The 70,000-nt window shown below is 42.7% G+C and overlaps 1 protein-coding gene across 1 annotated transcript; it reads right to left on the bottom strand.

Moving 5' to 3' along the window:
- Window positions 1–18,688: 18,688 nt before the first annotated feature.
- uqcc1 (ubiquinol-cytochrome c reductase complex assembly factor 1) lies at window positions 18,689–47,812 on the bottom strand. Its single transcript, XM_084025851.1, has 9 exons — window positions 47,604–47,812; window positions 46,221–46,328; window positions 42,305–42,412; window positions 39,059–39,131; window positions 29,970–30,027; window positions 29,103–29,211; window positions 21,474–21,551; window positions 21,273–21,386; window positions 18,689–19,517 (listed from the first exon to the last, which is right to left on the bottom strand). The coding sequence occupies exons 1-9, from the start codon at window positions 47,676–47,678 to the stop codon at window positions 19,383–19,385; spliced, it is 858 nt and encodes a 285-aa protein (XP_083881977.1). The 5' UTR covers window positions 47,679–47,812; the 3' UTR covers window positions 18,689–19,382.
- Between the last annotated feature and the right edge of the window lie 22,188 nt (window positions 47,813–70,000).

The raw sequence follows: 70,000 nt of genomic DNA, 5'->3' as shown, positions 1-70,000 counted from the left end.
GCTCCCCTGGGCAATGTGACGAAATGCTTGCACTCCGGACGTGTCTGAACTATCTGTCCTAAGTGGTTTTTCAGTGCCGGCGTGGGCCAGGGTCAAACAGTCACACCAAAAACTTCTCAATAATAGAACAAAATAAGGAGGACAAAAGCCGGCTCCCTTCAGACGTCCGTAACTGGTCGTAAACATCCGTGAGGAGTCCATGTTAACGGGTGACTAAATATTTACCCAACAGGGTGAGGTGCAACTGCACGGACCAAACGCCTCCATGATGCAGCAGCTCCCGATAGACATCATCACGTGGTGGTATTTGGATAAGCAAATAGGCTGCAGTGTGCTGAGCGAGGCCTGACACTATTGTAAAGGGGATTGGTTTGCATACACTCAGGTGAAAAAGTCACACTGGACCGACTGGTTAACCTGCATTAAATACAGCTACTGTATCTACAGTGTGATAAGGCCAAGCTGTTAAGCTGCAGCCAAAACCCGCCTGCATTCTGCTTATGTAGTTACACGCAATGATAACAAAAGATATGCGTTCTTTGACTGGAATTTTTTTTCATCCGCTCACTTTCAGTGTTTTGCATTGAAAAAGTTGAACTCCTTGACAGGTTGACTCAAATATTTTTTGTCAAGTTTGCAAGAGACTCAGTCAAACTGGTGATTCTAGTTTGTGATATTTTCTTGACAGGTTCAGTGCTAACAAACGGGTGCTGTCACGTCTGGCTGCTCTACAATTATAGCCGCCCCAAGTACATGCTTATGTCTCCTCATGCCTTTATTACTGCAATAACCTTTTCTCGTCTTCATTAAAAATCCTTGAAACTACTATAGAAGGTAAAAGAAGTCAGCTGCCAAAACTAAGACATCTTGCACATCGAACCAGTTTAAGCTTCTTTACATTGACTTCCTGTTTGATTGAGGATTGATTTTTGTTGATTGCCTTTAAGGTGCTTCATGTCCCGGCTCCTTTATTTTAGACCTTTTAATCACTTATGAACCCCCGACCATTTGAGATCCTCAGGCAGCGGTCTTCTGACTCCACCAGAGTCCAGAATCAAAACCATAGACTGTATATAAGAAGTGGATGTAGCCATGTCTTATTGCTAGCGATGCACCACCTAAGCTAAAAAAAAGAAAATAAGTGTGAATGCCCTTATTAGGAATGGCTAAATGTCTTCCTGTTTACAGGTGTAAACGTTACTCGTGGTCACATGTTTAAGGTGAATCAGCTGTCATCGTGCTCAGGGGAAGTCACCTAGCTTGAGTCACAGAAGTCACACTGGAAACAACTTCATGCTTATATGCATACATGAGTCGGCAGAAACCGGTGAGTCATGGCTGTTTTCGTAGCCTACAGCTTGGACAATGACATGAAGGAGGATCCATATCCTTTACTTGCCCTCGAAAGTAATTCATGGCACAATTCAAACAGGATCAAAAACTGAACACCATCTCGTGGTTTACGTTATGACACAACATCACATGTTGGTCCACCGGCAAGGGCGGGACTTCGCCTTTATATGTACCACTGGCTTCACCTTTAACATAGTTTTGTATCATATATGCTAATCATTGTTTTTTTAAGGACATTCTTGATTTGACAGACAACTGCCTCTGAAATTTATAAAGTAGCATCAAATGGAAACTACTTAAAAAATTGTGCTTAAAGCTTCAGAGCATATCTGCAGCTAACAGGGCTAACGCTAACATTGCTAACCACGTCAGTGCCGACAAACCTAACAGTGTGGTGTGTTAACAGCGTGCTCACATCAGAAATGGGAAAGTCAGAAAAATCCAGAAACGTTACGATGCAGCGGACAGATAGAAACAGGTGAGGACAAGTTAACGCTGAAGGCAGTGGGAGAAGTGGAAGGACTGGTTTCAATCCACCACAGCACCCGGGCATGGAGGAGACCCTCATGACCCCAGGCAGAGGAGAATAGCTGGGATGGCTCCCGCCCCCCTGCGATGGATAAATCGGACAATGGATGAATATATATATATATATATATATACTTATATATATATTATATATCCATAGATATATATATATTGGGAAAACCAAAATGTTGAAACAGAAAAAGAACATTAATGTCTAAAACATGCATGCAGTAATAGTATATATCAGTCAGGCAGGTTTATTTCTATAGCACATTTCAGCAACAAGACAATTCAAAGCGCTTTACATAAAACATCAGACACAGGAAAGAGACATTATGAAAAGACAATTAAATACAATTAGAAAAACAGTCATTTCAGAGTCAAGCTAAAATACAATAAGACAGGTATGAAATATAATAAGAATAAAGGTTACAGTGCCATCTCAGAAATTATGTAATAGAAGGTAGCAGCCCTGATTTACTGTAAAAGAAGTGAGAGTTGCAGCTGACCTCTGATATGTGGGAAATTATTTCAGATATATGGAGCATAACAACTGTATGCAGACCTGAACCAGACCATCTGAGAGGCCTAGATGGTTCACAATGTTGCAGAAGATCAGAAATAAATCATCCAGCGCTTTATACAACACCAGTAGTATTTTAGAATTCTTGACTGACAGGAAGTTGGTGTAAAGACCTCCAAACTGGTCTCAGTGAGGACTCGAGTCACAGCGTTCTGGATCAGCTGTCTCCTGAAGATAAATGCATGAACAAGTTTGACCGAATCCTGCTGAGACTATGGACTGTATATAAGAAGTGGACCGTGGACGTAGTCATGGTGACGTCACACATTGGTTTGGGGACTACGGTTTTGAAGCTTCGATGATGGCCAGTCAAGAAGTTTGAGGCTTCACATTTGAGAATCGGAGGTTTCTGCCCAGTTGCGACATAAATCCTTGAATCCTTGATCTATTCTTAAAGTGATAGTAGGCTGACTTTGTATTTGCCTTAATGCGGCTGTTGAAGTTCAGGTCTGAGTCCAAGGTCCCTGGCTCGGTCTGTGGTTTTAAACATTGCTGACTGAAGTTGAGCGGTGACTTTTAACCGTAGTCATGTGCAGTAAAGATAAGGGTGATTGATTTTCTTAATACATTGTCATTCAAAAGGCTCCTTGGTTTGGATCGAGATCAAAGCAAACAATGCTAAGCTATCATTTGCCTGATATCAAAATGATCTGCTTGACTTGCAAACAAACTCCTGCACAGAGTAAATGAGTGTATTGTCATGTAGCTTTATATACACACAGGATTTTCTTTTCATAATAACTACAACTTGTTACTTGCCACCACTTTAAATGAACACAGGAGCAGGTTTCTAATAGATCGGCATTGTTGCGTTGCTCTCTGAAGTGTTTTTACCAGCGCTAACTGGAGGATCTCTAGTTGCACAGAAACCTCATTCCAGTCTTCTACCAACCAACAGAATGTTGACGTGCAGATGGCTCTGATAAGCAGCGTCACCTCTGCCACGTCTTTGTTGTAGAGCAGCTTTCTGCGGCCGCTGTAAATAACTACTCAGGTGCGCTTGTTTGCTCCATGTGCACCCGCTTCACTAACTGGTACAGTGGAAAACAAGCTGCTTTGTGGGGGATTTCTGCCCGACTTTGTACACCGCTCCACCTGGTTACACGTTGAATTTAAGGATGTTTTTTATTCTCATCCACGTCTCACTAAGTTGAGGAAAGCCAGCCGTGCTACCAGGCTGCACAGCAACACCCACAAACCAATCAAATGCTTAAGATGCCAACCGTCAGTTTGCATGTCAAACTATAAAAACACTGCTGTTGGCACAAAGCCCTCTCTCGCTCTTTTCTGTTTCACTTCGCTCACTCGTTTGATGACATGAATAACACGCATGATATCTGTCATTAAGAGATCATTTTGTAAGTCAAGAAAGTTTGTCATATAACCGTTGAAGTATAAGAATGAAAATATGTCATTTCATAGGAACTGCCGCGTCAATCTCAATTGCTTGCCAGACTCATTGTGGAAACAAGTGTTCTATCTTCTGGGTTTACATGCGGTGTATGTGACCCACTGAATATGCGCTGTAGTGTTTTCCCAAATGGCCCCACCCACAAGGTCCAACTCCAAATGCCAGTGGTACACCAGCAAATTCTGGGAGGTAAAATCACTGTTTTAGTCAATGGAGTCTTGTAGCTTTGAAGGAAAGGGCGTCTGACAGAAGGTACAGATGTGAAACTATTCTAAATATTGCGTCCACTTAAACTGATATTGATAGTTTTAGGTGATTAAACACGTCCAGGACTTTGCTCCGTGCTGGGACTCCAAACTCCATCCATCCATCCATCCATTATCTACCGCTTATCCTGTATTCAGGGTCGCGGGGGGGCTGGAGCCGATCCCAGCTGTCATTGGGCGAAGGCAGGGACTCCAAACTCCATCTACTTTAACTGATACACCGACTCTGGAGAAGAACCTGCACACCCACACGACTAGTCATCACAACCGTTCATCATAACATCTGGAATGCATGACTTTCCTAATGGAGTACTTTTACACTGTGGTGAAGAGCGCTGCAGGAATGAGTCCAATAGAGAGAGCTGGTTCACATGGACAGGTCAAACGAACACAGGATTTGAACCCAGGAGACTGCAGTTAGTGTCCCGTGATGAATGACAAATGAAATTTTGTCACATCAGTCGTTAGTAACTGAATGAATCATTACTGTTGATAGTCATGTGACTCATTAGTCAGTCAAGTTCACTCCAGCTACGCTCGGTCTTAAACCCAACTAGGTGAATTTGTTGCCTCAGCATAATTTCCGCTCTGACCAAGCTGTGTTATTTGACGCTACCGAGCAGAATATCAAAAAAGAAAAGAGTAAGATCGATGCATGCTTTCATCCCAGTCTCCAATAACACCAGAAAAAGTCACTAGACGGGACTGAAAACTCCCTAAATGTAGCGACAAACTCATTAAGTTGGCAACACTGCTCCCACCCTGTCCTCCTCCTCTCCTCTGCCTGGGGTCCTGAGGGTCTTCATGCCCGGGTGCTATGGTGGGTTTCCTACCGAAGCTTCCCCCAAAACATTTGGCAAAGCAGATGAGCTACAAACAAATCAAGCCTCGTACATCATGTTTTTCTGTAATAAATGATACAATGTTTCTGCGGAGGTGTGGTTGCAGTGGAGAAAGTGTTGGTATCCTCGCGCTCATGTGACCATGATGTAGTCCTGTTTCTAGCCCACTGTTAAGATTCTCACTTCTGATTATAATTAACGTTTGTTTGCCACAGAGTTTACTTTCTGCAATAATCCAAAATGTAACGGAAAAATCTTGTTGTTTTTTTCTCGAGGGAACCGGTGAGATGTTGACTTCCTGTTGGCCTCCAATAACACGTCCTCCCTGCAGCACTCTATTGCTACTTGTACCTGTGAAGGATGTGAATACTTCCTCCACCACTGGCTGACAGAGAGTATACTGTACATACTGCATGTGTGAAATACAGGAAGGGAAAACAGAAGCAAAGCAAATTTGTCTTTGTGTGAAAAACTGACAGTGGAGTGGATTTCCTCTCCGCTACAGATCAGGTTCAACCTGCCACTACTGACAGCCCCCCCTCACACACACACAAACACACACACACACACCCATAATGCCTCTCTTCTCACACACTCCTGTTTAGTGAAACTACTTTATATTCTGCTGCCGGCTTCAGTGTGTTCATAAAGAGGAAACAAGCATTTTGGATAAATGTGTGTAAAGATGTCACGGTGAAGTCAGCAAAGCTGCGTTACATAAGGAACACCGAAGCAGTGGTACTGGACTGGAATCAGTGTGAACATTAGACAGCCGTCTGCGCTGTGAATGGCTGCGTTTCATGCAGGAAACACTGATCTCTGTTCTTTGTGGGCTGGAAACAATTGTGGACTGTGAAGGCAGCAGAGAGACTTTTAAAAAGTCTTTGTTGGAAACAAGGAGCATTTTCCAAAAGAAGGATTGCAGAGTTTTACACCAACCACGTCTTTTGAAACAAACATTTCATTTCAAACACAAAATGAAAGCCAAACATGCAATGAGTCTCATTAAAGGTCAACAGACCAGAAGACGAACGCCTTTCACAGATATACAGCAAACAACTCTGCCGGTCTGACTTCCTGTTGCTGACCACCCGAGGCTTTCAGTAGGCAGTAATGAGTACTATTTATCCCTCATTTACGTGTAATATATGTGAGGAGATATCCTCATTGACAGTAATTGCATGGCAGTGTTGCAGCACAGGGAGGCAACAGTGCACAAACGCACTCGCAGCTATTAACACCCACAGTGTTCATTCACACTGCCGACAGTCAGCTTCATGTGCTGCTTCTTTCCACCACCAAGATCCAAATCCATTTACAGCTACACAACAGGCTCATGATGCAGTTGGTGCTACTTTGGGACTGTTTGCATGAGATGAACTCCATAGAGTTTAACTCCGTAGAGAGGTGTGTCGCCTTCGAAAGGCCCGGGTAGAAGGTGACTCACAGATCTCACCGGGAGACAAATTGAATTTCCGCCTGAAGTTAGTCATGTAAGTTTGACCATCTGCGTTTCCTCATGGGATCATTTGGTTTGATTCACTTTACTAGAGTCAATAACGGCGAGGAGGCGGGGCTTATCTCCATGTAGACACCAACAGTGTTTCATCCATCATGGCTGAAATCACCACGATTGCTGCTTTGTGTTGAAGGCCCAGATACACCAGGAAACCAAACACCGTCCTGTCTGAGTTCATAACATCGAGGTGGTGACACACATCAGCTGGTTTACTACAGCTGAATGAACCCAAAATAAACTAGCTGTGATTGAATAGCAAATAACATGGATGCTGAAATAACTCCATAATTATGGTGATCAGTAAACAGTCCAAAATCTGTTAGGTCTGTCTGCAAGACCACAAACTAACAACTTTTAAAATGCTTGTTTTCTGAATGGAGTCTGGTTGATGGGTGCTAGGCTATGCTAACATTGTAGCTGCTCCATCAACACTTCAAATAAGGTCATCTAGATATAAATACAGCAGAGACCTTGTTGTTTGGACCACAGACAGTCTCTGGTTTCTCCACATAGTCTGGTCTGGTCTCTGGACTAATGTGAGCTACTATCTAGACCTCTGGGGGACCACAGACACAGGAGACAACAGGAGGACAATCTTGGCAATGATAGGCTTACGAAACACAATTATCTAGCAATTGCTTTGCTCAGTATGAATTATTTTGGGGATTTTGCATGATATTCATGCCACCTGGCTCGAAATCTCATCCATTGTATTTAGGGGTGTCAACATTTACAATTTTTTTCTACACGTGTACACGGGGCTTCTTACCGACGTGTAACCGGTTACAAGTTTAAATTTATGATCTCTTTCTATCGCAGTTGCGCCATATAACCACTAGAAGGTTCTGTTTCCATTCAACCGCCTCCTAATCCCATTAAATCAAAGCCATTGTAAGTGGTTGCGCATGGATCCCGTGCTGTTACTATAAGCCAACTTTGCCTGGCATAATTTACACTCAACTGTATTTTCAGTGGCAGTTTGTTCAAAAAAGTCAACTTGAAGTCACGCGACACCGGCTGTGGCCGCAGGTTTTTTCAACGTAACATTGTGCCCCAATGTTAGGAGTAGAGGGATTGTAGCTCCTCCTTTTCTTTCTTTTCTTTTCCCTCTGTTTTCACGAATTAATGGACTGGTTTTCATGAGAGATCTAAGGGGTGTGGTTAAGCGGTGCTGAGGTTGAGATAACCTCACTTGGAGAGGGGTGTGGTCTCCTCCCCTGGAATCAAGAAAAGGAGACTCACCTGTGTGTGCGGGGGGGCTGAGTGGTGGTTTGAGTGAGCGCCACGCAGCAGGGGACAAGAGTCCGAAGACGAGACGCACCTGGGCTCTTGAGAACCAGTCTGGTGCACGAAGACCGATCCACCATCATTCTTTTAAAAACTCTGAACTGAAAACCAAAGACGAAGCTCGCCGCTCCTGAGAGAGCACAGGTCTGAGCTGGCGGCGGTGTCGTCCTGGAAGACCAGCTATCTCCGGTAGGCCGACCCACCTCAACACTCCTTTCTAGGTGAAAACCAATCCATCTCCGCTCTGCTTCTTTCCCAAGGTCTTTCTCCTTCTCACGCACTCCAGGTTAGGACTAGCATCATGTTACTTCTGTTTAAATCTCCATAGACCCGACTAGTCCGTAACACCCATCATGTATGCCAGGGCTATTCGATTCGTTTTGAATGAGGGCCGGTTGATTGCCCTCAGCCCGATTGCCTGTTGTACATAATACTACACACGCATGGCTTGATGTCTGCATATATTTCTAGTCAACACTCGACCTGCATCAGCGCATGTGAGCACGAGCGGATCTGTGCGAGCAGGCAGCGCGAGCACAGTGGCTTTTGGACGGAGACACAGCCGCATTTTTATTATAAAAGTACCGGTCCGGTTCTGGTCCCGGTCCGGTTCCATCCCGGTTCCGCTCACACCACGAGTCTGAAGAGTGCAGCAGCTTATCATAATACAGTGTCGACTTTCAGAGTTTTCAAAGTAGAAAGCGACATCGTGGTGGTTCAACGAGGCGGACGGTCATCAGAACAACATCAAGCGCGTAAAGTACACGAAGAAGAACGTAGCGGAGGTGCGCCTTAAAGGAGAAATCCGGTCATTTTTGACCCCATTTCCGTTGTCCTCAGGGTCATCCCGACTTATTAGAAGCAAAAAAACAGACAAAAATTGACGTTGCCTAGCCCGAGATCTGTACCTGCCTGGCAGCCTTCCAGACTCGCTCCAATGCTAACCCATTGGGGCACGTTTTATCTGCTTTCCTGGGCCTCAGAAAACAATTCCAAGACCTATGCAACACAGGTTGGGTCCGTACGAGACACCACGGCGCTCGTTTAGCTCAAATAGTGTTGCAAAACGACATAAATATGTGTGTTTTAGCATGAAGTTACTCACCTCAAATCACCCCGTAGACATTAGCAGTAGATAGCCGAGCGCCTGTCGTCCCTCCCAGTCACCGCAGAAACGAAAACGTTTTCCTCGTAGTTTTGATTTTGTATCCATAAAGAAACGACCGAGCAGTGCAGTCGTCCTGTCCGTAATAAATCCATGAAGCTGTTATGTCCATATGTATGACTGTTACAACATAGCAACGATAGCTTACAGCTAGTAACGTGCCGGGCGCTCGTCCGTCCCACTCACCGCAGAAACGAAAACCTTTTCCTCGTAGTTTTGATTTTGTATCCATAAAGAATTGATCAAGCAGTACAGTCGTCATGTCCGTAATAAGTCCATGAAGCTGTTAAGTCCATATGTATGACTGTTACAACATAGCAACGATAGCTTCAGCTAGTAACGTGCCGGGCGCTCGTCCGTCCCACTCACCGCAGAAACGAAAACGTTTTCCTCGTAGATTTTGTATCCATAAAGAAACGATCGAGCTGCGCAGTCGTCCTGTCCGTAATAAATCCATGAAGCCGTTATATCCATATGTCTGACTATGTTACAACATAGCAACGACTGCTTACAGCTAAACAGTAGCCTGGAGCCAAAACAATGCAAGTCTCGCGCAAGTTCCCGTCTGCCGTCCTCACTCTGGAGCTGTTTTCAAGCCAGTACAGTGAAAAATCTTGGACAGTCGCGCGAGGGTCACTTTGATCTCACTCTGTTGATGAGAGACTGCAGTCTGCACACGCGACACGCGACTCCCACTCGTGCTGTCAACACAACTAGCCTACTGAGACTGCGCAAGATTTGTTGTCTTTGTAGCAGGTTCAACTGTCACAAAGGCTAAGCAATCTTACTATGTAGGCTAGCGCTAGTTACACTGTCATATGGACATGACGGCACTGCTCGATGGAAAGAAGTTTGTCACTGTATTGGCTTGAAAGCAGCTCCAGAGTGAGGACGCCGGGAGACGGGAACTTGCGCGAGACTTTTGGCTCTCGGCTACTGTTTAGCTGTAAGCAGTCGTTGCTATGTTGTAACATAGTCATACATATGGACACAACAGCTTCATGGATTTATTACGGACAGGACGACTGCACTGCTCGATCGTTTCTTTATGGATACAAAATCAAAACTACGAGGAAAACGTTTTCGTTTCTGCGGTGACTGGGAGGGACGACAGGCGCTCGGCTATCTACTGCTAATGTCTACGGGGCGATTTGAGGTGAGTAACTTCATGCTAAAACACACATATTTATGTTGTTTTGCAACACTATTTGAGCTAAACGAGCGACGTGGTGTCTCGTACAGACCCAACCTGTGTTGCATAGGTCTTGGAATTGTTTTCTGAGGCCCAGGAAAGCAGATATAACGTGCCCCAATGGGTTAGCATTGGGTCTGGAAGTCTGGAAGGCTGCCAGGCAGGTACAGATCTCGGGCTAGGCAACGTCAATTTTTGTCTGGTTTTTTGCTTCTAATAAGTTGGGATGACCCTGAGGACAACGGAAATGGGGTCAAAAATGACCGGATTTCTCCTTTAAGGAGCAAGTCTACACTGTGCTGCGCGGAGATGAGAGAGGGCAGCTCATATCGGCCACTATACGGCCAGCATTTTTTTTATGTTTTTTCCACTATACGGGGCCACCAATTGAATAGCCCTGAATGCGGATAACTGCACTCATGGGAACATTTAATTGTATAGTTAGTTAATGTTATCTGAACCTTTCAGGCAATATCACCCCTAAAAATACTATAGGCGTACATATTGGTGATAAATAAACGAGGAGGAGGGAAAATGACGTGTAAACGGTTATTGATTTTTCTAAACGGTTATGATTTATTATCCGTGTACCCGTTTACACTTGTAGACTTCGACACCCCTAATTGTATTGTACCTTTGTATTGCCTTTGGATGCAATAGCGCTGCACAAAGAAACTGCTTTGCATTTAGTGTGAACAAAGCATAAGAGGTTACAGCCTACAACTAACATGCTCACAGTTACGATGTTAACCTGTTCAGCAGGTATAATCCAGTTAACACAGCCCGTCTCATTCCTGTGTTGGCGCCTCATCCCGACGCGCCCCTTTAGCATCTGTATGAACCAGACACTCGACAAAGTCCGTGTAGGGAGACCACCGTTTTTTTGCCTGAAACCAAAAGTCAGCGTTGATTTATTTTAAGTTACATAAATATGCTACATGAAATACTGGGCTTCCATCACATACATCACGTAGGCTCCTTTAATGAAGTGACATAACTAACGTAATCATTTTACCCCTAACCACTGAATGACATGAATACAATCTAGTAAATACATCTTCCTGTTTGTTTCATATTATGTTGAGAAATTGTGATGTAGAAATTTTTAAAATGTGTGCGAGTTGGGAGCAAGAACAGGTTGATTTACCGTTGTAGTTTTGTGTGTGAACATGCTAACATTCGCTATGTGGGGCTAATAATCACAAATGTCATTATTATTAACTGAAATGATAAGGGCTATTATTATTATTATATTATTATTATTATTATAATACAGTTGGAGAGATGGGTGCTTAAATGTCAAAATGGCACTGAATCCACAACACTACTAAACACCCACACATTGGTTTTAGTGAAATTAAAAGGTAGATTTTGTCTGGACAGAGCCAGGCTAGACGCTTCCCTGTTTCCAGTCTTTATGCTAAGCTAAGCTAACCAGAGTGTAAATCATATAATATAACCCTTGACAAGAAAGCAAGTAAGTATTCCTGTGACCAGCTGTAGGTTAGTGTGACAGTACATGATCTATAACCCAAAGTTGTTCCAGCAGAGTCCAATCTTTAGTTTGGAGTTTATATCTTCTGCTCGCGCATAACCAGACTTTCACAGTCGCCCTCCTCCCACAGCTCCAACACTCTGACAGGATGGCAGAGATGAAGTGGTGCTGGTTAGCAGCTAGAGGCTGCCGCTCCTACCACAGTGTGGGACTCAAGAAAAGAGAAGACGAGTTGTTCTCTCAGACAAAAGAGAAGGCCAAAATCAAAAGGTTGAAATTAAAATAGACCACACAGACGATCTCTTGTCAGGACAGCCGGACTCAGAAGTGGAGTTATAAAAACCTCCACTGTGGCTCTGTAACACAAGAGAGTGCCTCAAGAGAGCTCATTATTGAATTCATGAGTGCGTCGTCAAATCCCACTCAACTGAACAGAGTGAGTGAATGTTGGAAGTGGAAAGAGGAGACTAATTGCATGGTTTTTATGAGCTATATTTTGTTTCTTTGGAACTTTAATTAAGTTACGATCACCAAAATAAAATTACCATATTTGTCCAATGGAGGGCATCACATTATTTATTTTCACATCGAAAGTGAGGAATTAAGGGTTTAAATCGAGGTTATTGTTGGAACTGTGGAAAACAAAAAACAAGTTTGGACCAATAAAGTTTTGATGAGTTATATTTTTTGTGTGTATTAGAATCGACAAGGTAAAAATGTTTAGCATCTGTATCTTTTAAGGGGAGCATATTCATAATTTGTTTTGTCCATTTGTAAATTATAATAATTGAAAAACCCATGTTGATTTAGATTTTAATATGCCTACATATTTGTAATCTGTGTATATTGTGTTGAGGAATTCCTAGTACTAGAAATTGTAATGCACTGGACTATTGTAAATAAAGTTTATATTTTTTTTAAAACCGCTCCATATACACCAGTTCCATCATCTCTGAATTCTAAGAGGGAGTCTTGCCTCTGTGGGACCGGACTTCGAGGCACCGTCCCCCCAAGTAGGGATCCTTGACTTTGAGAAACACACACTATTCATCACCTTCAATGACTGTCACGCTAATCCGTCCAATAGCTGTTGAGATATTTCAGTTGTTGGTAAACTTGAGGTGGATCACTAACACAGGGACTGAAGGGAGATGTGAATGGAAGACGAAGACCAAAATAAGTGAGACAGTCAGGCTGAGCACAAACCATGAGACCTGAGTTCTGTGGAAAAACTGATGAGTGAGTCATGAGCTGCTTAATGAAAACACTGTGCTAAAAAATGTCCCAGCGGTGTGAATATGATGAGAATATTAAACCGCTGTAAGCAAACACTGCTAGTCCCACAGCTGTCGCCTCACATAAAACCCTGTATTTTAATTACAGTCATATAATGTTTTATAATGTCAGTGGGCAGATGGCTGATTCACGGCAGCTCACTTCACATAATTGTTTCTTACATGTGGATCTCGCAGCTGGGGGTTGGGATCCTGGTCTGCTGCCACCCTGCAGAGGGACTGTGGAAAACACCGTCTTCATATTTACTATAAAGGGTAAGTTCACCAAAATTACAAGAAAAACATATTTTCTCAGTTGCTGCCTGTGGCTGTGTAGATAGTAGGGAAGTAACTTACATTTAACAAGAGTTAGAGCTATGCTATGCTATGCTATGATATACTATGCTATGCTATGCTATGCTATGCTATGATATACTATTCTATGATATATAATGCTATGCTATGCTATGATATACCATGCTATGCTATGATATACTATGCTATGCTATGATATGATATACTATACTATGCTATGATATACTATACTATGATATACTATGCTATGATATACTATGCCATGCTATGATATGATATACTATACTATGCTATGATATACTATACTATGATATACTATGCTATGATATACTATGCTATGCTATGATATGATATACTATACTATGCTATGATATACTATACTATGATATACTATGCTATGATATACTATACTATGCTATGATATACTATACTATGATATACTATGCTATGATATACTATGCTATGCTATGATATGCTATGATATACCATGCTATGCTATGATATACTATGCTATACTATGCTATGATATACTATACTATGCTATGATATACTATACTATGATATACTATGCTATGATATACTATGCTATGATATACTATGATATGATATACTATGCTATGATATACTATGATATGATATACTATGATATGATATACTATGCTATGATATACTATGCTTTGATATACTATGCTATGATATACTATACTATGATATACTATGATATACTATGCTTTGATATACTATGCTATGATATACTATGCTATGCTATGCTATGATATACCATGCTATGCTATGATATACTATGCTATACTATGCTATGATATACTATACTATGCTATGATATACTATACTATGATATACTATGCTATGATATACAATGCTATGATATACTATGATATGATATACTATGCTATGATATACTATGATATGATATACTATGCTATGATATACTATGCTATGATATACTATGATATGATATACTATGCTGTGCTACAGGCTGCTCTTATGCTGCATTCTAATGCAACTAATGCAAAGCAAAGTTTGACCTAAAGTTACATGCATGTGTTGACCGCTGGATAAATTGTGTTAATTGGCGTCACTCGCACCATATGCACTGGAGAGGAGGCGGGGCTTAACTCCATGTAGACACCAACCAGGTTTGTAGTAGTAGTATTAGTGTCCTTATCATAATCATAGGACAGATTAATAAGTACTTTAACGAAGTTTGCCATGTCACAGTTTTTTAGTATAGAATCTTGTCAGGTTTAACTGTAAGTTTTTCATTCGTCCCTCTACGGCAGAGATCTTCAACAAGGGGTCCGTGACCCCTAGGGGATTTGATCTCAAGCATTATTCCTTCCAAAAACGTAAATTAAATATGTTCAAATATACACATAAACATGAATACAACTTCCATCTACCTCTATCCATCCATCTTCTACTGTTATGTAGAGACAGACAGGTAACCAGTCTATCACAGGGCTGACATGTAGAGACAGACAGGTAACCAGTCTATCACAGGGAGACATGTAGAGACAGACAGGTAACCAGTCTATCACAGGGCTGACATGTAGAGACAGACAGGTAACCAGTCTATCACAGGGCTGACATGTAGAGACAGACAGGTAACTGCATGTCTTTGGACTGTGGGAGGATTTTCTTTCCTTCCTTTCCTACTATTCATTGTGATGCTGATAAATGGTAAATGGTCCTCATTTATATAGTGCTTTTCTCCAAAGTGCTTTACAGTAATGACTGACATTTATTCACACATTCACACACCGACAGCGGAGTCAACCACGCAGGGCGACAGCCAGCTCGTCAGGAGCAATTGGGGTGAGGTGTCTTGCTCAGGGACACCAGGCACTCAGCCTATCAGGGGTTCCTGAGCTAAACCCCTGATAAGATGATGACAATGAATAGATAGATGGAGTGTTAGTTTTTGCATTCCTATTCTAACATCCTATGGCACAACAAGATATTTTGATTCAACTTGTTTGCACTGTTTTTCTGCCACCACAATGTGCACGCAACCGCAGTGACTTAAACGCAACATCCACTCCGAAATGGTCTCGGGTTGTTTCGGTCTGAACCTCAACCGAGGACCCGGACAACATGTCCATGGCGGTCCATGGAGCCATGCTGCTAGCGTGCCAGCTACAAAGGACAGGTGGAGGGTGGAACATTCCTCCGTTAACAGAAAAGAGAGGAACATGTTATATCACCTCCAACATTCTTGTTCCAGCAGGTTCAATGCAACTCAAAATCCTTCCTTATGATCCCTTATTATCCCAGAGCACGTGTGTGTGTGTGTGTGTGTGTGTGTGTGTGTGTGTGTGTGTGTGTGTGTGTGTGTGTGTGTGTGTGTGTGTGTGTGTGTGTGTGTGTGTGTGTGTGTATGTTTGGGTGTGTTTTGGGTGTGAAGGTGTCAACCTGGAGGGACGAAATCCTGTGAAGAGCCGGAGCGTTTGATTATTCAGGCTGTTCAAACACGTTCCAATGAAGTCCTCTCCTAATACTCCTCTCAGCTCCTCAGATCTTAAATAAAGATTTCTTTTGACATTTTTTCTATTCTATTTCGACTCACTCAAACCATACAGAAGACAAAACGCTCCATGTACCGGCTTCGCTCGCTGACCTGCAGCAGTGTGAGGGGTTACGACTTGAGTGTGGCCCAGATGTCAGTCACCCTGGGATCCTCCATAATGAAAGCTGGTCGGTGACCCAGTTGAAGGCCTGACACACAAAGAAATCTAACGAAAAATGAATCCTGTTTGAGGAGCAGCAACCTGTCTGTTAATAAAAGATGAATATGAGTGTGAATCAGGAGGTTTGAAGCATGAAGACAGAGGAGATGAGAGAAGAGTCAATAAAGAGAAGGCCAAGAGACGTGTGAACGGATGACTAAGTCGGACCACTTCCTCCCTGAGCCGCCTGGATGTTAGTAATATCTGACGGAGAGGAGCTTTAATGTGTCGTAGACGAAGGTCAGAAGCTCTTTTTCCACGAGGCGGAGAGCGAGAAAGAGGCAGCGACATTGTTTTTATTTGTTTCTTTAGGTCATTTTCACATGTGCAACTCCAGACTTTAGGAAAATACAAAGGACACATTGTTACATTTAGTCCGTTACAACCGTGGCAGACAGGCAAATGCTGAAGTGCCATAAACTTAGATGCTCTCTGCTGCCCATCAGGGGGCGACTCCTCTGTAGTTGTATAGAAGTCTATGAGAAAATGACCATACTTCTCTCTTGATGTATTATCTCAGTAAACATTGTAAACATGAGTTTATGGTCTCAATCTCTAGTTTCAAGTCTTCTTCAATCCAGCATGATGTTCATTTAGTACATTATGGTCCATTTAGAGTCCAACAGACCAGAAAGCAGGGGATGCTTACCTGCTGATTGACAGGTTGCTACCAATGCTAGTTAGCTACTAAGATGACTTTAACACTGAGCTGTAAAGTTGACCTTTAATTATGAAGCTTATTAACAGCTTCACACCAGAATCCAGATGGATCTATATATTGAAATATTTAACATTTTCCAAGAAAAGTTTCCCATTCAAATTAAATGACAATTGTTCAGACACATTCATACAATTTCATATTTTTCAGAGACATTAGTACAAAATAAAAACATCATTTTTCAAATACTCCTACGACTTTCTTACACAAATAAACCAGAAATACAGCACAGCTTCGGCTTTCCAGCCTCCAGCATTCACACCACGACTTCTTCACAAACTCTAGTTTGTGTGTGTGTGTGTGTGTGTGAGTGTGTGTGTGTGTGACTTTGTCCGTCACTCAGAGAGTTTTTCATTCCTGTGTTTTTCTGGTTTGCTGGAAGGTTTTTGAGGTTAGAGTGTCGAGTTTTACAAAAATATGCGTCTAGTTTCAAAGCCAGTGGCCAAGCAATCAATAAAAACCCTGTAAACTGACCAGTCATTTAGTTTGGATCTATCAGATCTATTTTTACACACTACAACACAAACTATTTATTTCTGTCCATCATGAATGTTGTTTATGAGATTTTGCACTGACAGTTTGCTATATTTACTTTTCATTTTTCATACCTGTGTTTTTATTTATTTGTAAAATGTTCAAAGTAAACATCCAACGTCCTCTCATATTCATCAGCAGACCCATTATTATATGACGTTATGAAAATAACTGCAGCCGGGGACTGGCTCTTTGTTTCCACTTCCTGTAAGAATCCCACATGAAGAATCAGCGGTGCAGTTTGAAGCCACATGACCAGTTGAATGAAATCAGCTGTGTGTCTGCGAGGAGCTTCAGCTGAAGGATGATGGGAGTTTTTCTATTCATCACATTCATGAAATCTGACTCGCCCCTGTGCTTCAGCTCTCATATACATTAAGATTGTTTATGATAATAATAATAATAATAATAATAATGATGATAAAAAAGCGCTTACAAGCTTACAAGAAGAAAATTATTATTATAAAAAAAAAGCAAAAACAAAATAAAAACATAAAACAATGCAAACATTATATATATATATATATAGTTATATTTAAATAGCAACATGATGAGTGAGGAGATGTGAATATTTGAAAAAGAATATTAAAAATGCAAAAAGATGTTGAAACATCTTCCAGGCTCAGACTAGTTGCAGACAAATACATATCTGATAAAGATCCATGAAACATCTATTAGATGTCAAATCACTCAGTGTTACAGATGCTGCAACATGAACAGCTGCCTGCTTCACTAAAGATGGAGTGTGGCGCCCTCTGCAGGCCCAACTGATTATTTTGGCACTTTCTTTGAAACTACTATTATTATTTGCACATTATTTATTGATTAGAGGAAGCTTGTTATCGTTTGAAGATGTTTCCCAAAAAGAATCTCATTAGTGTCAATAAAAGGGTATGATATGAAGATATGGATTTGATAGAGAATCCTTTTCTTTTTATTCTTCGTCAAACAGATTTTAAAATAGTATGATCATTTTATTCTCTCAGATTTAAATATCAATAACTGGTTGACAATGAAAAATCTGGACAACTTGACATCCTTCACCTTCTTGTCCTCCTCCTATTTCTTTACCTCCTTCACTTCCTCTTACTCTTCCTTCCACCTCTTCCTAATTCCTCCGATGGTCACTGAACTCACCAACTACAGGTGTTTCCACACAACATATATCACATATGATCCACAAATGCATCTCATTGTGCAAAATAACTAACTTCTCATTTATTCAAAGCTTTTGGAAAAGTTTTATTATGCATTTCTTCTAGTGTCCTTTATACTTATTCTCATTTATCAGCCTTGTTTGGTTCCTTCTGGGGAGCACTTTGTGACAGTGCTATGAATAGTTTATTATCAAGATATGCTCTATGTCCAAACTCAGTCTTTGAAGAAGAAGAAGATTCTCACACAAAGCAAAGGAGACTGTCGGTCACAGGAAGTGGCAAAAGAACAACAGCAGGCTCAGTAAGGTTTATACATCCAGATAACATTTTATTAATTTGCTTATTAAAAACAAAAACGTTTTCAATGCAGTGACGACGTATTTGAGAGCTCGGGGATGAGTGTGTCTGATGATGTTCAGGAGCAGCATGGGCCTACAGACTCCTGGTCACCTCACAACACCTCTGCAGGGGGAGAGTGTAAACACGGAGGTCCTTTATAAATACAGCCAGAAAAATATAAATAGTCTCTTCTTGTGGGGTTTTCAAGAGTTGGTGGAGAGGAAGTGGCGTGGCAGCGGCTCTCAAAACACAGGACAGCGATGGAGGATGATCCTGTCTTTGGACTGAGTGATGGGTGTACGAGAAGATAATCCCTGACTGTCTATGCTGCATATACGGAACGTCCAGAGAGGAAGAGGATGTGTTTTCATCAAGAATAGTGGATGAGAAAGCTACAGCAACACATTTTAAAATCCCTCCTTGTATGAAAGAGACAGAGAGAGAGAGAGAGAGAGAGAGAGAGACAGAGAGAGAGAGAGAGAGAGACACAGAGAGAGAGAGAGAGAGAGAGAGAGAGAGAGAGAGAGAGAGAGAGAGAGAGATGGAAGGGGTAACATGATACATGATTATGAGAGAAGAAGAAAGATGGGGAAGAAGAGGAGAAGGAGGAAACAGTATCTTGTATCAAGACTTGTATAGGAGTCTTGCATCTTCATCTCACAGTCCCGTGTCGTTGTAGGTGGGCGTGGCCACCTTCAGGATGCTCTGCGCGTTCTCCTCCACCAGAGGGCGCCACTTCACCTCTCCTGTCAGCATCAGGTCGTCCCCATCCAGCGCGTCGATGTACTGCATCTGCACAGAACAGGAAGTTCCTGTTAAGTTGTTGTGATACAGAGGAGGTCGAGGAGACTGCTCTGATAGCTTGTCTTTGTGTTAGCGGGCGACCGAGGATCTTTAAGGGGAGAGAGCAGGTCAACAGTAGATCCCACATGGAGGTGGTGGGCTTCATCTGAAAGCTGGGAACCTGAAGATGAACTTAAGAAGCAGCTCAGCAGTGAGTGTCGGTCAGTATTAATTCATATAATAACAATCAGTGATCAAAGTGTAAAAGGGCTCAGTACATATAATGACATTGTTGCAGCAATTTCTGGGTTGATATTTTTGAAGATAGAAGATCATCCTGCTGTGACTGTATGTGAAACATTTGGAGATTGATGCAAGAATATCATTTTTCAGCGATTGGACGGCGAGCACTTCTGTCCTGGAAACGGCTCATAAACCCCCTCATGGTCAGTAAATGTACTAAAGCCCCTGTCCTCTGAAGGTCCTCCCTCTCGTGGAGGGAGTTTGATTTTGTGGAGTCGTGGCGGTAAAGTTTCATGAGGCAGTGATTATGTAGACTTTACTGTGTGGGAGGAGCCTCTCCCAATACATCATTTCCCCATAGCGGTGCGCCGCAATCCTGATAATATTAGTGCAGATCTTTATCAAATTAAAATGTCAACAATATGAATAAAGCTCAGCACCAGACTTCCCTCTTCCCCCCCCCCCCCCCCTGTTCAGCTGCAGCTGTGAAGGCCAATAAAACCGTTTCTGCCCAACAAATAAACAAACATGATGATGTCTGGGTTGCAGTTTCAGCCTTTCGTTTATAGATTTAACAAGATTCAGTGTGAATTTGAAAGATGCGACTGAGGCCCGCCCCCCCCCCTTTGAAAGTAAGTTATGTAATCCTCCTTCACTGCGATCATGCACACGGCAAACACAGAAAGTCTTCACGTTTAAATAATCAAACTGAAAGCTAGCAGCAGCAGGTTGACGTGTCGTGATGCCACCGTGACGAGGAATGAAGGTGAAGGGAGCAGTGAGGGACGTTAGCAGAGGTCTGGAGAGGATGAAAGGAAGTGGAGGTAAAAGGAGTGAGGAGGCCCAGCAGCAGATGGAGGCCTGCAGGTGTTTCTGAAAGAACCAGAGTGTTTTCAATCTCAGGAGGAAAAGAAAATATACAAAGAGGAGAGAACGGAGGAGGTCAGGAGGTGAGCTTGGAGAGAAAGTGCTCAGAGGGGGGAGGGGCAGAAGGGAGAGAGTCGGGTTGTAGCGCCGGGGAAATTCTGACGGCTTACATTTGGTCAAATACTGACCAGGATCCAAGAGGAGTGGAGGAAGAAGTACTCTGATACTTTACTTCTACTAGTATGGTATTTTCAATACATAAATGAGGCTTTCTATAAGGGACACAGGGAGCAAAATCAGCACAGAAGCTTTCAGTAAAATTACTCACAACATTGTGAAAATCCCCCCTTTCGAAGTAAAAGTACTGTATTCAGTATGAATGTACTTCAATTATAACAAGTAAACGTGTTCTGTGTATTTAATTGGCATTATTTAGATTTTGCTGCATCACTTTCTGACAAGGAACTGAAGTCTCATCTCAGCTCTCTTCAAATCCACCAGACTCCATTGACCAAAACAGTCATTTAAGGTCTCAGAACACAGGAGTTGGTACTTCTGCTGCCTCTGTCACCGAGGTTGTTTGCAGCAGCAGACCTGCAACTCCTGTGATCTGAGGAGAGAGTACAAATACAGGAGGACGGCAGCTGAACACACCTGCTTGCGTACGTATTCCACCATGAGCTCCAGCTGTTTGGGGTCTTCACACTCAAAGTTGAACAGGTTTCTCCACAGAGCTGCTGCCAGCACGGAGTCATCAGACAGAATCCCCTACACAAACACACAATCATTGCATCCTGGATTATTACGACAGCTTTCTGATGCCTCTGTGCGAGTGTGTAAACAAGTATTCCTCACCTCATCATAACCAAATATTGCTGCGTAAAACGTCTCCGTCATGGCTTTCATTCCCTCCTTCCTATGGATGGCATCGATCTACAAGTAAAGAGAGAAAGATGAAAGGCATGTCAAACACCATCCTCTTATTTTGCTTCTCCGTCACCTCCTCCCTCTGTGGTTCGGACAGATAACGAAGCAGGCTGAATGGAAGACATTCAGAGACAGTCTAGCATCCAGCTAGCAGCTGTTGTGTCCTCATGAGGACGCGGCCCTCGCCTCGGTGTCCTTTTAAGACCACGAAGGCCCAACCGAGAGGTCTTCGGAACGAGACCTTCTGGTCTACAGAGGACTTCCTGCTTGCGTCACCATTGCTGCTCCCGTGGCCTAGCAGGCAGCAGTTGACAAGAGCGAGCTTCTCTCTCTTATTTTAGATGCTGATGGAGTATAAGAACATTTATTCTGCTGCATCTCCAGCTGCTGATTATATATATATATATATATGAATTGCACACAACCCGAATAGAATCTGATGGATCTCCTGAACGCGCCTGGGACGGCGACGTCGTCGTGTTCGAGTGCAGCAGTAATTATGACCATGGAGAATATGACCAATGTTTTTACTGCTCCTTCACACAATTAGCATGAAACCTTAGAGCAACTCCAATCACTGGGCCTGGCTGTATAAATACATGTGTCTCTCACACACACACACACACACACACACACACACACACACACACACACACACACACACACACACACACACACACACACACACACACACACACACACACACACACACACACACACACACACACACACACACACACACACACACACACACACACACACACACACACACACACACACACACACACAGAAGGTCTGTCCACTCTAAAGGCCTTTTCACTATGAAAAATTAATGAAATGTAAAATATTAGCAAATATTTTTCACGTTCAACCTTTCACGCCGATGCCGGCACCAATATTCACGACTGGTTCATTTGTTTCGTACCTCCACACTCACGTATGATTCGTAAGTTGTTTTTTTTTACGATAATAAACCCAGACTCGACACACTGGAGATGGGCTGGTTATTCCGAGTGTCCACGACTGTAGAAAAGTTACAATGTGGTCACAGTTCTTATGGAGCATGTTGGAGTAACAAGTGTAAACCTGAGATTCTTTGCACTGGTTTTCACATTTCATGACTTGACTGAATCGTGTGTTTATTATTATATGATACATGGTCGTAATACAAGGACTTGTGCTCAGTTTATAATGGTCAGCCCATAACACCTCTGGATTTCTCAAGCAGAGGGAGTGAGCTCATACACCTCCACTGCTGGTAACAACATCATTAAATCTCTCTCTGGTTCTGAAAAGTGAAGCCAATCCTGAAGTGCCATAAACTTGCATTCTCTCTGGTGGCCTTCAGGGGGCGACTCCTACTTCTCACTTGATTTATTATCGCAGTCCATTTAGAGTCAGAGAGACCATAAAGCAGGGGATGCTTTAGCATAAAAAAAACCCAAGATGGCGACAGATAAAAACCAAGATCAATGGCCAAAAAAACAAGACTGCAAAAACCAAGATGGCATAAGCCAAAATTCTGAACTCAAGGCTTCATATCGTGACGTCACGGTGACTCCGTCTACTTCTCTGTCTGTGCTGAGTCCATGTGACTTGTCCTTTAAAGTAGAGCAGAGGTTAGGCTCTCTTTATAGACTCTTTTACAACCGAGGACATCAAGGACACTATGCGTGTGCATGTTTTGCCTCGGTCATCCAGGGCAGTGAGAAGATTTAATCACCGACTTTAAACAGCATCTAAATGTCGGCTTGTTTCATATTCAGTCGTGGACAGACTCAAGTTTTACAGAATTTAGATCATAGAAATTCAGATCATAGAAAGTCAAGAAACACACCATTGACTGTGTTAACGGATGACTTTCAGCACAATGGTTGTCGTAGATAATAAACACAGATACATATAAAATAGATTGAAGGCTATTAGGAGCACTCCTGCATGTCCTGGAAGTGTTTTCAACGGTTGTCATCACTACGAGCAACCACGGTAATCAGCTGAGTCACCAGTTAACACGGTCACTGGTTAGACCCAAACACCGCTGTGTCTATACAGGAGTTGCCCACCACTGAACGGTTTGTAACAGCCTTTTTAAAACTAGACCTCTGAGTCTGGTGCAGTGTTTGACGTTCTGTATGTGACCGCGGATAACGTAGTTGATCATCTGGTGACTTGATGCTTGTAACGTCTCGCTGCTGTAACGTTACAAGAACATGTATATATGTGGACTCTATGTTACCGTATCCAACCCAACACACCGCTGGAAAGTCAGTTTGGTTGGGTTCATTTACCATGTTTGCTGGTTAATGTTCTAACAGCTTTGTGTGTGCACACTTATGAACACAATCATTGTTTATAGACTGTTTGACGTTTCCCTCATTTTGTTCTGTCTGTTTTCATGCTGTTCATCATGTTCCTTTGCATTGTGATGGTTGTTCTGTGAACGTGGATCAGTAAGTGGACCTACGTTAACATAGCAGCGGTTGCGTTGGGCTGCAGCTATAAAAGAGAATACATCGGAAATGGACAAGTAGGAGTTGAGGTTTGTGTTCGGGGTCGACTTGATGAAGCCCTTTTAATTCACGGTCACGTGTGCAGGCGTGTGCCAGCACATAGGGATACATGCAAGTGTATGTACACATGCTGACAAAAGTTCACATACGCAGCTGTGAAAACACCGTCTGTGCTCCGCCCAACGCATGCATCGCATGCACACACACCAAGAGTGACCTCACAAACCACACTGTAATTTCTCATCTCTGAACTCTTTCTGTCACACACAGCCAAATGAGCAAAACTAAAGACCTCCTGTCTACGCAGCCAGCTGAACCCTGCCTCCACTTCAACCATCCTGCTTGGTTAACATCACTGGGCTTTTTCTCCTGTTTAGCTGCCACCAATATTATTTTCCAAGTAAATGGAACTGACTTGAATGATGTGTTTTTCTATTCAGACGGAGGGAAAACTTGACCTTTTGACCCCACAACCAAACTGCATCTACGGTTTCATCACTTCAACAGCCAAATGTAATCTTCCCTACTTATGCGGCGTGGACTCGAGTCACATGACTTGGACATTAGTTATGAGTTTAGTTTCGACTTGAATAAAGGTTTTTTTTTTGGAACTGGACAGATTTCCTTTCTCCTGCATCTCATTTTCTGGTTTTATGAGAGTTGTGGAGAGTTTCTCAGCCACTTCACCAGTATGAATTCAGTATGAATGGTTTTAACATATTTGTTACTTTCATGCATATCAGGCTCAAATTTGAAGACTTATGGAGATCCAAAACTTAGCTCAACTTTGGTCTGGGAGAAGATTTAGTACATAAAGATAAATTCATCAATCTGCACTTTGAGAGCCAAATTAAGAGATCTGTGCAGAACTTTATAGGAGTAGTCATAGCAGGGATTTATACCATGCATTTGGTCAGTGCTTGTTGAGCTGTGAAGAGAAATTCTCTTCTGGTGTGAACAGCCAGGTTACTGCTCCCACAACAGTCGGCACAGCATGGTGCTTCCGTGTCCAGGGTGAAGCAGGCGTAAGTCTGCAGCCCCAGGTAGCGTTGAGGTCGGGGTAAGTGGTGCTGGAAAACTCACAGACGGGGTCGCAAGCCACCTTCCCCACACCGACCTAGAGCCGGTCACGGCGCACTGACGTGGAGGAAATGGGCCAAGCAGCACCGGGGAGGGGGTTTAATTCCCCGTCAGACAGCGCATACCCCACCCGTTGAGAAGTGTAAAAATATTTCCATTTCATTATGAAAGTGGCAGCTGGCCAACACTGATGTTATTCAGAGTGCACTTTTATGTATTTTGACGCTTATTTTGTTTTTAAATATAAGTTCACAGTAACTGTCATCTTTGATAGAAAAAGTGCGTCAGCTGTTAAGTGGCTCAGTACACTCATCTTTGCCGCAACTCTTAAATAATCAAATGTGAATAAACATAAACACAGTAACTATAGTATGTTCTCCCCTGTGAACCCAGTTAATTCCAGTAGAACTTGAGCATGAGAACGTCTTTCTGAAAGCTCCACGCGGGCAAAGCCAAAGTTTAAGCCTGTGATGTCAATGAGCGACACTTCCTGGAGCTGCTCCACTGAGAAAGAATAGAGGAACGGCTTTGTGGACACAGTGACCGCAGCCAGGCTGCCTCTCCGGGGATTTGGCTTCACTTTCTGGTTGAGAACTGTTGGCACAATTATGCTGATGTAAAACTTTAAATAAACAAAAACCAGCATCCTACGTGGGATGCAATGGCACGTATAAAACTTAATGCGCTGTTGCATCAGCCCAAAGCGGAAATGTTTGGAAAATAATGAATATTTATTTAACAGGATGACATTGGGTTGTTGTCAGGCAGAGCACCAGCTCGGTCCTGCTGAACAGAACACGGAGCGGGACAACCAATCAGGCACCGGGAAATGAAAAGCTGAAAATAACCAGTCACACACTCCCTTATTAACACAGCCATCTTTGACAGAATCAGATTACTTCTTGAACAAGTGTGTGACTGCATCTTTTTCATTTTATCCTGTTAGTTGTCATGGTGATCATTTAGGAGCTGAAAACTTCTTTCATATGTAATCTTCGATTCACTGCTGGGACTTTCTGAGTATCGTATTATTATAAATCGACTGTTGGTCAAAACAAGACATTTAAAGTCATCCATTTGGCTGCTGCTATCGAATCTTTTTGTAATCCAGTAATCTACCGATGATTCCATCAATTAATTGAGTAATCGGATAAAAAATAATCATCACGACATCACTGGACTGTTTCTCGGCTCTCTGCCATCGCACCAACTGAATTCTGAATGTAGTGATGTGCTTCCAGGGCTCCACACTAACTTTTTACATTGGTCGTACTGGTACACCTACATTATTTATTTAGGCGCACCCATCATTTTTCACTGCGACTAACAGCGCCGCAATAATACACCTATTATACATTTTCTTTATAGTTCCCATATACACTTAATTTAACACATTCAGTCAATGAATATAAACAGGAATAAAGATAAGAAAAAAAATCTCAACACAAACAAGAAATCAAAATCGAAATTGTTTTAAAAAAAAAAAAAGAATGCTCATCTTTGGTGATATTATAAGCACTGTTAAATGTTATCATTTCTAACTCCTCACTGGTTCACTGATTTTTGGTTGCATGTGCGCCCAACACGGTCACTCTGGAGCCCTGGCTTCCTCAAAAACAGTGCGTGTGGATCAATGATCCTGTTGGGACCTAACCGTTAGGACTACACAATGCGGCCTACAGAAGCCTACACATGCGGCCAGGACAAAGGGACAAAGGGGATTAAAAACTACACCGCCATTTTAGTTTCACATCTCACCCAGGTGAGAGATGCGACACCTCACAACCAGTGCCTATTGGCTGACATCTTCAGGGAACCCCGGGGGGTCCCCTGGAGCGGCCTGAGCTTTATAAACCGAAGCCGCCCAGAGAACGCTCTCTTATTCACTCTTACTCCGACTCCTACTCTGGCCTCTTCCTACAACCGGCGCAACACCACGTTGCAACGGGAGGCGACCCCCTCCTGCAGCGCACCGCTGCAACAAGAGGAACCAAGCCGGTTCCTGCCGTCCAGCTACCAGACGCTGTCTGAAGTAAGCTGACTAAATCGCCAAGCCGCGATTATATCGCCGTCCGTGGAAGAAAGAAACACGGACTGTTTTCTTTATTTGAGTTTGATCAACGAGAGGAAACCCGCTCCGCTCTCGTCTGGACGAAGCCGACTCATCACGTCCCCCGCTGACGCCGGGGACTCACGAACCACCGCCGTTACGGAACGCCGTCATCGTCTTACGCAACGATACCAGTAAGAGGCTATCAGTCTGGGCAGAGACACAAGTGATAGTGTAGGATATGCTTGTAATTCTTGTTAATGTGTTTTAAGTTCTGATCGCGGACCGCCGAGTCCGTTGTTCATGTGCTGCTGTATTTGAATACTGATTGTGTACACGTAGCTGGGTTGATTTCTGTAACAGTGTTTGCGACTAACCTCCGCCATATTCGCGAGCTCAGAAAGCCTCTACTATCAGTTAAAAGACCGGTCTCGCGGAATAAACGCCAGTTCATTCACGCGAGCCCGTGTGATAACGGCACGCTTTCTGTCCCTCCGAATATCGCTCGCGCATTCTCTCTCTCTTTGTTTGTGTCCCGCTAACACACACACACATACACGCCGCACACACGTGTCCTAAGCCAGCTGTTCCCGGCGGGCGCTAGGGACATAGCTACATCTGGTGGCTACATACGGCTATCTCTCTCTCTCTCTCTCTCTCTCTCGCTACTCCGTCAGACCTCAGTGGCTCCGCCCCTGAACGCTGCGAGGAATAGCTCCACCTCTCTCTCTCTCTCTCGCTACCCCATCGAACCTCAGTGGCTCCGCCCCTGAACGCTGCGAGGAATAGCTCCATCTGGTGGCCGCCCATAGCCATCTCTCCCTCTCTCTCTCTCTCTCTCGACACGCACGCACGCACACACACACACGCACACGCACACGTCACGTGTGTATCTCCCTTTGTTTAAGCTTAGCTTTGTGTGTTAGGTAGTTAGGTAATAAGGCTTTGTTAATTGCAGTGTTATTGATTGTGATCATTATTACTGATTGTAATAAATCTTATTATATTATAACTAGCGGTCTCTTGTGCTTGTTGTGTATATGTTACTGGATAACAGCAGGTTGTGAAGGCTAGTGCTTGAATTTCACGCCTTTTTAATTGTTCGATTGGTTTTGTACTCCTATGCCAACGATCACGATGATTGGCATGTGAGTATAAAACCTTTATATTGAGACTGAATACAGTTTTAGGTTATCTTTTCCCTGATCCCAGGGTGGTGCCCCGTTTATTCATGATTATATCATGATAATATATTAAATATAATTATTAATACCGATAATCATATTGACATTAATAATTAGCTGTTGATAACCAAATCTGCTCCTGCTACAACCCCAACAATCCACACGCACTGTTTTGCAATGATGATTCTAGCAGGTCAACAAATATTGGAATGAAATATTTCAGACTACTCAGAATATGCATCTATAGACGTTACAATACCACAGAAATAGAATAAAGTAGAATGGATATTGCACATTGTTTCCAGTGGTCAGGTGACTAGTACTAAAGAAAATGGCCATTGTTGTTAGTTGCGTTTACAACATACATCAGTGCACTGCAACGCTCGCAATGGCAAGGATACACATAAAGATGGCCATCCTGCTGAATTGATCGATTGGACTCCCTTCTACTCGATCTCAGTTCTGTGGTTGATACTTCACCAGCAATTCTGAACTGCGTTTCTATGAAGCAACATGTGGTGGAATTATTGACACATGATATACAGACATCAGATGAAGGGTGCTATGTTTAGGAAAGGCGCTGTGTTATCATCGGCATGCTGTGCATCAAGCTATACGTGTCATGTACAACATGTGTTGCTGGAAATGCTGTAATATGATCTTGTGGGTTTTATCCTGCTGAATGGAGGGATTATTACTACGTGAGAAGAGACATGTAACACACAGAACCTACCCCCATGATTTTGCTCCTCTGCTCGACGTCCTCCCACATGGAGTGGACGATGTAACGGCACATGTACTTTCCTTCTCTGCCCTCCTGACGCATCCGCACCAAACACATCCTGAGAGAGGAAAGCATGAGACAAGATGAAAGACGGGGACAAGCAGGCAAGAAAACAGCCATTCTATATTTGGATCAGATTCAGTTGGTCTAGTATGCATACACAGACACAAATCAATTTGACACCTTTCTTTGGATCACACAGTGCACTTCAATAATAAGAAAATGAGATAAGAAAAAATAAGGAATTAAAGTCAAGTTTTAAACAAACAGTGCAAAGAAATAAATCAATCAGTTCAAAAGTTCTTCCCTGATTAATGTAACCAGAGAAGGAGGGCAGAAAATTGATTGAACCAGTGTAAAAGTGCGAGACAACGCAACGCTAGGGCTGCCATCCGAGACGCCATCTTGGATTAGTCATTAGCTGCGTCCCGATTCAGCACTTCATCCTTGGGAGGCTTGAAGAGCGAATGCGTCACAACGGCTGAGACGGGTCAGTCCCATCTCAACAACTCCTTCAAATGCAGACCAGGACCACAGACAGCTTTTCCGCCGTGACGATTGGTTTTGAATCAACATGGTGTCTACAAGTGGATCAGCGCTTTCCTGTCAACCGCAGTTGGTTGCTAGGCGACGGGATTGGCAAACAAACAGCTGATGACGCAAACAAGAAAAACTCTGAAGACCAGACCACCTAATTTCAGTTCGGCCTTCGTTGGCTTCAAAGGTTCCTCAGAAGGATGCGGCCACTGAACAGGGACACGACTTATGAGAGTGTGTGTGTGTGTGTGTGTGTGTGTGTGTGTGTGTGTAACTCACCACACATGCAGCTGCGCTACCAAGAACCAAGAGTTGAGTGTGTCAGGGAGGGTGCACTCTGAAACAGAACAGCGATAACCAGCATTAATCCATTAATAGATTACTCAACCGAAAAATAATATGCAACTATTTTGATAATCAATCAATCATCGTCATTTTCCAAGCAAAGCTCCCAAACGATCCCTTTATTCCAGCTTCCAAGTGAGGACTTGCTGTTTTTATTTGTGTCGTGTATATATGTGTATATGGTTGGTCATATTATTGCTTTACATAAAATCGAACTAAGCACCACTCATCGTGTTGACATTCAAATTCTAAATCAACATTTGAATACTGTTCATTTTCTGTATTTCCTCACATTTGCAGCTAAAGATCAGGCTATACTAATCAGTGTTAATCATATAGTCAATCATTTTATCGGTTTCATCGGTGTTGATTCTGTGGCGCTGCGCCTCACATTGGTCTATGTATGGGAAACACGGTAGTGCAGGGCTCTGCTCTCTACCTCTAACAAATAGAGGTTTGCCAGTATAGGAGACACTGGTGAGCACATGGCACAGCCTTGCTTCTGCCTGTCCCTGCTTCCGAGGTAGGAATACATGTGAAAAGTGTAGTGATATCATAAGAGCCAATGGTTTCATCTGGGTCCACTTTTAGTTTTCTGACCTTGTTGGCAAAAACCTGAGTTCCTGACGTGCTGCGTTTCCAACCAGAGAGGCCAGAATGGTGGCCAGGTGCTTGGCAATGTTATATGTCAGTGAATTAATGCTGCTGCTGATGGGTCTGAGTGGGGCTCCCTCCTTGTGTATTTTGGGAAGGCCATAAATGCGGGATGGCTTCCCCCGGGTTTATGCTGTAGAACAGCAGGTTGTCCATGTCTTGATCCTTTTCCAGTTGTTGTAGGCAGCGGACTAGTGTCTTCTTATAGCCGCTGGCAGGATCTCTCCCGAGGGTTTCATAGGTGACCGTGTCGCTGAGTGAACTGGTCATCTAGGCATGAGTTCAGTTGTGTTACACATCTCTTTTTATCAGCCAGAGTGATGGCGAGGTCCCGGTCTCTTTGGATCGATGCCAAATACGTCCTTTCTTGAATTGTGAGGGTGGAAGTTTTGCACTGGCAAAGGCTGCCGATACCTTCTGCTAAGTTGCTCTGCCTCTGTATTGGCCAAGTGGATATTTCTGATGGCTGATTCAGTTGCTGTCATGAGGTCTACCCCTGGTATCTGTTCAGGTGTTACTGCACTGCAAGATTACCATGACCTGGCTGACTGAAATTCTCCACAGGCATCGAAAAAAAAGCTTTGAATATAGAAAAAGCAAACATTTGGTAAAGCCCCATAAATAAAGCAAGTTTATCAAGAATTAGCAGGTTACATCCTGATGAAAATAATCATTAGTTGTAGCCCTAAAGCAGGGATGCCAGGGTGAAATTGGACAGGGGGACAGATTTTTTTCAAGTGAGACCTCAGGGGGCCGGATTACACTTTCGGACTGAAAAGGCCAAACATTGACTCAACACATGGATAGGTAGGCTATTATTTTTATAAATTATTCATGAAGGCCTACACATCAAAAAGAAATTGCATTGGCACCTAAATAGCCTCACAATGAGGCCTAAATTACATACATTACAAAGGAGGATGATTGACAGGCGCTCTCCTTCATACAATCACGTGCACACTACATGGCTGCACCTGATTGGACGATCGCTTTCACAGCTGTCCTGTCTGCTCCCGGATTTCAAACAGACCAACATGGCGGCTCGTTTGAAAACTCTCTTATTTTACGACAATAGGTCACCGAAACGTGTTTCTGAAAACATTTTAAGCGAGAAATAAGCTATGCAGTTGCTTAATCTGTCTTTATTTTAGATGGACAACATTCAGTATAAAAGAGTTTCGAGAGCTTGCGGGAGGCAGCGGCGCACCGTCTCTCCACACTCGCCGTGAGTCGAATGCATTGCAGGGCATACCGTAAATCCTTTAATATAGCCTCAGCCAACCTGACTGAATGAATGGGAAGAATGGAAATAACGCTGCCTGTCGACACTCGCCCGGCCAATGTGACTGGCCGGTAATAGAATACAGGCCAGTATTAGAGGATTTACGGTATATATATATTTTTTTAAATAGATAAAATAATAATTAAAAAAAATATTCTCCCCTTATCACCCGCGGGCCGGATGTGACGTACAGTCGGGCCGTAACCCTGGCATCCCTGCCCTACAGCATTAAATTCTTTAGTTTTACATTGTTGATTAATTTCAATTTCTCAGCAGCTTTCATTATATATCTAATAGCTGTAAAATGTCTATAAAATGCATATCGTGCCAACAGTTCCAGCATCTCAGATGTGATGACTTGAAGCTGTCCCTTGTTATATATGATAGATGACTGGATAATTAGGGTTGTTCATTGCGATTAAGACAAAAGAAGGCATTTAGACTTGTGGAGTGGAGTGGAGTGAGCCCTGATAGGACGCCACAGTCATGTGTGTTATCATGCACCAGTGTGAAAGCAGCCCCACCAACAGGGGACACTGCTTACTGCACAAACAAGAGCTGGCCTTTGCCATAGTAGCAGGGGTTAACGGGCTCCAAGTGAGTGTGAGTAATATTAGTGAGCAAGTGTGTGTCGGTCTCTGCGTGCCAGCTAGTAAAGTGTCAAATAAATGTGTCAGGCAGGTGGTGACAGTGTCCCTGAACTCCAACCAACTCCGTTTGGACGGGGACGACTGCAACAACACCTTAATGTTCAGTTTTGGATCAGGACTCGCACTGAATTGTGTGTGTGCCATTTTAAATAAATTATTTTCCAGCTTTTCTCAGCATGTATACTCGGTATTATCAACAAGACTTTCTCTCCCACATTCATCATATTTTGAAAGATGTTATTGACACTCTGCTGACAGTGAATAACTTACATCAGTATTCGTGCTGGCTGCTTTTAGTGCTTTAAAACTGGCCTTCCTCCAGATATTTTAGGGAGCTGTTTAATGAGGTGTGGCAATAGATGTTCCAAAGGTCTTTAATATCAGGAAACATAACGAAAGTTTCAGGCTGATCTGTACAACTTTTGGAAATTTCAAAATTTTACATTTGAATTATTATTAGTTATCGCCTCAAAATAATGACTTAGTATCTCAAAATAACGACTTGGTATGTCAAAATGACGACTTGGTGTCTCAAAATAACGACTTGGTGTCCGAAAATAACGACTTGGTATCTCAAAATAACGACTTGTTATCTCAAAATAACGACTTGGTGTCTCAAAATAACGACTTGGTGTCCCAAAATAATGACTTGGTATCTCAAAATAACGACTTGGTGTCTCAAAATAACGACTTGGTATCCCAAAATAACAACTTAGTATCTCAAAATAATAAGATTCTCAATATTGTAGTGTGGCAATAGATGCTCCAAAGGTCAAAATGTATTAATCAACTCTGATCTGAGCAACTTTTTTAGAACCAGAGGGGTATTCCATCAAACTCGGTAAGCGCAAAGCCGGTCTAATTTCGATAAGCCTCGCTACTTTTAGCGAGAGTTGCGTTCCTTCAACGTGACTTGAGGCACTCTCCGCTAAGTAACCATGGGAATTTGTGTGGCTGTGGTGTGTGTGTGCGAGGGGGGGGGAGGGGTTAGGGATCAAAGGACTTAGCGCAAAGAAATGTTTTGAGGTGCTTTTTGAACATGGGCAGGGATGAGGCAGAGCGGATGTGGAGTGGGAGACTATTCCAGTTTGTAGGGGCATGGGTAGAGAAAGCCCTGTCCCCAAATGTTCGCAACCTTGTGCGGGGTATTGCCAGCAGGTCCTTGTCAGAGGACCGCAGGGAGCGTGACTGAGTGTAGGGGTGGAGGAGATCCTTGAGGTATTGTGGTGAGAGTCCTTGGAGAGCTTTGTAGGTGAGCAGGAGGATCTTGTAGGTGATGCGTGACTTGACTGGCAACCAGTGGAGCTGTTGGAGGATGGGAGTGATATTCTGCCAGGGCTTGGTGTTGGTTAGAACCTTGGCAGCTGAGTTCTGGACACGCTGGAGCCTGCTAAGGTCCTTGGCGGGCAGTCCAGGCAAGACACCGTTGCAGTAGTCCAGGCGGGAGGTGATGAAGGCGTGGATGAGTGTTTCTGTGACTGAGTGCGTGAGTGAGGGCCGGAGTCGTGAGATGTTTCTGAGGTGATAGAAGGCAGACTTGGTGGTGTTGCTGATGTGAGACCGGAAGGAGAGAGTGGAGTCCAGGACGACGCCCAGGTTGCGCACCTCAGGAGAGGGGGAAATGCAGCAGCCATCCACAACCAGGGCCAGGTCTCCAACCTTTTTGAGCAGTGGTGCAGGGCCCACCACCATGAGCTCTGTCTTATTACTGTTAAGTTTGAGTAGGTTTGTGGTCATCCATGATTTGAGTTCCTGCAGGCAGTTGACAAGTTGTGTGGGTGGGAGCTGGGAGGAGGGGTTTGTGCTGAAGTAGAGTTGAGTATCATCGGCATAGCAGTGGAAGTTGAGGCCATGTTTACGGATGATATGGCCTAGAGGTAGCATGTAGATGGTGAATAACAGTGGACCAAGTACTGAGCCCTGGGGCACACCATAGTTGACAGATGCTGTATGGGAGTTGGAGCCATTTAGGGTGATGAATTGTTTCCGGTCTGTGAGGTAGGACCAGAACCAGGACAGTGCCGACCCACTGAGGCCGATGAGCTCAGAGAGGCGGTGGAGGAGGATGATGATATGAGAGACTGTATCAAAAGCTGCAGAGAGGTCAAGGAGGATGAGGATGGAGATGACGCCATTGTCGGCAGCAAGCAGGAGGTCATTTGTGATTTTGATAAGGGCGGTCTCAGTGCTGTGGTGGGTTCTGAAACCAGATTGGAGGGGTTCGAAGAGCTCATGGTGGGACATGTGGTGTTGTAGCTGGGCAGCCACTGCTCTTTCCCTGATTTTGCTGAGGAAAGGGAGGTTGGAGATTGGACGGTAGTTGTTGGGGTCATCCGGGTCTGAACCTGGCTTTTTGAGAGTGGGAATGACTGCTGCCATTTTTAAGCTGGATGGTACCACACCAGAGGCCAGAGATGCGTTTATGATGTTAACCATTGGGTGGCAGAGGATGGGAAGACAGGCCTTAACCAGGGTGGTGGGCATTGGGTCCAGTTTGCTGGTTGACGACTTGGCTGAGGTGACCAGTTTTTTAACTTGGTCAGCATCCAGTGGAGAGAAGGTGGATAGGCAGCACTGGTGAGAGTGGTCAGCAGCGTGGTGGGGATCTTGTTGGGGCAGTGAGGGGCAAAGGGAGGGCCCAGGAGACTGGAGTTGCTGGTGGATGTTGTCCACTTTTTGTTTGAAGAAATCCAGGAACCTTGAGCAGAGGTCAGCAGCATCTGAGGGTTTAGCAGCATCAGGAGGGTTGAAAAGACGGTTGATGGTGGAGAAGAGCAATTTGGGGTGTTTTTGTTGGTAATTGATGAGTGTGGAGTAGTACTTTGTTTTCGCCTCAGCAAGGGCATCATTGTAGCTTGTTACATATTCTTTGAATGCTTCACGATGGACAGTGAGGCCGGATCTTCTATATCGTCTCTCGAGCCTGCGTCCTGAGGTTTTCATCCTGCGGAGCTCAGGAGTGAACCAGGGGGCAGGCCGAGAGAAGGACACGTAACGCGTGGTGAGAGGTGCTACAAAGTAGTGTTGTCACGATACCAACATTTTGGTACCGGTACCAACATGTGTTTCGGTACTTTTCTGTACTTTTCGATACTTTTTCAAATAAAAAGTGAACACAAAAAATGTCATTACTGACTTTATTTGAATTGAAAATCTTAGAACTAAAATATTAATCAGCAAATAAAATAAAATACCACAAAGACAAGCTTTTCTAATGCACACAATTTTAAAAATGTTAAAATATAAATACAATAATATAATATAAAATATAATAATATAAATAAACCAGCTCTTTTTTTTTTCTTCCAGAGCTACTTTTGTTAAGAGTGAAGGGCGGTGGCGCTTGCTTTTAGCACTGAATATGGCTTTTCTTCCTGAGTAAATGACCTGTCGTTCCCTGAGCTCAGTGTGCAGGTCTGGGTGCTTGTCCTTTAAGTGTTTGGCTAAGTCGGAGGTGTTTCCGCCGTTAGCCATGCATGTTTTAAACACCGTTTACACAGTGGTGCATCGGCGTTAACTGCCTCGCTTTGCGCATTTGTTTTAAGCTAAAGTACGGCGATATCGCACTTCGCGGCGCTGGTTTGTCCGCAAGTTGCGGCGTGGTGACGGTTGCAGCAGCCATTCTCCTCTCCGTGCTTCTCTCGCTGTCGCTCTCTCGCGCTCTCTCCAAGCTTTCGTCCTGCTCCGTTTGCTGCTCCAGTCTACGCTGCTCGCTAACTTGCTAGCGGTTTCCTCCGGCTTGCTTGCTTTTTCCTTTTATCTCCCCAAGCTGCCGGTCGCTCCTCGTCCTCTCAGCTGTAGTTACAATGCGGTGACGTCACGTGGCGAGTTCGCCGCGCTGTTGCGGGCGCTGCACGTACCGGTCCCGTCCAAATGCAATATAGTACCGTTTTAAATGCCTCAGTACCCCGGTACCAAATTAGTACCGGTATACCGTGCAACCCTACTACAAAGTCCAGGCTGAGAGAGAGGGCACGGTTGTAGTGTTCCACCATGCCATCAACGGTTTCATGGAGGTGGGGGGTGGCGAGGTGGGTCGCTATGGTGTCGGATAGCGTTGAAGTACACACCCGTTTGATGTTCCTGAGTGTAATGGGCCGCTTGGTGCACTTCTTAGGGAGAGGCACAGGGACCGAGAAAAGAATGGCAAGGTGGTCAGAGACAGCCAGGTCAGTGCACTGGAGGTGGGAGGGGGTTATGCCAGCACAGCACACCAGGTCCAGTGTGTGCCCTTTGTCATGTGTGGGGCCTTGTACATGTTGTGTGAAATTAAAGCAGTCCAGCAGTGAGAGCAAATCAGTAGCAAGAGAGCAGCTACTGGAATCCACATGAATGTTAAAATCACCCAGAAGGATAGTAGACGTGGATTTTGGGCAAACAGTGGCAAGCAGTTCAGTGAGCTCAGATATGAAGCAGGCAGAGGCTTTGGGGGGGCGGTAGATTAGGACAACCTGTAGCTGTGAGGACCCACCCAACATGAAGTGAACACACTCAAAGGAGGTGGTATTCACTGGGATGTCTTTTACCAGAATGTCAGACCGATGGATAACAGCAAGCCCGCCACCACAGCCAAGGCTGCGAGGCTTCTGGATATAGCTATAACCTGGTGGGGTGGCTTGGTTGAGAATAATAAACTCTTGTTGATTTTGCCATGTTTCAGTAAGACATAAAAAATCCAGTGATTTATCCAAGATGTGATCATGGATGAGAAGGGCTTTGTTATTTAGTGAGCGAATGTTAAGCAGCATGAATGATGTTGGCCTGGTTAGTGCAGTGTCAGGAGTGACCGTATTGTCAACACAGACCAAGGGTAGCAGATTTGCATGAGAGGGGCGTGGTTTGGATCGATGACGTCGCTGGCGAGAGGCATGGCACCGAACAGCTGGGACAAACAAAGTTTCATGAAAGTAAACAAACTTATAATGAGCAGCCCTATGGACAGGGGGACGACGCAGGAGATGGAGAGATTTTATCACCTCTAGGCAACTCGGAGATGTATTTGAGTTGAGACTCATGAGTTTTGCTGCGGTATATTTGATGGAGGTCGTAGCCAAGGGGCAGCAAGCAGTTGTTAGCATCCTAGCTTGGTTAGCTACTTCCATTACGGTGACAGGAGGCCAGGAAAACCACAGTGCAGCGAAGGAACGTTTTTGGATAGCAGTTGCAGGAGATGAGGTTATTGGAGGACTCACGGTAAGTCACCCACAGTACTTCAGTAGCAGATCGTCTGATGGGTTGATGGTGTAGTAGTTTGCCGCGGCAGCGTTAGACAGCCATGTCAACGCAGCGTAGCCGAGCAAACAGCAATAAACATCCAAACACTGACGTCGAATGGTTGTAGTATGGTTGTAGAGCGTAGAATCCAGAGCGTTGTAGAGCGTAGAATCCACACGAAATATCGTATTTTGGAGCGTAGAATCCACAAGAAATATCGGTTAGATCGGAGATGAGAAGCGGCGACATACACGCCAGCGTCCTCTCAACATCCGGCAGTAATCAACTTGCATGTTATAGATCCCAATGACAAAGGCATTGCTGCATGCAATTTTCAGCCACATAAATTCCTTTCAGGTGAGTTCATTAATAAGTTCATTGAATGTGTTCATTGAATTGTTGAGATAAATGAGTTGGTCAATGTAGATGCATTTACTAGGCCTATCTAAAAAAAGACAGAGAGAGAGGAAGAGAGAGAGAGAGAGAGAGAGAGAGAGAGAGAGAGAGAGAGAGACAGAGAGAGAGAGAGAGAGAGAGAGAGAGAGAGAGAGAGAGAGAGAGAGAGAGCGAGTGAGTGAGTGAGTTCCGGCCAAAGAAAGAAGTTTCACTAACTTCCATAGTCGGGAATTGAACCGTGGCCGGCCGCGTGTAAAGCCGGCGCGTTACCTCTTCACTATCCTCACGTTCGGGAAATCGTTGTCAGTGTTATATTAGAACATGTTACTCTTAACGGTACTTCTGTATTTAATCGCTCAGTAATTCTTGCCCAAGCAGCCTCGTGATTTTTATTTATCACTACAGTATTCCCTTTTTTGGTTATGATGGGTTTGTACTCCTCGTACAGTTCCATCAATAATTTTTGTTCTGGTCTTTTCTGCCATTTTCTCGATGATTCGACATTCACGGTTCTGGTCTGGCTTCATATCCCGTGAACGGCGTAACACAAGACAACGTTAACCTGGCTTGAATTAGCCTCAACAAGGCGCGGCTGAAATGCGTTAATGGAATGGGTTTAGCCGCAAGTGGAAGTTGGTGTTAGGTCTAACCACGCTTAACCAGGTAAGCGCCGCCTTAATTAGCGAGTTTGGTGGAATACCCCTCAGATGACACAGACAAACTATTCAAACAAATCCCATAAACACAGGCTATAATACTGGCAGTTTTATTATTGGGAAATGCTTGGCACATTTCACTGTATGTATTGTTAACTGGTTTACACTTACTGTCGAAGAACTCGTCATAATTTATTCTCTCTACACAGCACGTGTACATGCGCAGGGCAGCAATCTTGATTTTCTGTGAATACACAAAGGGAAAATGATCAACATCATAAACATCTTTAATAGATAAACTAAATAGATATTAATTTTATTTTATTTAACCTTTATTTAACCAGGTAAAGCTTATTGAGATATATAATCTCTTTTGCAAAAGCGACCTGGCCAAGAGGCAGCAGAGATACAGATACAGATATAAATATCTAATATAATATAATATATTATAATATAATATAATATAATATAATATAATATAATATATTAAGCTTCATATTATATTATTTCAACACTGGAATATTTGAATATTGCAGGTCCAACCTAATGTAAATACTAGAAATGGTAGTTTCAGTTCAATTTGCTTTGACAGCCTGACACCCATTATTTTTCCTTATATAGTTTTAAGCAAAAGAGAAAAATTGATATACAAGAGATATTTCCCTGAGAGCGACACAGCTGGGCACACCCTCATACTCTGGTTTGTTGCACAACATAGACTGTTATTTAAGAAGTGGACGTGACCTCAATGACATCAGCCATTGGTTTGTGGACTACAGTTTTGAAGCCTCCAGTTCAGCATTTTGGCCGTCGCCATCCTGGAATTTTTGCAACCAGTGAACAGAAATTACCATATTTGGACTGTGGAGGAGCGACGGGGATCTGATGAACGCAAGCAGCAAAAGGACAACTTTACAGCTCAGTGTTAAAAGACATCTTAGTAGCTAACTGCATTTGTAGAGTGGTAGTGACCTATCAAACACCAGGTAGCCCCACCCTAAAGCATACTCTTATTAGAAACATCATGCTGGATTGAAGAAGACTGGAAACTAGAAGCCTGAGACCATAAACACATGTTTACAATGTTTACTCATTTTGCCATAGACTTCCATGCAATTAGACTTCTATTTGCTACCTGATGAGTCGCCTGTTGATGGCCAGTCGGGAGAATGCAAATGTAAGACACTTCAGCCTTGGCTTCACTTTTCAGAAGTGACAGACAGAGGTTGCCTCCATTTGCACACAAACATACCTGGCTTGGTGAAGAGAGCCTCAATGTTTAATGTTCAAACTATAATGACTCGTTCTAATTCTTCAAATTCACCATGAGCTGTAACTATTGCATGTTCAATTGATCGGTAAACTTAGAGCAGAGGGGATTGTGCGAGCTTGAATTCCTTTGAACTTGACTTTCTGAACCAATAACAGATGCGTTATATTTTAAAGCAGTGTGCAGAACATGAGAGTAGTTGTGTGTGTTCTAGTCTGGGCATATTCTGGCTGACAGCCCATAATTTCAGCTCCTGCTGGGAGGTCAGAGCTCTTGTGTCATCCTGTGACCGACCCCACACCCACACACAGTTATTTGTTGTTGGTCGGGATGTCAGTTTCAGTTTAATGTGCTTTCTATAGCCCGACACCTATTGAACGGTAACTAACCAGTTATTTTTTGACATGTAAATGACGTGAAATATAAGAGGCACTTTTCTTGCTTTACTGACTTCTTGTGATATCCATCCTGTTTATTGCTGTCGCTACCACTCTACCGACGCAGTTAGCTACTAAAATGACTTTAACACTTAGCTGTCAAGTTGACCGTGAATTCTTCTTCTCACCAGAATCCAAATGGATCGAAGGTTGCTGTTTAGGGTGCTGCTATGCAGCTTGTGTTCATCAGATCCAACCGTCACTCCTCCGCAGCCCAAATATGGTCACTTTCACTGTCCAAGATGGCATCAGTTAAATTCCAAGATGGTGATGCCCAAAATGCTAAACTCGATGCTTCATAACCATAGTCCACAAACCAATGGGTGAGGTCACCATGACTACATCCAGTGTAAGCATTTTAAGCTCATGCAAAAAGTGACTCCCCACATCACGTCTACCTAATTTTGCGACCTCATTGTCGACCTTTGTCTCGCCACTTTGCCATTCTTCATTAGGGATGCACGATAATTATCGGACCGATAATTATCGGCCCGATAATAGGAATTATGACGTCAACCCGATAAATCCGATACAATTATTAATACCTCCGATAATCCGACGATAGGATGTTTGTGTTAAAACAGTCATACGGGTGGATTGGGATGAGGGACGTTAGTTTTTTTCTAGGCGCCTCCCGTTTAGCATGTGATGTGGTTACTGTGGTATCACAGGTTTCGGAGGAGGGAGTTAATCCACAAATCGAGCGCTCCCTTCTCATGCCTGGCTGTGACGTAGAGGCTGCGAGCGAGTGGAGGAGGAAGACTAGTAAACAAACACGCATGGCGTCTGTACTGTGGGACTACTTCAAAGTTTCTGAGGAAACTGAATCGCTTGCCATTTGTAACAAATGCAATGCAGAAGTTCCAAGAGGAGGGAAAAAGGCATCGAGCTTTAATACATCCAACCTTAAAAGTCACCTCGCACATCACCATCGCTACGACGGTGTGTTAAAAGCGTATGAAGACGCCGGCGCCGCTAAAGAAGCAGCGAGCCCGTAGTTTAGCGTTTTGATGCACGGGTGAAGTAGCGGTCCTTGTACCTCGGGTCCAATATAGTTGAGAGATAATACAGTGGCTTTTCCTCGATGTCACCAAAACGCGTTTCCACTGCTTTTAACGGGGTTTCCTTTGATGTTTTCACTCCGTGGTCTGTTGGTAACGTTTGTTTTAGCAGTCGCGTCAGCGCTTGAATGGAGGGGATCACATCCGCAGTACTGGCTGTTGCTTTGCTGATATTTCTGCCTATTACCGTAGTTTACATTTCTGTGTGGATCAGGACCAACAGTTTAATGTAGCAGCACTTGTGTGTGCATATCCCATGCTGCTCAGGGAAAGTTGTCATTGACTGACTGACTGAATCACTTACATATTTATTTGAAAAAAATAAATATTGTCATTTTATTGAAGAGTCAAAACTGTTCTTGGCTTTCTTTTGTTCATAGTAATAATTATCATGTCACTGTGATACATCTGGTTAGGTGTTTGGTAAAAGGCAAAGCTATGCTAAATCTACCTAAGCTTAGTCATTAGTGTTTTTGACCTGAATTTGATCTGAATATACATTCAAAAACGAATAACAATATTATCGGTTATCGGTATCGGTCCCGAGGAGCAGAAAGTTATCGATATCGGTATCGGCTTCAAAAAATCAATATCGTGCATCCCTATTCTTCATACTTTCCCTCCAGGTCATTTTGCTGCCAACACTCACCCATTTGTTGTATTTGAGAGGTCCAGTGAAGCCCATGGCCTCGATGAGCTTCGTGAAGGCCCCGACTTCTTCCTCCGTGTGCTGTTGCGTCTCCTTCACGTTGCAGAGCTGACGGACAGCAGGGGCGAGAGGCAACAGGAAGTGTAAGAGAGAAGAAAGGGGGAAGGAGGAAGACGGGAAAGATGAGGGATGAAGACAAAACAATGATGTTAAAGGTGACTCATTCACACATCAATAATTGTTCACTGTTTTTGTCATAAGTACTTAAAATGATAGTTCAGAATTTTGGACATAAGACCTATTTTCCAAGTGAGCCGGTGTGTTCGAGACGTCTGGAGACGTTTTCAAGAAATTTCATTCAGTTCTTCTAGTTGCCGAGTTCGCTTATGCTATGGCTAGCGCAAGTCAATGGTTCTTAGCTAGACAGGCATTAAAAACAGTCTTGCCCACTCCACAGTGCACCCGAGGCAAATCCATTAAAACACTAGACTGTCGATGTACATATCTGTGTTGATAGAATATTTTAAACAAAACTAACCTCGCATCGCATGAATCATCCATTTTTTGAGGAACTAGTTTCTCAGCAGCAGCGGAACTTTACTTTGCTCCGTCGGACTCAAAACTCTAAGACGCTCCACCCGAAATACTGCCCGTAAATAGGCAATTGAACCGGGCCAAACTGTCGGCACTTATACCCCCAAGGCTGTCTGAAAAGCCCTCGGAGCTCACTCAAACACCAGGCAGCCCACCACGTGAAGCCACAATTACGCACCGCGAACCTGGTCCCTCCGGAGAACCGTAAACCCTCGGAAGCGTTGCAGGGATTCCCTCCGGTAAATAGACACATGAACACCGCCGAATATTCGGGCCTCGTGCCCTCAGAGCTGGTTGAAAAGCCCTTGGACCTCACTCAAACACCGGGCAGCCCATGGCCACGCGAAGGCACAATTACGCACCGCAAACCCAGACCTCTGCTCCCTCCGTAGACCCGTAAACCCTCGGACGCGTTGCGGGGGATTCCCTCCTGGCACCACCAGTCTCCGTTTGTTCGGTCCCGGTTCTCAGCTCCAGCGGGGTCTATCTCGGTCTCCACAGACGCTTGTTCACGTTCTGCCCTTTGAGCATCCCTCGCCCGCAATTCTTCCTCTGTATATTCAGGCTCGTACAGGTACGGTTGGGTTTGGGTGGAAAAAAACTCCTCATCAGAGTCTTCAAAAGTTTCAGTATATTCTCCAAAAGTGTCCATTTCTGTGAGATTGAAGAAACTAGCACTGCAGGCTACTCTGCGTCTGTAGCAATGACAGCAGGTAAACAAACTATTATAGAACCGGTAACTTATAAGTGCTAGGTGATATCACTCCGCCGTTGCCATAGCCTACTAGGAAGAATGACACGCTGCTGCTGAGACATAAATCCTTAAAAATGCAAGGTTGGTTTTATTTCAAACATTCTATCAACACAGATATGTACATCGATAGTCTGCCGTTACAATTGATTTGCCTCGGGTGCACTGTGGAGTGGGCAAGACTGTTTTTAATGCCATGCTAGCTAAGAACGATTGACTTGCGCTAGCCATAGCATAAGCGAACTCGGCAACTAGAAGAACTGAATGAAATTTCTTGAAAACGTGTCCAGATGTCTCGAACACACCGGCTCACTTGGAAAATAGGTCTTATGTCCAAAATTCTGAACTATCCCTTTAAAGACAGTACAGGAATATTACGCAGCAGTAAGAAATCCTTTTCAAAACTGTCTCTTTCTGAGCTATCACACCGTGAATTAAGGCATCAACCGATCATGTGGGGTTCAACCGGTCTAGATCTATATTTATGAAATAACAACATGGAGGCTCCGTAGTCTGAACCAAGACAGCAAACGTTATTACTCCTTTCAACCTTGACAAAGGCAGCACAGCAAAGATCCACTCCTTCTATTCTTACATTTCACAATAGAAGACCCAGAGGACCAATTACCAGGATCCTAGTGACTCAGAGCAGCGTTTGTCTGAGGTGAATTGTTGTACAGTCTAAGGCTTACTGTCGGTTATTTTCTTGAGTTTCCTTTTTTAGTAAAATCCTGAGTGAATCTGGGTTTCCTCTGGCACACAGTGACTCAGTGTCTATATCTAGGGCTTTTATTTTGAAAGAGTGTATCTGGTTTGCGCTGCCTTTGTCAAGTTTGAAAGGAGTAATAAAGTATAAACACAACTCAACCTGTTCTATACAATGTGATTGTTGATGCCTTCATTTTTTGGTGCGAAAGCTCAGAAAAATTGCCCTGGAAACAAAGCACCCCCTGTGTGTAAAGACCTTAAAATATACTCCCTGTGCTTATACTGTATGACCCCTATTAAATCAACAGCACATACACTTTCACTGACACGCGCACACACGACCTACAGTATGACGACACACCTGGGGAACATGGCCTTTACCGGGCGACTGCAGCTGGAGACTAAATTAAAATACAGACCTTTACTAAGTGCATGTTGTCTTCATGTCGATCTGCACTGACATTTTGGCTGCACGACTGGAATACACTAATTGGAACACAGCTGACATTGCAAAAAAACATTTCTGCAAAATATGTTGTGATATAAAACAATACAGGAATTTTCACCATAGAGTTTGTGCACTTTCAAGATAAATGGATCAATTAAGACTCTAGATCCATCTCTTAAAGTGTAAGTTTGGCGGAAATTGAAAATAAAGCTATTTTCTGAATGAAAATATATCAACTAAGCCGTGGAGGAAGTAATTTTCGCTCATCACGCAGTTCAGAGCTAGCACGGGCGGAAGCTAGAGTCCAAAATCGCAAACAGTGGGTTAGCATGGGGCCAACAGCCACACGCTTTCAAAATCGCATTTTTAAACAACTAACATTGCTCAAAACAGCGCCAAACCTCGTCAGCAGCTTGCTCTGGGTGTCTACACATAAAACGAAGCACCAACAACTCAGTTCATGAACCCGAAGTTTATAACAGAAGACAGTTAAGAACACTCACCAATTCTACCCCTGCCAGCTCCTCGCGAAGGATAGTCCGTAAGTGTCGATTACCGAACGAGTTCCCGTGTGAGATCTCGCGTGACATGTATGTGCTTCAGATAAGGCTGCTGTCTTGAACTGATTGGAAGTGTATACAAACTATCCCGACGTTTTTACCCACCGTTATTAACTTATATTTGGCCAAACTGCCACTAATTTAAAAGTATACTCGTTTTATTCTGGGCGAAATCTTCAGTGGTCTCCCTCGTTTTGCATTGCGTTCGGTAATCGACACTTACGGACTATCCTTCGCGAGGAGCTGGCAGGGGTAGAATTGGTGAGTGTTCTTAACTGTCTTCTGTTATAAACTTCGGGTTCATGAACTGAGTTGTTGGTGCTTCGTTTTATGTGTAGACACCCAGAGCAAGCTGCTGACGAGGTTTGGCGCTGTTTTGAGCAATGTTAGTGGTTTAAAAATGCGATTTTGAAAGCGTGTGGCTGTTGGCCCCATGCTAACCCACTGTTTGCGATTTTGGACTCTAGCTTCCGCCCGTGCTAGCTCTGAACTGCGTGATGAGCGAAAATTACTTCCTCCACGGCTTAGTTGATATATTTTCATTCAGAAAATAGCTTTATTTTCAATTTCCGCCAAACTTACACTTTAATTTAGCTCTCAAAGTGCTTCAAATACATACATTGATACATTTAACCCATTTAACCTAAAAACTTACAGCATTTAGTGTGAATATTCCTGTTCTTTTTTCATATAATATAGCAAATTCAGCCACTTTTGTGCAGTCCACACAGAAGGGATGTCTAGAGGACCGTAAGGAGATATTCTCTGAATATGAAAACAATGGTTTTGTCTGATTATAATTTCTGAAATGAAAATTTTTTAAATCTGTCTCATTGTCGGTGTGTGTCAGGTTACCTGTGTGCTGATGTGCAGGGTCCGACATGGTGTTAAACAGGGAGACGAGACTCTGGCCTGTCGACAAGCGACTAAAGCTCTGGCTGAACAGGCTTCTTGGTCTAACGCCTGGATGGAGACAGAGAGGGACATCCATGAGAGATACAGCATAACATGACAAGAGTTTGACAAAAACGCATGGTAATGGTGTAGCTTCTAATGTGCAGTTCAAAACAATACCAAACTGGTATTAGGTTTAATACATAGTAGTAGTGATACATTGTGTTGGAGGGAGTATCAGAGGTCGAAACGACATTTAAAAGTCAAATGAGAAAAGCCACCTTCTGATCAACAAACACACTGCACCGAAATTTACTCTCACATGTAAAAAATAAATACGTTCAAAACTGTCATATGGTTAACGGTAGGAAAGCTGCAACAATTAAAGGATTCATCAATCAACAAATGATCTAGTCATTTGTCATTCCAAGGAAAAATGCTAAATATTTCATCATGTCCTGCTCGATGTGTCAAGTGTCCATAACTTTTGTTGTGATATAACCATACTACTATTATAGATACTATAAATAAAATGTAATTGAATAAAATATGTGACTAATTTCTTCGTTACAGCTTCTCCAGTGGGGGAATTTTACTTTACTTTATATAAAGAAGTGAGCAGAATATCTTGGACTTTTTTAAACATCTAAACTTGTAGTTTAAAATGTTATTGAACTTTTTTTTTTTAACAAAATGATTTATGGCGGAAATAACTGGCATATATGGTGACAGCTGGAAGCTTCTTGAAATCCTCCTGGATTCTTTGTATATGTTTACATTCTATGTGTAGTTGTGTAACCTTGATCATCTGTGTGATTGTATTATGTTAGTTGTTCTGCATATGTGACGTGACATCTACTATCTATCTTCCTGAGGATTCTTCCATTTCTTCCTTTTTTTTTTTTTTTTTGAGGGGGGGGGGGGGGGGGGGGGGTATTGTAGTTTTATCCTGTGAAAGGAGGCAGAAAAGCCTCAAAACAGCAAGTTTACACTCGGGGTAATATAGTCAGCTTTGTTTAAAACTGTGGGCGGTTTGAGTAAAAGTAGAGCAGTGGACTTCACGACTCCATCATTGACTGAATGAGTCTCTATTAAGCGTTAACCTGCACGTCAAGTTCACATCCACAAACTAGCAAACAACCCTCCCAGTAACGAGTTCAGACTTGTTGTGTTGTGGTTACATGATAACCCAAAACACGCTCTTATCACAAAACATTATAATGTATGCGATGGTATTGTCTCTGTGTGTATTTCCAACACGCCGACGGCGCTGATTAAAGATTGTCCTGTGGCGTGTTAATTGAGAAATCCTATTAGCCGGCTAAGCTAACGTTAGCTTGTTACCTTTCCGAAGGCAGCTCGGGACTTTGTCACGTTAATAACGTTTCTGACGGCAGACTGCAGCGGCCGCCGATACATGACTCTCACCGGATCCCGATATTACAGCTAAGAAGCGGGCTGCCACTAAATCGCGGCTCCCTCCAGTAAAACCTTCGGGTTTGGTAGCGCCAGTCCCGTCCCACCTCCTCCTCTTCCTCAGCAATGTCAACGGAATTTGTCCGGCAGCGAATCCTGTCCGACCGGACAAAAAGGCTCAGCGAAGAAAAGGTCCGCCTGAATACTGAGCGGTTATTAATAGTCAGGATTTCAATATTTATTTATTTTTTGTTTTATCTTGTGTTGTAGCACACAATATATTTACCAAGATGTTCAACGTATTTAAAACCAAGAACCACAAATCTTCAGATTCCCTTGACCTTCAACATTTACACTGCAGAAGTGGTATGTCACAAAGTACATTTAGAGTACAATTTAGTAGTACTTACTTACCATTTGATGCTACTTTGTATATTTACCCCATTTCATTTTGGATGCAAATGTTCCACCTCATTAGTTACTTTATTGTAAAAAATATATAAATAAACAAGGCCTAATAAATGTATGACATATTATGAATATTCGGCTACTCAGCATATATAATGTCATTAAAATTAGCTACACTTTTACCAGCAATAACAATTAAAGTGATGAATACATTAATGCATCAAAGATGATAATCCACTGATACAACGTACATTTTTATAAAATGAGCCATTCTGCAAAATAATGCTTTTCATTTTGGTACTTTAAATAAATAAATAAACAGAGTATATCTACACTATCACATTGTTACTTTTACTGAAGTACTTAGGAACTATATACAGGGACTATAGTATTTTTCATATACTCATTAATAATTTTCTCCCGTTTCTTATATCATATCATGATTAGTTTGGTTCTATTTTAAGAAAAATACATACACATCCGTGATCACTTGACAAGCAAATAGAGCAACATCGAGTATGCCTGATGAATGTAATAGCATTCCATTCTAATTCTAAAAATGTAATTATGATACTTTTGTCTTCAGACAAAGGAACTATCATCCTGAAGAAAAGGGACCCCCGCTACCCCAGTGTGGCAGAGTAAGCAGGGCCACGCATGGCTGCCTCCACACTGTTCAAAGCCTCCCAGTGATTCAGCTGCTTCCTGCTAAAGCCCGCAGACAATCCCAGTATAAGTAATGTCCTTCCACATGAAAGATTGGAGACCCTAACGTGTTAGTTCCATCATGTACAACCACTGGCATGTTAGTTTGATACCCAAACTGACACATGAACATAATGTTTATACTAAATATATATACAGTACATACATATATTTTCATTGTTGTACACACAAATTTGTTTTTCTGTAGTTGTGGAAACGTTTGAAGACTTTAAAGATATCTTCGATGAAAACTGACACATGATCATGGCAAAATATCTGTGTGAGAAAACACAGACAACGTGGTGGTCATTATTTTCTGCTGCTATGGAACTTAAAATAAGAGTAGAACAGGCATTCTCATTTAAATCAGCATGGAAGGATCCTCAGAGTGGCGGCCATTTTTATGTGTACCTTTACCATTGTAGCCCATAGACTGGTTACCTGTCTGTCTCTACATGTCAGCCATGTGATAGACTGGTTACCTGTCTGTCTCTACATGTCTCCCTGTGATAGACTGGTTACCTGTCTGTCTCTACATGTCAGCCATGTGATAGACTGATTACCTGTCTGTCTCTACATGTCAGCCATGTGATAGACTGGTTACCTGTCTGTCTCTACATGTCGGCCCTGTGATAGACGTTACCTGTCTGTCTCTACATGTCAGCCCTGTGATAGACTGGTTACCTGTCTGTCTCTACATGTCGGCCCTGTGATAGACGTTACCTGTCTGTCTCTACATGTCAGCCCTGTGATAGACTGGTTACCTGTCTGTCTCTACATGTCGGCCCTGTGATAGACTGGTTACCTGTCTGTCTCTACATGTCAGCCCTGTGATAGACTGGTTACCTGTCTGTCTCTAAATGTCGGCCCTGTGATAGACTGGTTACCTGTCTGTCTCTACATGTCTCCCTGTGATAGACTGGTTACCTGTCTGTCTCTACATGTCTCCCTGTGATAGACTGGTTACCTGTCTGTCTCTACATGTCGGCCCTGTGATAGACTGGTTACCTGTCTGTCTCTACATGTCTCCCTGTGATAGACTGGTTACCTGTCTGTCTCTACATGTCTCCCTGTGATAGACTGGTTACCTGTCTGTCTCTACATGTCAGCCCTGTGATAGACCGGTTACCTGTCTGTCTCTACATGTCGGCCCTGTGATAGACTGGTTACCTGTCTGTCTCTACATGTCAGCCCTGTGATAGACTGGTTACCTGTCTGTATCTACATGTCGGCCCTGTGATAGACTGGTTACCTGTCTGTCTCTACATGTCGGCCCTGTGATAGACTGGTTACCTGTCTGTCTCTACATGTCGGCCCTGTGATAGACTGGTTACCTGTCTGTCTCTACATGTCAGCCCTGTGATAGACTGGTTACCTGTCTGTCTCTACATGTCGGCCCTGTGATAGACTGGTTACCTGTCTGTCTCTAAATGTCGGCCCTGTGATAGACTGGTTACCTGTCTGTCTCTACATGTCGGCCCTGTGATAGACTGGTTACCTGTCTGTCTCTAAATGTCGGCCCTGTGATAGACTGGTTACCTGTCTGTCTCTAAATGTCGGCCCTGTGATAGGGGCCCCCAATAAGCAGTAGATGATGGATGGACCTTAACCATCGTGATCATCGTGGGGACACTTATATATAAAGCAAACCAACTTAAAGGTTAAAGTGTTGGACTCACTGGAGTACTAAAGTTACGAAATAAATGAGAAACATTTAACAAAATGGTAAATGGCCTCATTTAAATGAGTCCAAAGCACTTTACAGCGATGACTGACATTCACACATTCACACACCGATGGCGGAGTCAACCACGCAGGGCGACAGCCAGCTCGTCAGGAGCAATTAGGGTGAGGCGTCTTGCTCAGGGACACCAGGCACTCAGCTAGGAGGAGCCGGGGATTGAACCGGCAATCTTGCGGTTACCAGCCAACCCGCTCTACCTCCTGAGCTAAACCTCCCCAACACCTAAATTGTAGGCAGAAATCCCGAGGATGACAGGGGGGTCAGGACCCTCACTCTATATATCTTTGTTAACCTAACAAAACAAACAAAAACAAATGTGCTGAATGCATGAATGCTTGTGCGAATTATAAATTCAAGACAATCTGTTTTTAAGATACCCCCCCCTGCCTCACAGTGGTTTGGTCCACTACCTGTTACAGACTCAAGATCGATCTCTTCTATAATTCTATAATCTTTGGGACCTGCAGCGAAACCTTTCAAACAATCACTGAAAACAGCGGCTGTCATCAAAATGGCAAGTAAGCAAAAAAGAAAGGTTTTGTCCCACAATCAGGAAGGACATTGTAATTATATACATTATATATGACAGCACTATACAAGAAGATTGCCATCGACATCTGAGCTGTAATCATTATTGCTACCTTCCATCAATCTTTTTCATCGGCAATAAACTCAACAAATCCTGCAACGGACATACGTGCCATTTAGAGGTAGAGTAGGGCGGGTCTTTGCGAATAGGAAGATACTGTGAATATTTACAACTGTCAATGGCTGTGAAAGAGTTGATGTTTTTGCCCATTTTCGCCAGAATGTGATTGGTTCTGCTATGCTTGCCTCACACTTGGTTAGCGTAAGGCCTCATATTAAAGTATGCTTAGTGAATGGGACCTCGTGGCATATTGTCCAAATACTGGTCATAGGCATTTTATTTATTTGGAGTTCAGCAGAAAGAATGCAACTGTTTATATTACACTCATGGACATTTGGACAGCAGTTGATATATTTTGATTTACTATAATTTGCTTAGTTTCCCCCACTTTTTTCAAATGAGGTCCAAATGAACTTTCCTGGCAGGCATGAAAGAAGACCCAGTGAAGGCGGCAGCAAATGTTCCTGTTATTATTTTGTGTTTTTCTCATTTATCCTGTGTAGCCCTTTGAATCCTGAGTCACAACTTGTGGACACAATCAATCACTGCTGATTAATGGATGATGACTGATGAAGAAATGGTGTGTGTGTGTGTGTGTGTGTGTGTGTGTGTGTGTGTGAGAGAGAGAGAGAGAGAGAGAGAGAGAGAGAGAGAGAGAGAGAGAGAGAGAGAGAGAGGGGGCAAGAGAGAGAGGAATCTGCAAGAGTGAAACAAAATGAAAGGGCGTGAAAGGGAAAACTAAAAGGTCAAGTGGAGTTTTGAGGACCGGCAGTCTGGTTGAGACCTGAACCTTTGTGAGGAAATGAAATCAGCAGCATCAGATTGATGCTGAACGTGAACAGTTACAATAATACTTCAGCCGTGAGTTATGAGACGCTGCTGAGTGGGGTAACGTCAGGTCTAGCCGCTGCTATTTCCTCCGCAGTCAGTCAGATGCTGTACTCCCTGTGGTGACCTCACCTGACAACACACACACACCATTTCCCATTTATGACCTTGATCGAGCATTGAATAACCCTCCCAGGAAGCTCCCAAAAGTCCCGGCAGTCTGCCTCTGCTCCAGACTTACAATGTGCCAACTAGATTATATTTCATCTGGTTGACAGTTTAGTTTATAATCTGCCATGCCAAAATTTAAAAAACGTGATGAACCCCCCTTATAGGTATTAAAAGCACCTCACAAAAACATTTTTATTTATATATTAATTACTAACCACATGTTTCCTTGAATTCTTGTAGAAAACTTTTCTCCACGGTGAACAACAAATGAAAAAGTGAAGCAAGGTCTTGATGAATTGAAGTAAAAGAGGCCCTGTCATGATCTTGGCTTTTGGTTCTTTGATTCCCTCTTATTTTGTAGTTTCTGTCTCTTGTGGTTTGTCTTGTTGATTTCCTCCTTTTATTTTGTAGTTTCTGTCTCTTGTGTCCTGTCTGGCTTGACCTGTGTCTGGTCAGCTGTGTCTGATTGTCTGATTGTCTCCCTCCAATCACCTTTCAGCCTGCCCTCATGTTTGCCCACCTGTGCCTTGTTCCCAATTAGTCCCCGGTGTATCTAGTCTTTATGTTTTATCTGGGGCTGCAGTCAAAAAGTCAAAACACTAGGGGTGCAGTCGAATAGTCAAAAAATAAGGGGTGCAGTCGAATAGTCTTTTTCTCTAAGGAAGGCTCCTAACTGAAGAAGTGACCCGGAAGTAAACAAGTGGCCGCCATGATAAGAGCCCTTTAATTCTCTAAATGCAAAGGAAAGGAGCTCCAATGCTTCCTTTCAGAGCTCCTTTAGCATAGGATGCAACGGACCTTCCTATGCGAAAGGAAAGGAGATTACGCCGACCCACAATTCTTTGCGAAAGCAACTTTTAAAGTGCCGCACACCTCGGCCGTTCATGAAAACAAACGATATGTTCATTTACATATTTAACAATGACTTTCATGCAGACATATAGTAATTGGAATAGTGTTGATAAATGTGTATGAACAGTGATAATAATTGAATGTTTTTTTTTTATTTATTTCAATCATGTTACAAACTTGACAAAAACTAAACTAAAACCATAAATGAAACGTAAATAAAGCAAACGGTCAAACAGGAAGGAGGAGCTGCTGGACCTGAAGCCGGTCAGTGAACCAGCTGCTTATAAAACCAACATGTGGAGAAGTGGACGATGCGCTTTTTGTAGTCCATTATTGTAGTTTCTCCAGCGCAGACGCACGTCAATCGCCGGTGCCGATCATCAGCTGTTAATCATCAGCGGACGCGTTTTAATGACGTAGCTTAGTGAAAGTCCGGTCGACTATTCCTAAATCCTTTTGAGTTCTCCTATCGCCTTTCCTTAACCCCGTGACGTTTTCCCCAGAGGTCAAGGAATAGGAGATAGGAATAGGAGTTAGGACCTTATTTTTTGACTATTCGACTGCACCCAAGGTCCTAACTCCTATTCCTATCTCCTATTCCTTGACCTCTGGAGAAAACGTCACAAGGTTAAGGAAAGGCGATAGGAGAACTCAAAAGGATTTAGGAAAAGTCGACCGCCGTGCTCAGAGAATCCGACCAGACTTTCACTAAACTACGTCATTATAACGCGGCCTGATGATTGACAGCTGATGATCGGCACCGGGGATTAACGTGCGTCTCCGCTGGAGAAACTACAATAGTAGGCTTGTTTCGAATCAAGCATGCGCATGCATTTGCCTCGCAAAACAAGGCATTCTGGGAAAAAAACGTCACAAATGCTGGTGATAACTTCCCTTTGCGACATGTCACATGACTTTAAAAACTCGCGGTATCTCCAGGTACCTCCCTTCGCATGCTTTTCTCTGCAGATGGTCTGAAATAAGTGCGGACATAAGACACTCCCCTCAACGTTGCCATAGTTGGTTAGAATTATCACGTGGTATTTCCCACGTGAGAAAATTCCTCAGCCTCCGTCAACAACGGGACTTCAAATGCTTCGGCTCGAGTTCGTCAGCGACGAAGAAAGCCAGTGTCACTGAGCAGGCCATATTCTTTGTACAAAGTCCGTGAAGTTTCCCCTGGTGCGATAGTTTTTGTTATGTATACAATTATTAATAAAGTTTAAATTAATAAAAAAAGGTCCGTGAAGTGCACCTGTGTCCGACTTGACGTGGTGAGAACTTGGCGTGTTTATGACGAGTTCCGGCGGATCCTCTCAAGTCTCGTGCATGCATCGGCGCAAATGCATGCGATCCGAAACGCGCCCAATAGGCGAATTCGACTTGATGTAGCCGCCTGCAGCGCGCTACCTAACGTGATGTATTGTGGGTTGAAAGCGATGCATGATGGCTAGAATTGTGTCCGACTTAGCAGCCGACTGCATAGACGTCACAGTGACCCAAAACATCGCGGGAACAAGTTTTTAAGAGGCGCTTCTTGCAGCGCTTGGCAGCGCGGTCCACGGTGGCTGCAACTGGCTTGTCCACACCTCCGCTACAGTGGAATGGTTCTCATTGGTTAAAAGTTCAATGACGTGTGTTCAGGTCCGCACTCGGCGGCCACCTTGTGGTGAAATGATACTTTTTATTTTGGTCGCATTGATCTCATGGCTTGATCTAAAGTTCCGTGCATTGTGTTGTGAGTCGGCCTATTATATGTGAGGTCTGGTTATACAAACATAGAATGAAAATACAAATATACTGGGAAAAAATAATGCCTTCCACATGTTGCCTTGCGTGTGTGTGTGTGTGTATGTATGTATTTATGTATATATGTATGTGTGTGTGTGTGTGTGTAATATATATATATATATATATATATATATATATATATATATATATATATATATATATATATAATAAAACATATCCTCTTTGGTTTGCTGCTGTGTTCTATCGCTTGAGCAACATAGTCACGTTGACTTTGTTGTCCGACTTGACGGCGTTGGCTACGGTCTCTTTTAGAGCCCGCCCCCTCAGACACCTGCAGCTCTCGTCAGCGTGGTAAGTCAAGTCAAGTCAAGCCAAGACCATCCCGAACAAGCCCAATGACTACAAAAAGCACATCGTCCACTTCTCCACATGTTGGTTTTATCAACAGCTGGTTCACTGACCAGTTTCAGGTCCAGCAGCTCCTCCTTCCTGTTTGACCGGTTGCTTTATTTACGTTTCATTTGTGGTTTTAGTTTTGTTTTTGTCAAGTTTGTAACATGATTGAAATAAATAAAAAAATACCATTCAATTATTATCACTGTCCACACACATTTATCATCACTATTCCAATGACTATATGTCTGCATGAAAGTAATTCTTAAATATGTAAATGCGCATATCGTTTGTTTTCATGAACGGCCGAGGTGTGCGGCACTTTAAATGTTGCTCTCACAAAGAATTGTGGGTCGGAGTGATCTCCTTTCCTTTCATATAGGAAGTACGTTACATCCTATGCTAAAGGAGCTCTGAAAGGAAGAATTGGATTTCCTTTCCTTTGCATTTAGAGAATTCAAACGGCTCTTATCATGGCGGCCACTTGTTTACTTCTGGTTCACTTCTTCAGTTAGGAACCTTCCTTAGAGAAAAAGACTATTCAACTGCACCATTTGTGTTTTATCTGGGGCTGGAGTCGAAAAGTGAAAACGTTAGGTCCTAACTCCTATTCCTAACTCCTATTCCTTGACCTTTGGAGAAAACGTCACAGGGTTAAGGAAAGGCGATAGGAGAACTCAAAAGGACTTAGGAAAAGTCGACCGCGGTGCTCAGAGAATCCGACCGGACTTTCACTAAGCTACGTCATTATAATGCTGCTGATGATTGACAGCTGATGATCGGCACCGGTGATCAGGCCCGGCCCTAACCAATCTGGAGCCCTAGGCAAGATTTTAGGTGGCGCCCCCCTTGCATCGGCAGTGTAGTGTATATACTCACAAGAAACCGAATAGCTTTGTCTTTTACCTTTTTTTTTACTTAAAGAAAGCAAATTCACAATCAGAATAGTTAACAAGATAAAAAAATTATGAATAAATAAATGAATACAAAAAATAAAATGAATATATGAAATACAATCATTTTTACATACATTCATAAATAGTCTTAGGTATAAGATCTAACTAAACACAAAATAAAACGTGTCAACAAGTTGCATGAAATAAATTAAAAAAACAATATAAATAAGGCACTGCACAAAACAAGATATTAAAGGTGGGGGCAACAGGAAGACCGCTTGATGCTGCTGCATCATGGCTGGGTTGTGCTGCTGATGCTGCATCATGGCTGGGTTGTGCTGCTGAGGTGGAGGCAGCAGTGGTAGATGTGGTAGATGGCCCAGGGGTGGGATTTAGAAACTTCAACAGTGCATCTGAAGAGAGGAGTATGTGACACCATTGAGTATTACAGTCTAATAATAAAAACATATGATTCCAGGAACAAAATGAAATGATATAATATAAATGAAAAACCAAAGAGATATATGTATGATGTTAACTGATATGCAAATTAGATTAGATTCAATTTATTGTCATCATTACAGTGAAATGCTGAATAGCAGAATGCAAAGTAGCAGTAATATATCATATGAGAATGTTATGTTATGATTATCTTTGACCGAATCACAGCAGTGCTTATATTCAAAACAGCATTCTCTCTCATGTGATATTGCTTAATTAACATTAATGATGTGCAATTTAACAACTAGGCTTACAACTATAATATATAAAGGGGTGGAAAAGTGACTATTACCAGCAGGGCAAACGTTAGCTAACCAGAAGGCAATAAAAATGTAAACAAATGTTAACACCTGCTTAAAAGATCTAATACAAATGTCCCTGAGGAATGTAAGGTGGGAGTACTGTAATTACCTAACGTTAAATTATTACTTTGTAATGTTGTTACAAATATTATTTCTATTAAATAGGCTTTGCTTTGCGTTTTAATTAACGTGGGATTATTTCTTGTACCAACTTTTTTTTTTTTTTTTTTTTACCATTTGTGGCACTGGCGTGGCGCCCCCCGATGGACAGCGCCCTTAGCATTTGCCTATACGGCCTATGCCACGGGCCGGCCCTGCCGGTGATTAACGTGTGTCTGAGCTGGAGAAACTACAATAATGGACTACAAAAAGCTTGTCGTCCACTTCTCCCCATGTTGTTGGTTTTATAAGCAGCTCGTTCACTGACCGGCTTCAGGTCCAGCAGCTCCTCCTTCCTGCTGCTGTTACAATCAACTCTGCTCTGTAAACTAACAGACCAACACTGTAATAATGTGGATTTTACCATTCAGTTCATCTTAAATATGGACAGTCAGGTCACAAATATGATTTAACTTTCAAGTTTGGAACTGACATAAAAAAATCTAGGCTTCCAGTCACAAGAGTTTATATGATAAATTAAGTTATTAATATTTTGAGTTTTGGAGAAGGGGTAAGATCTATTTCACTCCTTTTTGGAGATTTAATATTTGTTCATGTTGATTAAGAATGTTGTTCATAATCAAGAGTTCGTTATTTGTCAGTTTTTTGTATTTACAGTTCATTGCATTTAGTTTTTGTCAAACATTTGAAACATGATTGAAATAAATAAATAAAAACACCATTAAATTATTATCACTGTCCACACATTTATCAACACAATTCCAATTACTTATGTCTGCATGAAAGTCATTGTTAAATATGCAAATAAGCATATAGTTTGTTTTCATGAACGGCCGAGGTGTGCAGCACTTTAAATGTTGCTCATGCAAAGAATTGTGGGTCCGTTGCATCCTATGCTAAAGGAGATCTGAAAGGAAGCATTGGAGCTCCTTTCCTTTGCATTTAGAGAATCCGAACGGCTCTTATCATGGCGGCCACTTGTTTACTTCCGGGTCACTTCTTCAGTTAGGAACCTTCCTAAGCAAAAATAGACTTTTCGACTGCAGCCTTTCTACCCCTGACCCCCAGCCAATCCCCCAGTCAGGCATCCTCCATTCCTCCAGCTCCCAGTCTGCACTCCAGCCTGCCACAGCCCCCAACCCATTTCTGGGAACCCACCTGGCCCTGGGAGGGCCACGGAGCTTCCAGTTGGCTAGCCGGCAGTCGGGGTCGCAGCTGATCCCAACCCAGTTTTGGTGTTCGGGGTCCGGGCTGATGCCAATCCAGTTCCTGTCCCTACAGGGGTCTGTCCGGACTTCTGTTCTACGTGTCCTGATGGGGATCCGCCCAATACCTGCTCAATTTCATAGCAATTGACTAGAATGGGATTTGGTGGTACAGGTGGGGACAACACAACCTGGCCATGAAGCTGCCTCCACAATTTTAGATAGAACGGCCCGAAAAGACAACAAGAGGCAGCGACACAGTAAAGGAAAAAAGAGGGAACTGTGGAATTATCGGTATTATAGTATCTTGTGCATCACTTGCAATGCTTTTTCAAAGGTACTTTCTTTGAGGGAGATACTGGCCATTGGACATACCAGATAAAATTACAGGCAACGCTGCGTCTGTGGGCTGTTTATATATATATTTATTTATTTATATATATATTTATATATATTCATGTCTATATTTGTTAATATCATGATCGTCAGGCCTGGAGCTCCATCGCGGCCCGGACATAATGGTGACTGATAGTGTCAATGTCACAATAAACCAGCAGAAGTTTTCCTGTAAAATAACACACACACAAGCACACACTTATTGTAAAATCAAGTTCCCCACGTTTTTAGATATAAAATGTTTACATTGTCACAAATACACATTTTCCACCACAGAAATCTGAATATTGGATAAAGCCAGGTTCAAAATGATTGTTTCTTTTTGTTGACATCATTTTCTTTTCTTTTCTTTTGTTGAGGGAATTTTGGATGTCTCTTTGTATCACCCCATGAAAAAAAATATGAATAAAAGATTAATTAAATGTTGTATAAATCAGGCTATGAACAATATATGAACAAGAATGAAAGTGTAAAGTTTGGTGGATGTAAGTGCTACTGATGTGGAGATTTCCAACTCAGAGACTGAGAAAAAACGAATTAAACTACTAACTGGAGGATTTGGATTGTAATGAATAAGGTGAAAGAATAAATAGCTAATAGATCACCATGACACTTCCCCAGTTGATTACTGACAGTTATTTTTTGTATGACAGGTTTTCTGCAATGTTATGTATGCAAATGAGGCATTATGTAATGGTAACCTTTCATGAATTTAGGAGAAATCTATGCAATAGTAGTAAAATAAAGATCTAAATGTGTATTTTAGATGTTTTCTTCCCACTAGTCTGAAAAAACTTTTTATGGAAGCAAACATTGTAATAATGGACAAGTGCATGAAAAACAAGTGTATGCCTGTGGTGTATCCCCTTAATACTACTACTACGACTACTACTACTACTAATAATAATAATAATATACTTTATTTACATACAGGGGGTGTAGTTGAAAGTGAAGAAACAAAAGGAAATAAGAACAGATAAATGAGTGTGCTGGTACGTCATGTATCCAACATGCATTAGTGTGTCTATTCTTTTGTCCGTATACATATTTGTTTATGTGTAACTGTCTGCAGCTTTGCCAATGTGTTGTGCATTTTCTTGTGTGTGTTTTTTTTATGAATAAAAAGTGATAAATGGCGGACTCGGAGGAAGCGATGGATTCCTGCTCGGCTCCCGTTCCTGTGAGAAACCTCGCTAAAGAAAGCAGACATAAATAATGGCTGCCACTCCGCCATCCTGCCCGCAACACTACACTGTGTGAAGATGTGTGTGTTTGTGTGTGTGTGTGTGTGTGTGTTAGTCCACTTTTAACAGTATCCCATAGGAGAGAAAGTGCAAAGAAAACAAAGGTCAAGGATGTATTTATACTCTGACACACACACACACACACACACACACACACACACACATGCAAAGTGAGTGATGGCCCTGCCTCTCCTCAAAGACACGTAGTAAAGTGTGTACGTGTTCCCGCGGTGTGTGTCTGTTCCATCATCTGCTCCCACAGTGGGGCAGAAAGTCAGTGAACGTCTCACTCAAAGTGTGCGAGCGCCTTGTTTCCACATGGCCCCTGGTTTGAAAGAGTTGTTTCTTGAGGGACGGAGCCATTAAGAAGAAATGTTATTAGCACAGGAGCCATTAAATCGACCCGTAACACATGATTGCAGTTTTAGATTAGATTCAGGCGCAATTTACTTGACTTACCACATGCTGCTTGTATGGTAATGGGACCTCAAATACAAATAAAAGTGCACCAGATTAGATTCAAAAGTTCATGAATGTTGACAGATGGGGGGGTTGTCCGTGGTGGGTCAGCAGGCCGTGAGCTGAAACTGTTGTGGGCATGAACCCACTGAGTGAACACACAAGCCTCTATGAAGTCAAGTCAGTTCATTTCCAGCACATTTAAAAACAACCCGAAGTGTGTTCCAGAAGAGGAGGAGGGGTTATGATCCGCTTCAATACAAGTATGCACAATTAAAAACATAATAGGTGCATAAAAAGGCAATAAAACATAATGTAATGCAATAATACTACAATAAAACAATAAAGGAAAAATGAAATGAGCAGTTAGGGTCTGTGTCCACTTAGAGAGCCAAGCAAGCCCTCTCTCTCTCTTCAACAGTTACACAACAAAATGAAACTTTCTTGACTCTAAAAATCTTTAAATTCACAAATATTTGATGTGGAATTAATGGTACAATTCAAACGGGACCAAAACATTATTTGTCTTTTATTGTTGACTCTACATATTTTTCCGGAACAAAGTCCCAGAAGAGGCAGGACTTGGGCCCCAATTGTTGTCAATAGTTCCCCATACGGAGAGAGTATGCAGCCGCGAGTGGCGGTGGGTGAGGAATCAAACAAACTGGTGTGTTTTTGATTCTTTCTTTTGTCTTCGACATGTTCCTGTTTTCTTTTTGTCCCATTCTTCTGACTGCTCTCTCTTTTGTTTTACATGGTTGTATACCCTATGAAGGCACCATGTGCTTTCATCATATTTGTGTGGTGGACTACCTCAAATCTTTTGTTCCTCTCTTCAGTGTGCAGTCTCCTCGACCCTCCTTACCTTAGAATACAGTCTACGTTTTATCATTTTCATCTCCCTCCGTCTTCTTCAGCTCCTTCATTTCTGGCTCCTCCTGTGGATTCTGGTAAATTAAATGATAAACGGACTGCAATTTATCGCTCTTCTAGTCCAGTCCACTCAAAGTTCACAAACGTTCAACCATCCACACATACATTCATTCTGATGCTATACTGATGGCAGAGGCTGCCATGTAAGGTGCCAATTAAATCCAATCATCACCAGTGTGCAATCCATCTTGGGATTGGGTAAAGTTGAATTATGAAGCCCAACTTTTTAACAGCTTTACACCAGAATCCAGATGGATCCAGATCCAGTAAGGCTGCTGCTTTGCTGCTTGTGTTTGTCAAATCCACCCGTCGCTCCTCCACTGTCCAAATATGGTAAAAAATCTGAAAAATGGCGACAGCCAAATTGCTGAACTCAAGGCTTCAAAATCATAGCTAAATGGGTGACGTCACCATGACTACGCCCACTTCTTATAGACTGGTAATATATTTAATACTTAATCACATGGATGTGTTTAATTCAGGTGTCCACCATGAAAAAGGATCCCAATTTACTTTCCATTGGTATTGTTTTAGTGCCGAGAGACACAAAAAACTTGATAATTCATCTCCCTGTAGACGAAACCAACCGATTGCATTTTGTGACTATTTCAAATGCGGCCTGCGGCGAGCTGCCATGCAATGTCTGTGGAAAGAACTGCAGCCAGAGAATATTAGAAACCAATCAGTACACAATAACTTCTTCCCGCCTGAGAAATAGGAACACCACAATAACTTCTTCCCGCCTGAGAAATAGGAACACGCCTCCTGGCTGCAGAAAAATGGAATTATTTCTGTGACCTGCACGCAGGCTGGTTCACCGTGAGGCTTCTTGAGTTTAAATTGTGCAGAAAATGATTTGACACAATCAAGCAAAAACAAGTCAGCTTGACACCAAACTACATCTGCAGTATGGCTGCAAGTAATAACACCAGCACAGACATTCCCAGTGGTGATCAAGGCTCGGTGTAACGGGACTAAAATGCAGCATGTCGGAATAAAAAATACCACGCTGAAGGCCCTTCCAGAAATTTATATTACTCACCTTCTAACCAAGTGAAGGACGGAGGCCAAATAAAACCACTAATCATAATGTCTGGCGCGGTCGACCCTGTCTGCATCCTGTTGTGTCAGCTGGTGTCATCAAACTGGCCTTCGTGTTGTCACACTTGCTTTGGGTTTGTTGACGAATGGAGAAAGAGAGGAGAAGAAAGAGCAAAACAGGAGTGAGCCGAGCTGAGAAAACACAGGCGACGAGCGGACGAGGTGATAACAGCGCTGAAAAGACGCAAACCAAAAAAAGAGGAGAGGAGAGGAAAGGGTGCCTGAGTGTGTGGTGACAGAGTGGGTCTCCTGCAAAGACAGCCTGATTTCCTGAGTGGTTTAAATGGTGGGGCTAAAACAACAACCCAAATGACACGTTTAAGCCTTAGGTTATGCTAACACTCCACCTCACTCTCTGTTTCTCTTTTGCTCTCTCCATCCTCCTCCTTTTTCAGTGCCTGGCTCTTCCTTCCTTCACCCCCCTGGCTAATGTTACCACTAACACCTCCTGACGCAGGACAGGGTACCAGCCTGCTGTACAAACTGATGATCTAACCCACACAGCTGCTGTGTGTGTGTGTGTGTGTGTGTGTGTGTGTGTGTGTGTGTGTGTGAGAGAGAGAGAGAGAGAGAGAAAGAGTTCTGTGTGTTTGTGTGTGTGCGCGTGCACACATGTTCAGGAAAACATAATGACTTCCACTCCTATAGCACAACATGACGAGTGAGATCCTCTTAAAGTCGTTATCTTCTTTAATGGGAACTTATTTTTTTGCAAAAAAGTTGTAGTCAACAGACAGAGACAAATACTGTTTTAATCCCGTTTGAATTACAGCATTACTTCAGATATGATGTTTGTAAGGTTTGATCATTTTGCACATCAAAAAACTTTGAATAACTGGTGAAGAATAAAAGTATGCGTTTGGTGAAAACACCTTTGCAAGGGTTAGGTTGCATTTGCTGATGCTTTATATACTTTCATATGATATGATCCATTTAGAGGACATTTTGCCAGGTTGTGGTGTTGTCCGTCTTTGGGTTTCGTATCAGCAGTAGGTGATTAGTTTGGTTCCCTGGAGATTAGCGAACTGCCACATGAAAGACATAGCTATCTAGTTTAGAGACTAAAGTGATAAAGGAATAGGGGAATAAGTCACAATTACAAATCGGTCTGCTGCTTCAGCACCAAGGACAGCGCCACGGATTAAAAGACTTGACTCGTCAGCATTTCCAATGATCCGTTCCTACAACATCTACTGGCATGAAAACAGGATGGAAGTGGTTAAGTAGAAAACCTGCGTGTTGTGACTCTGTGTCTGTCGCTGAAAAGGTAGAGATGAAGAGAATATTCAAACTTTTATGCACATCCAAAAATGGAGAAAAACATGAAGTGGGGCGCAATAGGGCAGCGCACCCCATGGCGCCGTACCACAGGACAACAATGGTTGAGTGACGCATTTCTATCACGCTTCTCATTGTGTTGGTCCCTTGGGATATATCAGGAGTTTTTTTTTATTGTCTTATTATCAATCTTCAGAATCACTCCATTAAATTAGTACAGCATTCCAATCGAGTTCTGCAGGGATCATTTATTTTGGTTGTCCAACAGGAAGTGAGCAGCACATTGTTTCTCTCAACAAAACGCCAATTGGATTCTTCCATTGAATTTCGGATTATTACCAAAAATAATCCCTTGAAAACAAACATTCATGATACTTGATACATTTACTTTTAGGATTTTTGACACCCAAATGCAATCGGCACAATAGAACAGGTAACTAAGAACTCATTACTGCAGCGCACACAAACAGTCATGCCATAGATATCAGAATCAGAATACTTCATAAATCCCTCAGGAAACTGTACTACATAGACTAAAATAAAACATGCTTCCATGCTTCTTCGGTGGCATTGCTCTTTTGTAACTCTCTTGTTTATGAGATGTTAGGTTTTAAACACTTTACGATCAAATGAACACGTCTATCGTTTTCCAGACCAGGAGGTATATTTGGTCCTAAATGGAGCGAAACCTTTAAGCTATTAACGTCTGTATGACAACATTAAATGTCTATCTCAGTGTGAGCGGTTTCCATTCGTACAGGGCGTCTTCAATGACGAACACAAAACGCCGTCGGCAAGTACGTCAACATTGAAGCAGACGCTCTGTTGGAGGGTTTTATAGCCCACTTCCACTCCCCACTAATTGCTTTGGGATGGCACTTAATGTGGCGGACCCTCCGCGTAAATGTGCAAACGATCCAATCTTGATTTGATCCAAACTGGCTCCACAAACACCGGATCCCACGCTTCTCATAACGCAACCAGTAGCATCTTTCATGTGAGACGTTTCATGCTGCTTGAAACCTTTTTGCCATAAACATTTTTACAGTTCTCTGACTACTTGGAGGTTTGTTTTTTTTTCTTCTTTTTTTCACAGATGCCCTCCAGTCTTGGCAGTAGGCTATCATGGGTTATAGTCGGCTCTTTATATCGTGTATTTCATAACCCCCAAGCTCGGCTGCAGATGGTCAGATATTTTATCCTTTGTGAGCACTTACTTAGGAAAACACCAGCCAGAGGAAACACTAGAAGGTTTGGAGCAGGCGGCAGGTAGCGACGGTAATACGCCGATGGTAAGGTTTTGGAAACGCTTCCATGTGTATAATGAGACAGAGAGAGAGAGAGAGAGAGAGAGAGATGTGGCCTTGAGGTGAAGGAATGACCCAGAGGAGTCAGAAGGCAATGAAGTTAAAGTCTAAGTTTCACTAAAGTGCTTCCTGGCAACGCAACGTGTGTGTGTCCTTTCAACATCGGGACAGTATTTCTACTGTATTCCTCTGAGTGCGCATGTTTCAGCTTACACATGTAAGAACGTGATCTGTTTGCAAGTCAGCGTGTATTCCTAATATTTGACAAGTCAAGTCAATTTATTTTGCCCCAAATCACAAATTTGCCTCAAGGGGTTTTACAGTCTGCACATGAGTTGAGTTCTAGCCTTTGAAGGTAAGGACATTTTCTTCTGCTTCAGTTTGAGGATTGAGATCTGAATAAGGTTAGGATGAGTTGAAGCATGTAGGCATGTAGGTGCGATGCTTATAAACGCGTGCTTCTTGCACCGGCCTCCACAAACACGCATGGACACGCAAACCTCAGGACACAACGCCAACGCCTTTCACGTCACCGAAAGGTCAATCGTGCAGGAATGAAGAGATCAGATTTTATCGTCCACTTTGTTGCTCCCTGCAAGCCTCCAGTGAACTTTTATTTTTTACATTTTCAGTGGTTTGTCTTGGCTCTGGGTTTGTTATAACTGTTCGTATGTGTGAGAGACAATGCCAGCTGTTGATTACGGTAAAATAACAGAAATGGTAAAAGCAGAGAAGTGAAGCTGGACCTCCTGCCGCGCTGAGCTGAAAGTCATATACAGAACTCAACTTGTCCTCGCATGAGACCGACATCGGTTTTGTACAAAGAAACTAAACTCAAATACCTTTGGGGACTTGAATACGTTATTTAAGGCACTATTTCTCACTTTCTCACTTTGTTTCAAACTTGAATGTAAATCGCGAACAGTAAATGTCTTTCAACAACTTAAAATCTTTTGGAGAGATAATTTGCTTTTATTGTCAACGCGCCATAAAGTTGTCGATACAGATACAGTAAAAACATTAAGTTTTGTATTTTTTAATTTTGATATTTATCGCTTTTTTAATTAGTTTGATATGTTTGAACATGTAACATAACACATAGTTAATGTAAAGTGTCGCTGAATGGTTTAATGTGGTGAGATGTTATTAGAAACAGTAAATGAACAATGTAGTCATAAATCTGACTGTCTAGCCACCGTGGTCATGGCACCCAAGGGTGCTGTGGCCAGTGGCGGTCCTAGGTTTCATGACGCCCTGGGCGAACCTCACCTCCAAAGTTTGTACACTCCTTCTATTTATCCGTTCAGAGAGAGAGAGAGAGAGAGAGAGAGAGAGAGAGAGAGAGAGAGAGAGAGAGAGAGAGAGAGTGACACACACACAGACAGAGAGAGTGTGTATGGTAGTAGACAGTGTAGATATACAGTTGAAATACACATATTTGTTTATCTACTCTTCACATTTATTAAATGTATTTTCTCTTCCTGTTTCCCAGTGCAAGTTTAGATACACAAATATCGCATTTGTCAATTGCGGTATTTTATTTTGAAAATTGCTTTAATTTTGAAAATTGACCGGATTGTCTCGTGTTTCTTTGTGTGATTTCCTGCCAGAATTGACACGATCGCTCGCGGCACGCCCAAAAAATAGAGCAGACGCCGAAACGATCGCTTCACGGGCGTGAACTGGTGTGAACCAGTCTCTCTCAGCATCAGCAGACGCACCTTTTTTTGTGCGGGCGCTCATGTCATGCCGCCCCTCCACGAAGGCCGCCCTGGGCGGCTGCCCATACTGCCCATATGAGAAACCGCCACTGGCTGTGGCACAATGGATGGATTATGGAATTGCCTTGAAATTGCTGCAAGAATTTCTTGTTGGATCGTCAGAAAGAGACGCAAAGCTTCCACAGACACACAAGACTAGCAGAAAGACATAGAAATGGACCAAAATTACTGTAAAGAGAAGTTACTAAAAAGAGATGCAGAACAACAAAAACAGACACAGAAGGACTATGAAGAGACACAAACTGTCCACAAGGAGACACACAAGGCCTACAATGAGACAAAAAACAACTACAAAGAGACACAAAATGCCCAATAAGGTGCAATATGAGTATAGACTCAATTACTGCAACGACATACAAAACCTCAAAGAGAGATGTGAAATGAGGACAAAGAGATGCAAAACACCCAAACGACACAAAATGATAACGCATGATGAAATGAATGAGATGAAAAACTACCAAAAATAGAAGCAGAACAACCAAAACAGACATAAAGGGATGTGACAATGAGACACAAACTGTCGACTTCAAAGAAATGCCAAACCATCAAGAAGAAATACAAAACTACCGCAGAGAGAAATCTACCAAAAAGAGCCACAAAACGACTACGACGAGACACAAAATAACCAAAGAAGACTGAAAACCAACCAGTAGATATTAAATGATGAGACACAAAAAGACCACAAAGAGACACAAAATGTTCAAAACAGATGCCAAACAACCAATGTCTCTTTGAATCTGTTGCTCTTGTTCTTATGGAGTGGGGTCTTTTACATGTCAGTGCTCAGGGCTCCATTGTCTCATATTACGTCCATTTATATAATCCATTAATCTGATAGTTCCTGCTCGATGGTACCAGGTGAACAACAGCATTTAAATGTGTCCTTTCAGTGCTCCTGAGTGAAAATCTGACTGATCCAGTAGACACACTTATAGATACAATGCATACATGTGCACGTGCACGTCGCCTGTCATGTTTATACACACTTTCCACAAAAACACACAATTTATTTCCTTGACTCTCTAAACACACACACACACACACACACACACACACACACACACACACACACACACACACACACACACACACACACACACACACACACACACATACTTGAGCACAGTTTGGTTTGTTCAGTGTTTCCTGGCGGAGGGCAGGTCATGCCTAGGTGGGGAAACTGTGACATGTCAAAGACGCCCCTGATTATGGCCACAACGGGAAAACATCCAAAACTAACACACACACACACACACACGCAGTGTATACCACCACACATTCTCCGGTGTGTGTGTGCGCCAGTGGTAAAGACTCATGGGAACTAAAAGCATCTGCAGTTTGGGACGCAGCAACAAAGGGATCGGAGGGCGCCAGTGTGGCAAATCCGGCCAACACACTTCCAATGATGAAGAAAAACAAAATCTGTGATGACCTTCATAGTAAACTAAATAAATGGAAAACTTCAGTTACACTTGATGAACAAGCGAACATGTGTTTTGTCACGGTCACCCTGGCAACCCAGATGCTGATGAAGGTTGCTATATTGAATGTGTATGCTGCACTTAACGGAATGAAAACATGGTGGACGGTGAGCAGAAGGTTACAGAAGAGGCCTAGAAGCAACTCTCCAAGCAGTCACTCTGAAAAATAATTCCTCTCAGAAACTGGAATATCTATAACTATTTGATGGCTTGTCATTGGAGTTTGTTCAGACATTCATGTTCATGTCACTTACTGCCCTTTTCTCTTGCACAGCCACGAGGTTGACATGTCTTCACAAGTAAAAGACGGACAACCTTTGTCAAATATCTTGAGGCAATATTTGATGGAGAATTGCATGGTCCCCAGAGGATGAACTCTGATGACTTTAATGCTACCCAGACTTTTCCTTCGAGCTTCACCAAGGGGTTCATATTTTTAGTTCTGATTGAAATTTCTCGACAACTAATTGAATTGTTTGCTATGACATTTATCAACCAGTTGAAAACATGACCACCAGCTTTATAAAGTTTCTTGAAATGAAAGCAAAATACTAAGATGAATGATACAGTTATGAGTCATCCTGAGACCTATGAATCACAAAATATTTTGAAGGTTAATATTTTCTGTGGTTTGAAGTATGCACTGATTAATTGGTGATATTTATTTCCACACTGGCTCCATTCTGTTTTGGAACTCGACATTTAACACAAAACATAATTTTATGTTTCTACATGTTCAAGGGTAGCTTTCATTTTCAATTTTTTATGGAAATGCATCAAACAAGTGTCATGTGTTTCTACGGGAACACTGCTCTATCCAACGTGGATAATAAACAGATCTGTGAGTGCTACAAAATACAACAATAAGCATATCATATTAGACACTAAACTAATTTTGGTTTTGATTACACAAATACAATGAGGCTTTGTGTTATTATATGCATAAACAATAGTATTTTAGTTTCATCTGGACTTAAAGTAAGTGTGTAGCATTTGGGAAATCATAACTGTGTATAATCACCTCAAAATAAAAATAATAATGTCATCATCGTAAAATTCTATATTCATAAATCTCAATTGGCACAAACTGCCACTACTGAAATGCAATACAAAATGAACTATGTCATCAACTACACTTTTTCTGCTGCTATATCCAGAGAAACATAATTATATATGAGACCCATAAAATATCAACATTTCTGCAGTCCTGATGGCAAATGTGGGTGAATTTTCAATGTTCAACCAACGTTAAAGGGCCTTAATTAAAGAAATCTTGAAAATAAGGATTGTTTCGTTTTTAACTCTTCTTCATGGAGTCCGTCTAGGTTTCTACAGTAGCCCCAAAAAGACAAACCACTGGCTCTACAGAGAGAGTATTACATTTTCACGTTTCCTGAGAGCCACCCTAGTTCTACAGTCCTACACGCTGTCCCTTTAAGTGCTCTGCATTTATATAGCGCTTTTATGCAAAGTGCTTCACACCCAATCACACCGATGGCTGCGAGCCACCATGCGAGGCGCTGGTCTAAGCATGGGGAACAACTGGAGTTCACTTTCTTCCTTGTGACAACTTCGACATGTGATCAAACCACCGCACCCTAGTGTCACGATCATTTGACTTTCTGCCTCCGCCTGCAGCGTCACTGGTTCTGTGCAGCGTAGGGTTCCAGTTGGCAGCTTGAGGGTCAAACATCAGCTCCTTGGAAGAACAAATGAATTTAAAGGAAACCCTCCAACCTAACAGATTTCACATTCAAACAGCATGTAAAACAGATAACAAGGTTCATCAGTTCATACATCCTAATTCATCTGATTGGAA

Source organism: Eutrigla gurnardus (genome assembly GCF_963514095.1).
Source record: "Eutrigla gurnardus genome assembly, chromosome: 2".
Classification (NCBI taxonomy): Eukaryota; Metazoa; Chordata; class Actinopteri; order Perciformes; family Triglidae; genus Eutrigla; species Eutrigla gurnardus.
The sequence above is the reverse complement of the archived record's forward strand: the minus strand, read 5'-3'. Positions and strand labels throughout refer to the sequence as shown.

Bases quoted from the DNA above. Each gene is read 5' to 3' on its own strand.
- uqcc1 (XM_084025851.1), bottom strand. From the start codon at position 47,678: ATGTATCGGCGGCCGCTGCAGTCTGCCGTCAGAAACGTTATTAACGTG. The intron at 21,552-29,102 runs GTAGGTTCTGTG...CTTTACTTGTAG, and splicing joins AGAGGAGCAAAATCATGGGG to ATCGATGCCATCCATAGGAA. The intron at 19,518-21,272 runs GTGTGTTCAGCT...TGTTCTGTGCAG, and splicing joins TGGAATACGTACGCAAGCAG to ATGCAGTACATCGACGCGCT.